This window comes from Panicum virgatum, chromosome 5K (assembly GCF_016808335.1).
Source record: "Panicum virgatum strain AP13 chromosome 5K, P.virgatum_v5, whole genome shotgun sequence".
NCBI lineage: Eukaryota > Viridiplantae > Streptophyta > Magnoliopsida > Poales > Poaceae > Panicum > Panicum virgatum.
Window position 1 is genome coordinate 36592395 of NC_053140.1, and position 69710 is coordinate 36662104.

The following is a 69710-nucleotide window of genomic DNA, read 5'->3' on the forward strand; positions in this document are numbered from 1 at the left end:
AAAAAGGAAAAAGAAAAGAAACTAAAACGATTTATCTAGATCCTCCCAAACCAAATCACGAGAAATCGCGGATCCATCGGCCGCCGGGTGCAGAACGGCGAGGGCACACGTGTTCTGACGTCGCGTTCTACCGAATCATTGACGAGGAACCCCAAGACGCCACGCAGCTCTGTCTGTGGAGCTCACGGAAAAAGAGAAGCTTTTTTTTGTATTTCTTGGATGGGATCAGATTGGAGAAAAGCCCAAACCAAAAGACAATTAAGCGGTAAGCAATGGCACACCGTGTGATTGTATAAAAAGGCCATTAAATCCAAGGGAGAGCAAAGAATAGGAAAGGAAAAGGAAGAGGGGAAATTCATAAAAAGAAAGGTGGTGCAGAGGATAGGAAGAGGGAGAAGGGAGCTTTACGTCTTCTAGAGGCCTTGGTCGCGTCTCGAAGGTTCTTGCCTTGTTCGGAAGGGATGGCGTCGGAGGTGGAGGACGAGGCGGGGGCGGGGTCGCCGCTGGTCGCCAACGGGGCGGCCGACGTCCGACGGAGGGTGGGTCGCCGCGCCGCCGCCCGGCTGCTGGGCTGGCGTTCGATTGGTTTCTGTTGCGATTTCGATTTTCCTTTTTTTTGGGGGGTGAGTTGATGATCTTTTCTTGGGGGGTTTCGTGTTGCAGAGGGACCAGGCCAAGGCGATGCTGTCCAAGCAGGCCGTCAAGATCGCCACCAAGGCCGAGGAGCACGAGCGCTTCATCTTTAAGGTCATTTCCTTCCTCCTGCCTCCGCTTGCAATCTCTTTCCTCCCTTTACTGTGCGAATTGTGTTGTCATCTCAACAAATCCTGCCGCGCCCCTTGCTTTTATTTATCGGAATTTAAGGGATTGTTGTCTTGTGTCTCCGTTATCAGTCCAGTCCGCAGTCAATTCTGGTGGGCATCTGTGATGTAACTGTTCGATGAGTACGAGACGATGTTCTTTCTTTCTTATCTTCGCTACATCCAGTCAAGAATATTTCTCTCACACAAAATCAGCACCAGCCAGCCAGCAGTACTTTTCTCTTACAAAAAATCAGCACCAGCCATCTGAACACAAGGTTTGGGGGCAATTGAGCGGAATGGGATACTGTAGCTGCACTACTTTGTGCATTTATTGTTCGTATTGTACTGCAAAGATTATAGGATGTAGGGAATGTTCTCACATGGTGACACACGTTTTAAATGTGCAGGTCACACACTTGCTGGGTGTTCTTGGATTTGGGGGATTTTGCTACCTATTGGGTGCCAGTAAGCAAACTGCAGCATTGAACTGTTTGGTTGAGCGGGGTACATCAAGAGCTGCTTGTTGGTTCCTCTTGTAACACTGTATGCTGTGTTCGTGTTTGCAGGACCACAGGATGTTCCATATGTGTACTGTCTGTTTTATGTCATATTCGTTCCGCTTCGCTGGATCTACTATCGCTACAAAAAATGGCATTACTATCTCCTGGTGAGTCCAATACTGTCTCACATTTTTATGTTCTTGAAATGCATCCAGTATAAAAAATGTCCTTGAACTTTGTTCAGTTCATCAGATTAAGTGTGTTGGTGTCTCTGTTTGAGGGCTCTATCCAAAGCATAGCTTTTAAGTGAAATGGCTTAGTGGCACATGTTAGTATGATGAGTGAACAATACTGTTATATGGCATTGGGGCAACTCATTTCAGTTGCATGATATATGTACAAAATATTGTCACATATCTCTTTATTTTTCCTTTGAAAGTACAAAGGTGTACCCCTTTCCTGCTAATGATATGGAGTATTCTGTATTCAAGATATTTCCTAGTTTAACAGGAATAGCCATTTACCTTATTTACCACATAAATAGTATGCATCTGTATGTCTAGGTCAACATTCTAGGTCTCTTTAATTTTGCAGTTTGAATGTTCCAACTTCCTAGTCACAGTTATATGTTTGCTGGGCACCAGCTTGATGTTCTCTTGTTGGAATGCCTTGCATGCAAACCAGTTTCTTGTGTGTAAAATCTTGTGATTTTATTTTTCCTTTTTTTCAGGACTTCTGCTACTATGCCAACACTTTTCTCCTTGTAATGATTCTCTTCTATCCAAAGGATGAAAAACTGTTCATGGTTTGCTTCTCATTTGCAGAGGTATGAAGAACTTTGTTGTTGATTTCTGATCTATGTCCAAAATATGTGTGTAATCCTTTAATTCATTACAGGGTCCGCTTGCTTGGGCACTAATTGTGTGGCGCTGCAGCTTGGTATTTAGCTCATTTGACAAACTTGTTAGTGTCCTGATACATCTTTTACCTGGTAAGTGATGAGTGATCTCAGACATGAAACAGCCCGATCCAATGCATGGATACTTTAGTTTTGCAGTTAAGACATCATTTAGTTTTGTGGACTATTTAGCTGTCTCAGTTCGTTGAAACATTTGACCAATGTGCGCAAATTATTTATGGGAGGTTTACATTCTTTGAATTGTTCTTCTCTTTGTTGATTAGCATGTGAATATGTGATGTCAGCGTGCTAGCTCATGATTTCTTGAACTTCCTTGTTTTAGTGAGCTTCCTTCTTCCATTATTACTGAAAATCTATGAAACTACTAGGAATACTTGGGCCAAAATATTAAACAATTAGAAATAAAAAACGATCAACATTTACTCTTTGATGAATTGAACAAGAGTGTGCGATTTGTCTGTTAGTCTACATAAGAGCTCTGAACCTGAACTCTGGTCTGGGTTATATTGACGCCTTCTCAGATTTCCTCTAGGTTCTCAGATTGCATCTATTACATTTCCTTTCTGAATATACATATAGTGCTTCATGACTGATTGAGAGCGTTTGCAGGGATTGTTCTATTCACTATCCGGTGGTGGAATCCGCAAACATTTGCTGCCATGCATCCAGAAGGAAGAGCAGCCAGAGTTACATGGCCATATGTGGAGGATAAATCATATTTATGGACATGGCTGTTTTTTGTTCCTCTAGCTGCTTACACTTTGTGGCAACTTATGTATTTTCTCATAGTTAATGTGCTTCGTCGACAGAGGTTGTTAAGGGACCCTGAAGTCATGACATCATACAGGTACCTGTTTGCATGTTTTTTTTAAGGTCGAGCATGCAACCTATTAGCCTACTTTGTTTGATCATGTGCATCTGGATTTTTGCATGCCCTCTTGCCTTGAACTGAGAGAATAGCTTAAAGGTAGTCTTGTGAAATAGCAATGGGGGAAGATGGATTTTGGGTTTGTCCCTGACACAGTATGCATCTCCTGGCCACCATTGAATGGTGATATTAGCACTAAATGAACCAAGATAGACATAGTTGCAGTTGTATTTTCATGCAATGACTAGGCCCTATGTACATTGATGCAGTCCGTAGATTTAATGCTTGAGTAGTCCGTAGGTTTAATGCTTGAGTCTTACTTCGAATTTATATGCAAAAAAGTCTTCTCATGCTATGTTCTTAAGTTTCTACCTGTTTTTCCTTTTTGCCAACATGCATTCCCCCAGTTCCTGACTCCCTGTTTCCCAGTTAACAATGTTTGATTTGAGAACCTGGGGAACTCAGTAATTTCCATGTTATAAACTGTTTTTCAGGGAGCTCTCAAAGAAAGCACAGAAAGCAAACAATATCTGGTGGAGGCTGAGCGGACTGCTGGGTGATAAGAACCGTCAGGTCATGTACATACTTCTCCAGGCGCTGTTCACAGTGGCGACGATGGCCTTGACTGTCCCCATATTCCTGTCCTACTGGATGCACGTGGTGTTCCAGATACTGAAGGTGTGCGCTGCGACATGGAACGGCGGAAGCTTCATCCTGGAGGTGATGCCTCGTCAGGTAGTACAGAAGCAGCAGACGAAGAAACTCAACATGAAGCCTATCGAACAGACGAACTCGACGCACCATGCGGAGGATGATGGTACGCCGGGTAAGCAGCATGAGCACACAACCGAGGAGCAAAAGCACTAGTGTGGAAACCAAAGCAGGATGTAAGATTAGATTTTGCAGGTTTACATTGTTGATATTACTTTGTGTGGATGTTCCGTTGGGACTTGGGAGTTTTTTCTTTCCTTTTCGACATTTGTCTGATGTGGGGGATATGATGTGGGCGTGTTTGACAAGGCAAGGGTGGTTGTCCTGATTTCTTTCTCTTTCTTTTTTCCTTTTTATTACTGGTGCTGGTGTGTTATTTGGGTAGGAAACTAGGAATCTTTATCTGTGGCAGTTGCGATGTTGCTCGAGTTGTTGCAACTCTCTTCTTTTAACTGATGATCATGTTAGTGATGTATTAATGCTTTGATGTCATTGCTTGCATAAGGTTATCATGAAGGATAGAATACGGTGGCATTTGGAGGACTCTTTCATGGTTTGCTGTGCAAACATAAATTCGTGGAAGTTGCATTGCAATCCCAGGGCAACTGTGCCTTTGACTGACCCTCGCAGCAAGGTAGAAAGCCCGATCTGCTATCATGAGCAGAGCACCGCCTCAGTGTCAGTGGCGGGCTGCGTTGCCTTCGTTAGGCGGCGACTGGGTTCAGAGCCTAGCGTACTAACGATGAGATCAGCTTCTGTTCGTCACGCCGATGAGGCAAGTGTAGCCGATTAGTGACGTTGTAGTGGATCGAGCCCAGCGTCAGACTAGTTAAACACGCTGGCGTAGAACCTAACCCCTCCAACTCCAAGCAAATGGGCTCGTCATCCATGAAATTACGGGTGCCTTCAGTGCAGTGCGATCCACTACATGATCAGGATCCAACTGATCTGACCGGGTCAGTTACGTTCCGCGGATGTCTAGTCAATCCATCCCCGTCGTCCTCTCTACTAGCTCCCTCTCGACACGCCACACGGCCACTACTCGGCGCCATGCATGCCGCCGGCCGGCGAGCACCTATAAATGGAGCACCGCACGGTAGCTTGTGAATTTTGTTTGTTTGGCCGCTTCGATCACTTTGCTTTGCATCCGATCCCCGGAACCGCGACACGACAAGCGTCGCGATCCGAGTAGCCACCATGTCGCCGTCCGCCGCGCTGGCCGCCCTGGGGTGCGCGCTGTTCCTGCTCAGTTCGAGCGCCGCCGCGCGCCGCGCGCTCGGCCGCGGGGACGCCCGTGCGGTGGCGTCCGTCGCGGCGGCCGCCGCCCTCGTGGCCGCCCTCCTCGCCGCGGTCTGCGCGCACGACCGGGCGCGCGGCCGCCGCCGCCGGGGCCTCCTCCGGGCCGCGGCGTGGGCGCTGTCCGCGGCGCTCACGGGCATGTTCGCGCGCCGGGTCGCCGCGCTCGCGCCGGGCCCGGCCGCGGCCGCCCTGGTCTGGGCCCTGGCCACCGCCACGGTGGCCGGAGGGTTCTGCTGCCTCTTCGTGCACGACCCTGATCATCACGTCGTCGGCGGGCGCGGCGCACGGCCAGCCTAGCTGCTAGTGCTAGCTACTGCACGGCGTCAGTTCGCTAGTCCTCGTCGTGCTTCCACAAAACGTACAGTACATACGTGTCATACGGTTGAGTTGTTACAAGTAAAAAATCACCCGTCCGAAACACAGACTCCTACAGTCCTACTAGTAGTAATAATAAGCTGGGACCATCCAGTATTCCAGTGCCAAGCTGGAGGATTCATTCGATCTGGTGGGAGTTGGCCTTTGCCATATTTGCTTCCTGTCTTCTGGGCTCTGGCTGGTTAGTGGTTACCGAGTCTTGGGCTCTCTGAATGTGTAGAGAGATCGTGTCTGGTATACACTGCAACTACGCAAGCAAGTGTTGGCAAGGAAGGAGCTGGGCTGGGCGCTACCAGCTACGGCTTGGGGCTCAACACGCATGAACACGGATTAGCTAAGTTTTTTGTTACCCTCTCGAGAGAAAAAGTTAAGTTTTTGCCAGCGTGTCCAATGGTTGTTGACCATGTTATGATAAAGGAGACATGTTTCCCTGCAAGCGCATGCTTCCTTCTCGTACTTAATCCCTGCAGAAAAACTCTCTTTGTTCAAAAAAGAAGACAAAGTCTAGTTTATACTTTTGTACTATCACAAAAGTCTAATTTTCAACTTTCAATTACAAAACCTAATAACGAATGCCATCCAATTGTGCAAACCGGACAAATTTAACCCTCTGTGTGATTTTTCAACGAAGAGTCATTATTTCCTTCTGAAGAAACTACGCCTCGCCTAGGGTTCAATTTTTTGCCAGGTTACTTGTGCACGCCATATTCAGTGCAAGGCAAGCCTCCTCAACAAAGGATCCTGGATGGCAAAACATGTGATCTGTGTGGGAGCGAACATGAAATGGAAACGTTGAAAAGAAAGCAGGAGCACTGCTATGTTATATAAGAAGAAGCAAGCCAGTTCAGTACATTGTTGATATTACATAAAGAGTAGGAACTCAAGACTCTGAGACCCTCTAACATGCACTAAAAAAAGCAATTTCTAGTATTCGTTCTTGCAATTCAAGCTGCAATTTCTAGTATTCATAGTGTTTGCGGTTTCATTCTTGCACTCCCTAGTGTTCAAGCTGCAACTGACATCTATGCATCACCTCCCCCGACAATCGGCCAAGTGGCGGACGCAGATTACAAACTTAGGGGGGGGGGCTTGGTTCTTCCTCCTTCTCATCTCCACTCATTTCCTCTCTTTTTCTTCATCTTTTTTCTTTTTTTCCTCACTTTTCTCCTTTGATTTCAGTGGAGGTTTTGGGCAGTAGGGGGCTAAGAGCCCCCCTAGCCCCCCCCCCTCCCTAAATCCACCCCTAGTCCTGCTAGTGCTAGCTAGTGCGCAGCGTCAGTTCGCTGCTTAATTATTAGTCCTCATCGTGCTTCCACAAAACGTACAGTATATACGTGTCATGTCATACGGTTGAGTTGTTGTTACGAGTAAAATTACCCAGTGGCGGACCCAGAGATTGGGTAGAGCCTGGGCACAAGTTGCAGTTGTCAGAGCTGCCCTTGTTCCATGCTTTGGCAAGTTACGTATAGGCCTTACTGAGAGGTATTTTTTTGCCTAGCTCAACTGCACGCATGGTACATCCTCTCACTTTGAGCCCGGGCCAGTACCTAGGGTCACCGGGCCCTGAGTCCGCCCCTAAAATTACCCGTCCACAACTAAAACTCTAGCAATAATAAGCTGGGCACCATCCAGTATTCCAGTGCCAAGCTGAAGGATTCACTCGATCTGGTGGGAGTTGGGTTTTGCCATGTTTGCTTCCTGTCTTCTGGGCTGTGGCTGGTCACCGAATCTTGGGCTCTCTGAATGTGTAGAGTCGTGTCTGGTATACACTGCAGCTACGCAAGCAAGTGTTGGCAAGGAAGGAGCTGGGCTGGGCGCTACCAGCTACGGCTTGGGGCTCAACACGCATGAACACGGATTAGCTAAGTTTTTTTTTGTTACCCTCTCAAATCAGTGGCGGATCCAAGAATTGAGTATGGGGGGTGTTATTTCTCCTCCTCCTACCTTCTTTCTCTCTTTTTCTTCTTCTTCCTCCTCTTTTTCTTCTTCCTCTACATCATCCATGGCCAAAAAATGTGTGTGTGTGGTGGGGGGGGGAGGGGGGGTGAGGGGGCTTTTGGGGGGCATGGGATGCAGGAGGGTTGGGGGGGCTCCAGCCCCCCTTGCCCCCACACTAGATCCGCCCCTGTTTCAAATAAAAAAAGCTAAGTTTTTGCCAGCATGCCAATGGTTGCTGACCATGTTATGATAAAGGAGACATGTTTCCCTGCAAGCTAGCATGCTTTCTTTTCGTACTAATCCCTGCAGAGAAACTTCCTCTGTGTTCAAAAAAATAAAAAAAATTAGTTTACACCTTTGAACTATCACAAAAGTCCAATTTTTAACTTTCAATTACAAAACATAATAACGAATGCCATCCGACTGTGCAAATTTAACTCTTTGGGTGATTTTTTAGCGGAGAGTCATTATTGCCTTCTAAAGAAACTGTGCCTCACCTAGGGTTCAATTTTTCACTTGATTGCTTGTGCACGCAGAGTGCAAGGCGAGCCTCCTCAACAAAGGATCCTGGATGACAACCCATGTGATCTTTGTGGGAGTGAACATGAAATGAAAACGCACTTGATCTCGTTGACAACCAAAATTGGCACGGCTGTGCAGACCGGTCTGACCGGTATGCATAGACCGGTCAGAACGGTCAAGGTGACTTTGTCCAAATGCAAATTTGACTTCACCATTACGTAGCTCTCGTCGAGATGATCAAAATGCATATATGAAATGTCCAATTTGGACTTCGGTTGAGAGAGTTATGACTTCAAAAAAAACTTGATCCAAACCCAGACCGGTCAAACCGGTTGGTTAGGGCGGTCAGACCGGTCCAGACAGCCCAGTCCAAGTTAGAAGTTGTATTTTACCATGAAATTAATTAGGGTCTCAACTCCTAATAGGATAAGACCATCCCTCGCTAGAAATATAATCGGCCACGACCTATTGAGGGCATACAACCCAATCGAATCTATCAAATCAATCTACTTTTTATCATTTTTACATTTTCTCTTTATCCTAGCTTTTTCAAACTCTATATGCTATTCTTCTCTCGTCTCCATGGTGTTTTAGGACGTCCTATCTGTCTTGCCGAGCTTAGGGCAACCCAAGATGCGCTTGCCCCGATGGGGTCCCTCCCGGGCGGGTGTTCATTGGATCCTCGTCGGGCTGCCCTGACTAGACCGGTCTGACCGGTCCACCATACCGGTCCAACCGGTTGGTGCCACGACGCTGCAAGGAGTGTCGCCGCTCGCTGCACGATTGTGTGCGTTTTTGTGTTGGCCTCGAATCGGCACCAACATATTTTTGCGACTCCACTGGAAAATGAGAATTTGGCTATCATGGCCGATCCATCAAACTCCAATGATATGATGGCACTTGAATGTTTACATGAAGAACTACTCAAGTATATTCATAAATATATACTTCCTCACTATTACCAGGTAATGGAACAAGGCGTCATCATGATGAAGATATTTGCCATTGACGAGTTGATGATGTATGATCTATCAAAGCATAGTAAGTCTCCAACCAACTTTATAAGTGGTTTGCTTAATTTTGTGGATGATGTAATTGATAAAAAAATGTAGATCCAATTCCTTTTTTTTCAAAAGTCGGCTATTGAGAAGCCAGCTAATAATCCTTGCAATAATTTGCCAATTTGTGATGTTGCTGGTCAAGATACAATTCGGCCATCTCAACCGAAATTGTGGAAACTCCCCTAGTAAGTACATAGAAACTAATTCTAGTACTTCTACGCTCAGGGGGCAACAAAACAAAGGCAAAAGCGCCAGTTGCACCACAACCGTTCTGATCGGTTCGAAGACCGGTCTAACCGCTTCATCTAGGATTTTGCACAATAAATCAAAACCCAAGATGGTTAAGCCCAAAAAACCTGAGATTGGTGTTTGAAAAACAGTTGAAGCCAAAAGCCGTCATAAGCATAAAAAGAAAAAGCCGAAGCCAAATAAGAAACTTCCGGCTAGATCCTCGAAACAAAAAGATACCAAACATGCTACTCGGGCTAAGAATTTCAGCAAAACATCAAGTTCATCATCGGAATCGGCAATGGAATAGTTTTTCTACATCGATGCCGTTTTCGTCTTATAGATCACCTACGAATGTGCCATGGGGTGCTTATTTTAAAATGTCTTATTCTTGTTCACCATGATTTCATAATTCATGTATGCTGCTTCTTTCTATATATTTGTGTCCAAATTACATTACTTATAGGGAGCCGACGATTAATGAGTCATCACCTACAAATAAAGGTTGTTTTGATCATAGGAATCGGTCTATACAAAAAAAATAAGCGTAATGTGATCAAACAAGTCTATCGTGTCAAAAAAGATGGACGTTTGAGCAAAAATCCAGATTTGACACAAGATAAAGAAAGGCCGACCGTTGAAAAAACATCGGCTAGTTCTAGAATTGCCCCTGATGGTGGGCATGTTTCAAATGATATAGCTGAACAACAATCAGGTTCGGCTGGAGGGTAAGACAAGAAAGAAAAGACTGGCGACAAGCCAACCGGTTCAACCGGTTTCCGAAACAATCTGACCGGTACGCCGATCGGTCTGACTGGTACTCAAGATCGGTCTGAACGGTGCGTCCAATGAACCTGGAAGTTCCTCCAAGAGCAAGATAAGGCCAAGTTTCAAGGAACGATTGGCCAAATATGAGAAGCAAGGAGCTACTCAGAAGAAGAAACAGAGGAGATGGCCAAGCGAAGCTAAGGATGAGAAGACATCATCAAGATGTTGCGAGCAATTGGATCCTCGTTCATCCCAAGGTAACTGTGCTACTATGCCATACTTAGGACCGGTTGCTCCATGATTTTGGTGAATCTTTGTTATTATATGCCTTTGGATTACAGTAGGATGCATATGCAATCTTATTATATTCAATATCCTTCCATGTATCCAGGTTGTGTATCACTAAGACCGATTGTTGTCAATAACAATCTGGTCAAAAGAGATCTCAATTATAGCAGGGAGAGCGAGAAGGACATAAATCAAGATTCAAAGTATTTATAGTCGAGGTGGTGTCCCTCGGGCTTATCTACACTCAAAAGAGAAGATTGCAACATTTGCGCAAGCAATAATTGATGGAGCAACAAGTGGAGGTCGAGCCAACAAAGCCAACAGCTATGAAGAAAGTTTGGAGGCCGAAGCAAATTGTTTCATCATCAACTTGAAGGAAAGCAAGATATGGCCGATAATTTCTATCGCCCTTAGCACAAAAAATGATTGATATATTAGTAATCATCACTCTTAGATAATTTTGGTCCAGAGAAGTGTTCTTTGGCACGCAAGCTTTGCTAAAGAACAGGGGGCATATGTTGACGACCAAAATTGGCACGGCTGTGCAGACCGGTCTGGCTGGTATGCATAGACCGGTCAGAATGGTCAAGGTGACTTTATTAAAATACAAATTTGACTTCACCATTGTGTAGATCTCGTCGAGATCATCAAAATGCATATATGAAACGTCTGATTTGGACTTCGGATTAGAGATTTATGACTTCGGGAAGATTTGTTCCAGACCCAAACCGATCAGATCGGTTGGCTAGGGCAGTCAGACCGGTCCAAACAGCCTAGTCTGAGTTAGGAGTTATATTTTGATACGAAATTAATTAGAGTTTCAACTCCTAATGTGATAAGATCATCTCTCTATATAAATATAAAGGGTCACGGCCGATTGAGGGCATACAACCCAATCGAATCTATCAAATCAATCTACTTTTTATCGTTTTTACGTTTTCTCTTTATCCTAGATTTTCTAACCTCAACATGTTGTTCTTCTCTCGTCTCCATGGCGTTTGAGGACGCCCTAGCTGGCCTGCCGAGCGAGCAACCCAAGGTACGTCTACCCCGACGGGGTCCCTCCCGGGCGGGCGTTCATTGGATCTTTGTCAGGCTGCCCCGACGAGACCGGTCTAACTAGTCCACCATACCGGTCTGACCGGTTGGTGCCGCGGCGCTGTAAGGAGCGTCGCTACTCGCCACGCGTTCGTGCGCGTCTGTGTGTTGGCCCCAAATCGGCGCCCATTCAGTACATTGTTGATATTACGTAAAGCAGTAGAAACTCGAGACTCTGAGACTCTCTAACGTGCACTAAAAAAGTAATTCCTAATATTCGTTCTTGCAATTCAAGCTGCAATTTGTAGTATTTAGAGCGTTTGCGGTTTCATTCTTGGGATTCCTAGTATTCAAGCTGCCACTGACATATATACATCGCCTCCCCCGACAATCGGCCATACCAGCAGGGCAGATCCAACCGATTACAATGCTGGCGATCAAGGATGAAGATGAAAATGGTGCCAGCGGGTCAAAGATGAAAGAGGAGAATCCTAAAATAATTTAGGAGAATGCTTGCAACACAACAAACAACAAAGATCCACGTGATACAGAGCTAGGAGCTTATGCAAGGGGGATGTGCGTAAATGGTGACGAATACAGAGGATTCATGCAGCGCCTTGCCACATCGTCGCTCTAATAATCTATACTATTTGGGATTGGACCTTCGGGTCAAGCCCTCACCCTCGGAAATGCTCCCTAACTCGTTTGCAGGACCTTCGGAGACCAAGACCTTCGGTAACGAAGGATATCGCCTTCGTCCGGCCGAAAGTGACGAACGGTTGCCCAGAAGCGCAAGCTCAGGGGCCAAGACCTTTGGTAGCGAAGGATATCGCCTTCGTCCGGCCGAAGGTGACGAACGGTTGCTCAGAAGCACAAGTTCGAAGACCAGGACCTTCGGGGACGAGGATCGCCTTCGGAGCTCCCAGAAGGAAATGAAAGCCTTCGCCTGGAGCAGGCGTGCGTGTAAAACGTGAATAAGTGAGAAGGTCGGGTTTGTACACCTAAATACGTGAGAAGGTCGGAGTTGTACACCTCTAACCTTGTAATTTTAGCCTAAAACCGGTTGTAAGTGAGCTGTAAATGAGTTGGAAGGGGGCAGTTTAGGAAAACCCGACCGAAGGCTAGGGGTATAAATAGCCCCCTCTCTCCACAGTATAAAGGGTTGAATTTTCTTGGCTATTTCTGGAGAATTATGTTCCTACTTTCATTGCCATTTTTCACTCTGTTCATGCTCCCTGTCTGGGCATCTAAGAAGCTAAGATCCCAACAGCGGCGCCCACCGTTCCAGCTTGAAAGACAACCCACGATGGCCCCAGCGAAGAAGAAAGCCACCGCCGGCACCACAAGCACCTCCACTGAGCCTGTCCATATCCTCGATGGCCCTCAACCACAGCACGAAGGAGCCAACCCACGAATTAAAGACATCACCAACGAAGCTGCTCTTCATGGAGACCCGATTGATAACACTAAAAACACCGAAGCTCATCAACTCACAGAAGCAGCACTCAAGCTCAAGGCCTTTGAAATGAAGAAAAAGAACATCGAAGCTCAGCTTGCCACCAAAAAGAGGGCACTGGACCAGGCAAACAAGCTAGCCGAGGCCAGGCGCAGGCTAGCAGAGATGGAGGCAGAAGTTGAGAGCTTGCAGAGGACATACCAAGAAATGCCCGAAGGTTCCTCCCAGCAAGAAAACCGCGTCATCCTCCAGACAGCCTTCGCTCACAATGAAAACCAAAGGCCACCGCCGGTCAACCTCCCATTTGACCCGACCTCGCCACTCTCAGTCGCTCTGCAGCGAACTTCATGGCCGCTCGGCTATAAGTCCACACAGCTCCCCAAGTACAACGCTACAACAGATCCAACTCAGTTCCTCATGGCCTACGAAGCAACCATCGCCTCGGCCGGAGGTGACGACTCCACCATGGCCAAGTCCTTCGTCATGGCCTGCGAAGGTTCTGTGGCCAACTGGTACTCGTACTTGCCTCCGCAATCAATCAACAACTGGTATCAGCTGAAAGGAAGGCTCCTCCAGGACTTCCAGGGCTTCAGAAGGCTCAACACAAACACTGTGAAAGACTTCAAATGCCCCCAGCATGACCGTGAGCCTCTTTATGACTACTTCCAGAGGTTCGTTCAAAAGAAGGCTCAAATTCCAAACTTCCCAGAGAAAGATGCGATAGAGAAATGCATCGAGGGTCTCCTGCCTGGCCAGCTTGCTTCCCACCTCATAAGAGAGCCTCTGAGGACTCTAGAGGCGCTTTATTCAGAAGCAGAAAAGTACGCGAAGTCAGACGCCGACCACCGCAGAAGGGTCGAGCAAAGAAGAATCATGCGTCAAGCAGAAAAATACAACCAGCAAACATGGCAGCAAGAGAAGCAGCCAGCTCACCAGCTCATCTTACCTCTGGAACCTTCGCATGAAGATGAGGACCAGATAACCTTCGATCCCTTCATAACACCGCCAGAGTCGGAACCCCAATGCTCAAACGACAAGCAACCTTCGTCCGGGGCACGAGGCAGAGGTCGCGGCAGAGGAAGGGGCCGAGGTCGTGGACCTTCGCGTGATAACAAAAAATTCTTCTGTCACTTCCATGGGTCTGACTCCGACCACAGAACAAACCAGTGCCCGGAGAAGAAGAAGACCCTTGACAGAATGGAGTCCGAGAAAAAAACCAAGCTAGTTGGGCACACTGCATGGCCTCAGACTCCATAACCGCAACAAATACAGTACGCGCAACATTCGTTCGTTCCACCACCCACATTTACACAAGCATACCGTCCACCCATGTTTAACTACAACTACAATCACAATTGGCAGCCGCAGCCAAACCCTCAAACACAAACCATTCAACCCACCACCCAAGCTCAACTAACTCAAGAGCAGCTACCACCACCCCCAGTCCACCCAACAAAACAAGAAAACCAAACCGCAAATAGCCAACCCGCGGCACTACCATCCTTCGGTATGATCATGCCCATCTCCGGAGGTTCCACCCTGGACTTCGAAAATAAGAGGCAGCGCAGGGACTACTTCAGGCAAGTCCATTGCATCGTCTCTGAAGGTCCAACCAAGAGAACCCAGTGGTCACACTCTCCGATCACTTTCTCTGAAGAAAATGTCAACCTCATCAGCTACCCACACACAGATGCTCTTGTCATCGAGGCAAACATTCAGGGCTGGAGGATTGGCAAGATACTGGTTGACACTGGCAGCTCTGTAGACATCATTTTTTCCGACACCTTCGACAAGATGGGCATCGACCGAAATCTGCTTCAGCCTTCGGATATCCCTTTAATGGGTTTCGGAGGAAAGAGAGTGAATGCAATCGGCAAACTGCCGCTTGCTGTGTCCTTCGGAGACACGGGCAATGCAAGAACAGAGCACATCACCTTCGATGTGGTAGAGATGCCCTACCCATACCGCGCAATCTTAGGAAGGGGGACAATCAACAAGTTCGAAGCTGTCATACATCAATTGTACTTATGCATGAAGATTTCGGCTCCCGCGGGGGTCATCACCATCTGTGGAGACCAGCAGCTTGCGCGGGACATAGAGCGGGGATACACCCCAGGCCAGAAAAATGTCCACAACCTTCGGACTGAATCTAAGCCTGCCACCTTCAGAGAGCAGCAGAGAGACAACGAGAAAGAAACCTTCGAGGAAGACTGCGAAGTCAAGAAGGCCCCCCTTGACGTACATCTACCTGACAAAATGGTAACCATCAACGCAACCCTCGAGCCCGAGGAAGAAAAAGAGCTTCTTGAATTTCTACGCAAGAATCAAGATGTTTTCGCATGGTCCACCAGTGACCTATGGGGCGTCAGCAGAGATATCATTGAGCATCGCTTGGATATCAACCCAAACATCAAGCCAAAGAAGCAGAAGCTTCGCAAAATGGCAGATGAAAAAGTTGCAGCAGTCAAGGCCGAGGTCCAGAGACTGCTAGATGCAAAAGTTATCCGAGAAGTCAAATACCAAACATGGTTGGCAAACACCGTGCCGGTCAAAAAGAAGAATGGCAAGTGGCGCATGTGCATCGATTTCACTGACATCAATAAAGCATGCCCGAAGGATGACTTCCCGCTGCCAAGAATTGGAAGAGTCGTCGATGATGCGGCAAACAGTCAACTGATGTATCTGCTGGATTGTTTCTCCGGATACCATTAGATTTGGATGAGGAAAGAGGACGAAGAAAAAACAAGCTTCATAACCCCCTTCGGCACCTATTGTTTCGTGAGGATGCCCGAAGGATTGAAAAATGCAGGACAGTCTTTTTCAAGAATGTCTTCGGTGGTCCTGGAGCACCAACTCAGAAGAAATGTTCTGGCTTGCGTTGACGATATTGTAGTAACCAGTTCAATAAGAGGCAATCATGTGGCAGACCTGGCCGAAACCTTCGCAAGCCTAAGAAAAGCAGGCCTGTCCCTGAACCCCAACAAGTGCATCTTCGGAGTTCACAAAGGAAAGGTGTTAGGATGCCTCGTGTCCACCAAAGGCATCGAAGCAAATCCTGACAAAGTAAAAGCTCTCTAGAACATGGAGGAGCCCAAGTCCATCAGGGACGTACAGAAGCTCACAGGGCGGATAGCAGCCCTAAACAAATTTATCCCTCGCTCTACTGACCGAAGCCTACCATTCTTCAAGGTCCTTCGCAATGCAAACAAATTCGAGTGGGGCCCCGAGCAAAGCGAAGCCCTTCATGCACTCAAAAATCATCTCCAGAACATGGTCAAAATGACCTCTCCTGACTCGAAGGATGTGTTGCTCCTGTACATCGCGGCATCCAACTCTACTGTCAGTGCAGCGCTCGTGCTCGAGAGAGAAACCGAGGGGAAGAAGAAGCAGCTACCAGTTTACTTCGTATCCGAAGCTCTAGCTAGCTCGAAGCTCCTGCACTCAGAGCTAGAGAAAATTGCATATGCAGTAGTCATGTCTGCTCGAAAGCTTCAACACTACTTCGAAGCCCACAAGATAATCGTAGTTACAGATCAACCTCTGCATGACCTGTTCAACAACAGGGAAGCCTCGGTCAGGATTGCCAAATGGGCTTCAAAACTATCTGAGTTCTACATAGACTTCGAGAGGAGAACAGCCATCAAGTCACAAGTATTGGCAGACTTCATTGCCGACTGGACATCCCCAATCTTCAAGGAGGAACCTTCAGCTGAAACCTGGACCGTGCACTACGACGGAGCCTGGTGCAACGAAGGAGCAGGAATTGCTGCGATCATAGAATCTCCCTCAGGAGCAAAAACAAGATATGCAGCACGGCTAAGCTTCGGCAACCTCGAATCATCAACAAACAACACCACCAAGTATGAAGCCTTGCTCCTGGGCCTTCGCAAAATGAAAGCCCTTGGCCTTCAAAATTTCATAGTCAGAACAGATTCGAAGGTCGTCAGAGACCACGTCGAAAAAGACGCAGAGGCAAGAAAACCAGAACTAATCAAGTACCTCGATGCCGTCAGAGCCATGGAGAAGCATTTCAAAGGCTTCGACATCGTCCATATCCCGAGGCATATGAATGACGAGGCTGACAAACTGGCAAAAGCAGCATCTAGAAAGGAACAATTACCCTCGGATGTATTCTTCGAAGAAATCACAGAACCTTCGGTCAAGCCGAAAAAAGAAAAACAAGTTTCAGTCATCTCAGCCGAAGATTGGAGAACACCGATAATGGAGTACCTTTGAGGAAACATCGAGCTGCCAAATGAGAAAGAGGAGAAAAAAATATTCCAGAGGGCGAGGAGCTACATCATCTCCGAGGGAGAGTTGTTCAAGTCAGGTGTCACCAGCCCATGGTTAAAGTGCATCTCGACAACTGAAGGAATCGAACTCCTCAAAGAAATTCACTCCGGGTTTTGTGGATCACACATTGGCTTCAGACAACTTGTCTCCAAAGCCTTTAGGCAAGGATTCTTCTGGCCAACGGCGCTGAAGGACGCTCAGCACATAGTGAAAATATGCCAAGCATGCCAAATGATGGGCCCAAAGTCCTCTAAACCTTCGGAGTCAACTCAGCTAATACCCCCGATCTGGCCTCTTCAAAGATGGGGAATTGACCTAGTTGGACCTCTACCAACAGCTCAGGGCAATTACAAGTATGCAGTAGTTGCTGTTGAGTACTTCACAAAATGGATCGAGGTCAAGTCACTCATCAACATCAAATCAGAAACAATCAGAAAATTCTTCTGGCAGAACATCATCTGCAGGTTCGGGGTCCCAAGGGAGATCACTGTCGACAATGGCAAACAATTCGATTCACAGCTCTTCAGAGAATTCTGCTACAGTGTGGGCACGAAGGTAATCTTTGCCTCGGTGTACCACCCGCAATCCAACGGGGCCGTTGAAAGAGCCAACGGCATCATCTTCGGCAGCATCAAAAAGTGCCTATTTGATCAGAAAAAGGGCAAATGGGCTGATGAACTACCGAAGGTCATCTGGTCGCACAACACCTTCGAATCAAGAACCACCTAGTTCACCCCATTCAGGCTACTCTACGGTGCCGAAGCAATGACACCAGAGGAGCTCAAAAACCGAAGCCTAAGGGTAACCCATCAAGTTGAGGCCATCCCCTCGGACGACAAAGACCTCATGGAGCTAGACATCCTAGAAGCCTCGAAAAACATAGAAAAGTATCAGCAAGAAACCACGAAGTGGAGGGACAAGAAGGTCGTAAAAAAAGCATCGCAGTAGGAGACTGGGTCCTAAAAAGAAAGACAAACGCCGAAACCTCCGGCAAACTTCAATCCAAGTGGGAAGGGCCATTCCTAGTAATCAAGAGCAACAGGCCAGAGTCATATCACCTGTCTGACGCCGAAGGCAATGAGCTGCAGCATCCTTGGAATGCGGACAACCTTAAAAAGTACTACATTTAAGATTGTGAAAAGACCGCATCGCGAAACTATAAGCGAACGCGGACCTTCGCAGACTTTTTCAGTTCTTTTTACTTTGTAAAAGGGCCGTACTCTTTTCCTCACAGGGGGAAACTCCACACCGGAGGTGAGGTTTTTAACGAGGTGGACCCATTGTAAACCATTTCAATGAAATAAATTTCCCACAAACAAAGTGTCACCTTCGCCTAAGCAACCCAAATGGCAAGCTTCGGCAAGCATCTATATGCTACACAAAGCAATAAGTTAGCAAAGTATACAGAATCCGTAAACTTTGCATACTTATCAAAACAAATGCTAAGGGGCTTCGACCTTCAAAAAGGTCCGAACCAAAAAACCTTCAGCACCAAAGGCACAAAAAGTGAAAAACAAACGCCAAGGGGCTTCGACCTTCAAAAAGGTCTGAACCAAAAAACCTTCGGCACAAAAGGCACAATAAGTGCAAAACAAACACCAAGGGGCTTCGACCTTCAAAAAGGTCCGAACCAAAAAACCTTCGGCACAAAAGGCACAATAAGTGCAAAACAAACGCCAAGGGCCTTCGACCTTCAAAAAGGTCCGAACCAAAAAACCTTCGGCACAAAAAGTCACAAAAAGTGCAAAACAAACGCCAAGGGGCTTCGACCTTTGTCGGTACCCTGTAGCAGGGATACCCACTCTTACTGCAGCAAGGCAGGACCCGCGTAGCTATCCGTAACTGCGCGCAAAGGACGGAGTAGCCAGGCCCCACGGGTCAGGCTCTTTCCTCACCAGGACAACGGCCCCGGACCCTTTCCCCGCCTAGGGATGGGTCCGGAGATGTCACGTGTCTCTAAGGAAGGGAAGCTCCGGGCTGACAGCCGAGGCCTCGGACCCCCCATAGGGGTCCGGGACCTCCTGTGTCCATCCGGACCCCCCTTACCGCGTGGGGGTCCGGAGCCGCCACGTGTCCCGGAGGCACGGGCGCGGGCTCGTGTGCGAGTCCGCCGCTAGGAGACTCGCCCACCCACCGCATTTAATGCGGTGGTTGAGGCGTAATCTATCACCGCGGCACGCGGGGCAGCCTTTGTCAGGCCTCACTGTGCACCGCGTATTACCAAGGTACACAGTGCAGCCGCCTGTGCCGCACCCGACGCAGCGATGGCTGCAGCATTAAATGGATACGACGGCACGGCACTTTTTCATCATGCCGCCTACGCCGCAAGCTACACAGCCCGTTCAGCTAGGTGACAGGCGACGCCACTAGCTACGTCTGGTATCGTCCCGACAAGACAGCACCTGGACATGATGGACGAGGGACTCCAGGAGCGGGCAAGGGATTCCAGGAGAGAGATCTCCTTTGCCTGCTACGCCATAATGTATGAACAGTACGTTATTTTATACTACATCGTTGGGCCCACCTGTCGGGGACCCAACAGCCATGTACGCGCCTCCCTTGAGATATAAAAAGGAGGCGCTCGCTGCGCACTACAGGCTCTCCGGACACACACGACACAAGCTCTCGCGAACTCTCTCACTCTCATGGGAAGGCAATACAACACACAGTGGACGTAGGGTATTACGCTCCGGCGGCCCGAACCACTCTAAATCTTGCTGTGTTCATCGTGTTCTTGAGTGAGATCTAACTAGGACTAGCTAACCCCCGAGTACACACCCTCTGGGCTAGGGCGGGTGCCTTCCGCCACCCGGCCGTGGTTTGCAGCACCACGACAACCTTCAAAAAGGTCCGAACCAAAAAAAAACCTTCGGCACCAAAGGCACAAAAAGTGCAAAACAAACACCAAGGGGCTTCGACCTTCAAAAAGGTCTGAACCAAAAAAAAACCTTCTGCACAAAAGTCACAATAAGTGCAAAACAAGCGCCAAGGGGCTTCGACCTTCAAAAAGGTCAGAACCAAAAAACCTTCGGCACAAAAGGCACAATAAGTGCAAAACAAACGCCAAGGGGCTTTGACCATCAAAAAGGTCCGAACCAAAACACCTTCGGCAAAAAAGACACAAAATGTGCAAAAAGAACGCTAAGGGGCTTCGGCTTTTTAAAGGTCTGAACCAAAAAACCTTCGGCACTAAAGTCACAAAATGTGCCAAAATAACACCAAGGGGGTTTCGACTTTTAAGACGAACCAAACCAAAAGACCTTCGGCAAAAAAACAAAAGAAAAATACCCTCGGAAAGATCGAAACATGGATGCCAGAAAGGGGGGGAGACATTTTTCCTTCAAACCCCTAGGCATCAATTACTCGATCCACACAACAAAAAGAACAAAACCCCCCGAAGACAACAGTGCGCAAGAAAGGGGGGAGACATTTTCTCAAAAATTCAAAATTTCCTCGCGTTGCCTCGGTGGTAATCAAATAGTCTAACAAAGTTCCACAAAAGAGAACTCACCTTACTACACAAACTGCCTCCGGGCAACAACTCGTTAGGAAGGGGGGGAGACATTTTTCCCAAAACAAAACCCTAACGAGCGTTGCCTCGAAGGGTGCACAAAACAAGGTACCTCGAAGGATGCACAAAAATAGCACCTCGAAGGATGCACATCACAAGGCACCTCGAAGGATGCACATCACAAGACACCTCGAAGGGTGCACAAAACACAGCACCTCGAAGGATGCATTCAAAGAGTCATCTCAAAGGATGCCCGAACAAAGGCATCTCGAAGGATGCACACAGAGAGGGAGGCCGAAGGATGCACACCACAAGACACCTCGAAGGGTGCACAAAACACAGCACCTCGAAGGATGCATTCAAAGAGTCATCTCAAAGGATGCCCGAACAAAGGCATCTCGAAGGATGCACACAGAGAGGGAGCCCGAAGGATGCGCAACAAGAAGCCCTGGGAAAAACAATCCCGAGAGTATGTACACATCGAGAAGCAACGCGAAGTTAACATGCGACGAAAGTAAAAAAGATTACAATGAATCACGTCCGGACCATCACAAGTATTCTGCAACGCTGCATCCGGGACAAGCAAGGCTGAAAGCCTCCCAGCTCATCGAAACCCTAGCATTGTTCACATCCTGCAGCACGGGAATATTTACAAACAAGTTCTAAAGCCCCAAAAACAAACCCCTACAAGCTAATCTTTACACCTGAGCTCTGGGAGATCCGTCTGCTTCGCGTCCCGAAGGAGGCCTGCTCGCTTCGTATGTCCCATCGACCCCCGAAGGTTGATCAGGATTTAATTCCTACACAAATAACAAAGTTTTACCACGAGAAAGCCAAAAACCAAAAAAAACTCAGAGCCATCTGAAAGAAAGCTTACCCCTGTCGCAGCAGCCGCAAGGGTCCTAACAGCGACCTTCCCCGAAGGCTCCCAGAAGCGCTCGAAGTATGCAATCTTGACATTCTGAATCCTATCAACCTCTTCAGACAAACCATCGTAGGGAACGTACTGAAAGTCCCCTTCCATCTTAGAGAGGTCGACGGCGCCGGCATGGAGAAGATTCCCAACAAGCCCCTCGAAGGAGACGGACACCGCGTTATCATTCGCAACGCTCATCACCTCCCCGAGGCCCTCGAACTCCGATAGCAACCAGTCCAAAAGTTGAAAGAAAACTTGGGGACCTTCGGCCGGCTCAGGCAAGGGCAAAGGCTCCGCTCCAAGGGCAGCAAGAGCCTTCCTGTACTCTTGGTACACCGTGTCGGCCCGAGCGGCAACATCCGAGAAAACCCCCTCGAGCTCCGCCACCCTAGTTTGAATCGCCTCCAACTCACTAACCTTATCCTTAAGAGCTTTCTTCTCATTGGCGTCATCCTCTACCATCTTCCGAAGGTTTTCAAGAACCCTCTCGTTGTCCCTCGTTGCCGCCTCCAGCCTGGTACACTTCTCCTTCAATTGTGTATTCTCATCCCTCAGAGCGAGAACTTACACCTCAGCCCGCCGTAGCTTCTCCGACAGGCTCAGCTTCTCAGTGGCGCTCTTGACCCGAAGGTCCGTGTCCGCCTTGACCTTCTGCATCAAAATACAGCTAGCGTGGGCAAGCTTCTTGCTCAAGTCGGCCATGATGAATGCAGCATCAGAGGTGGACGTTTCTGCCACGGCTGCATTAAACTCTGAATCAAACACAAAATCACCTTCGGGGACAACAAAAAGTGAACAAAAGCTAAACACAATCCGACCCCGCCTTACCCTTTTCAGGGGGAAGAATCCCAGTCGTTCCAGGCCCATGCATCACCGCCAAAAGTTGCTTCATCGACGCAGACACAGCTGCGAAGGAAATAAAAAGAGGGACCATCTAAGATCACAAACAAACCAAGGGTTGTCAAAACCAAGGAAACAAAGCTTACTGGCTTCATCGAAGCTCAACCCCTCCAGAACATCCACCTCCCTATCCGAAGGTAGAGCTGATGCTCCGCCTGGGAAATCCCCGCCCCTGAGAGAGAGCAGCGTCTCACCAACCGCGATCTCCTCCTCCTCGGCACCCGCCGCAAGGGAAGGTGTGGCGACCGCCGCCATCGGCGCTGCATCCTTCGGGACACCAATCACAGGCCTAGTAGGCCTAGGCTCAGGCGACCTCGGAATGTCCGCAGGCTTGGCCCCAGTCTTGACAAGACTCTGAATCCTCCGGCGTTTCGTCGTACCTTCGGAAGAACAGTGAAGGTTAATCAGAGCTCTCGCCACCTCAACCCGATGGCCAGAACCAAAAAGCATGGTCCCGTACTCATCGCTGAGATCATAACGGGATCTAAAAAGCCTCCCCTCGGGAACTACAATCTCCCCGCCCACCGTCCCCATGAGCTCTTCCATGAATGAGGGCGTACCGCTGTCGCCCGAAGAAACCTCCTCATCTTGCGCCTTCCTCTTGGCGCTCTCAGCCCTCGCAACAGAAACCTTCATGCTCGAAAGTTTCCAACCGCGCCCACGACCTCGCGTGCCAACAGCCCTGGAGCTCCCCGCCTCCTCCACCTTAGCCTTACCTCTGGACTTCTACCCAGGAACCTCCGAACCAATGTTCCCCGGCGGAGTCATTCTTGGAACGACGTTCGCCAGCACCGGCCGAGCCTCGTAGGCCACGCCCATCTCAGCCAAACACCGGTTCAACCGAAGGTTACCACCACACACCTCCACCAAAGAATGATACTCCTTTTTGTTCCAAGGACCCAGTATCTCCGCAGCCTGCCGCTCCAACTCACCCACAATAACTTCGTCACTGGAACCTTCGGGTCTCCGAAGCCCAAAAACCGGAGAAGTCAAATCATACTTCAAACCAGCAAAGCGCTTGCGCTCGAACCTCGACGGAAACCAACCAGCAGTCAAAGGCCAAACCTTCGCAGCCAGAAATTCCTCGACAGCATCCCTGCCACCACAAACTTGGCAAGCCGTCATGAAGGCTTCCAGACATGATTTGAAACCCGGCCCACACTTGCTGAAGGCAGGCTGATAGACGTGATCGAACATCTCAATGTCCGAAGCCAGCAGATACTTCTCCTCGACAGAACCTTCGGGATCAGGGAAGCCAATCTTGTCGTAAAACCAGTATCCCAACCAGTTCCCCTCCCACTTGTTCTGGTAAGCCGTCGAGAGCATAACCTTCACTAGGCCGGTCCTTTTGTTCGGCTTGCGAGGAACGAAGGTGCAGCAGCCGTTCTGAACCTCGCTAAGCTCGGCATCATCATCTACATAGACCTTACGAGGCTGGCAGTGCAGCTGAAAAAGCCTACAAAAGGCATCCACGGACACTTCCCCTCCGAAGGTCCTCAATACCCACAGAAACTTGGCCAATGCAACAATCCCGTTCGGGGTAAAGTCGTGGAGCTTCACGTTAAATGGCTCCAAAAGCCTCGGCACAATTGGATCCATCGGAAGCCTAAGCTCCGCTGTAAAAAAATCCTTAAAGACCACAACCTCGCCGGTCTCCGGTACAGGAATCACTTCTGCCCCTGGAGGGCGACAAACCCCCTCGGTGAAATAGCCCTTCGAAACGTAGAAGTCTATCGTGCTCTGAGAAACGACAGATGGCTCGAAAAGCAAAGTCTTACGTTTCTCCGGACCTATTAGTTCCGACACGTCTGCGGATACCGCCGAAAGGCTCTCGCTGAACTGCTGCTGCTGAGAAGGCTGCGAACCACCCGCCTCTCCTTCGAGAGCTGGACCAGAGTCTGCACGGAGAACTGCCCTCTTAATGAATGCCATAACTACACAAAAACGAAGAAAGGCAAATTAGGAAAAAGGGTTCTAATGAACCTTCGATCAACCTCGTTGTTTGCTTAGTACGAGCCATGAGCTGCAAATCCACTTACACTGAGGAAAACGACAACCTTGACCACGCACAAAAGCGGAACATTCGAAAGAAACGCTTTATAGTGGAAAGCGCCGAAGGTAAGCAAAGCTCGAGAGGGTACATAATTTACCCCCCCCCCTCCGCTTATATAGGCGAGGGAAAGCAACAGTACCAACGGTAAAGTCGAGGAGTCGGCCGCCCAAGCGGCGCAATAGGAGCCCGACACGTACACCACCAAAACTGACCGTTGCAGCCGACGGTTCGGGAGACGTTTTTCCTCGGGAACTTCTCGAAGGTTACATGCAATCTTCTTCTTCAACGCGGGTTCGGACCTCGCCCTCGAGGGGCTATTATTGGGGATTGGACCTTCGGGTCAAGCCCTCACCCTCGGAAATGCTCCCTAACTCGTTTGCAGGACCTTCGGAGACCAAGACCTTCGGTAACGAAGGATATCGCCTTCGTCCGGCCGAAGGTGACGAACGGTTGCCCAGAAGCGCAAGCTCAGGGGCCAAGACCTTCGGTAGCGAAAGATATCGCCTTCGTCCGGTCGAAGGTGACGAACGGTTGCTCAGAAGCACAAGTTCGAAGACCAGGACCTTCGGGGACGAGGATCGCCTTCGGAGCTCCCAGAAGGAAACGAAAGCCTTCGCCTGGAGCAGGCGTGCGTGTAAAACGTGAATACGTGAGAAGGTCGGGTTTGTATACCTGAATACGTGAGAAGGTCGGAGTTGTACACCTCTAACCTTGTAATTTTACCCTGAAACCGGTTGTAAGTGAGCTGTAAATGAGTTGGAAGGGGGCAGTTTAGGAAACCCCGGCCGAAGGCTAGGGGTATAAATAGCCCCCTCTCTCCACAGTGTAAAGGGTTGAATTTTCTTGCTATTTCTGGAGAATTCTGTTCCTACTTTCATTGTCATTTTTCACTCTGTTCATGCTCCCTGTCTGGACATCTAAGAAGCTAAGATCCCAACATATACATGATACAGGTCCAAACTGCACCTGCTTAAACAAAGCTTACAAACGGAGTGAGTCACTGTGCTAATGAAGAGGGCTATTGGGCGTGTGCCCGTCCAATATCCGCCATGGCGCTTGCAGTACTCTGCTTGTGCACGATCAAGAACAGCTAACGCTCTGTGTTCGTGGTCACCTAGTTCTAGTTATGATACAAGGCGAAGCTCCCACGCATTAACATGATTTCGTTTTCTTTTCCCCATGTAATTACAACATACTAACACTTGATCGGCGCGGCGCCGGAGCTCTTGGCCAGCAGCAGCAGCAGCAGCACCTGCTGCGCCGCCGCTCAAGCTCAATCCGACTCCTGCAGGCCGGCGAGCACGACGGAGCCCACGAACAGCCCCGCGGCGCCGGCCGCGAGCACCGCGGCGACGACGGCCTGCGCGGCGACGAGCGCGGCGGAGTCGTCGGGCACGACGACGAGCACGGCGACGGCGGCGACGAGGAGCGGCAGCGAGACGGAGGCGAGCGCGGAGGGGGACGCCCCCGCGGCGGCCTCGACGAGGCTGAGCAGGCCCAGGTCCTCGGCCTTGGACAGCAGGCCGAGGCGCTCCAGCGAGGAGAGCGTGACGCCCAGCTGCTCGGCCCGGGACAGCAGGCCGGCCTTCTCCACCGTGCTCAGCACCTTGCGCCGCTCCAGCTTCCGGAACACGTCCACGGGCACCTCCTCGCTGCCCTCCGCGAAGATGCCCGCGCCGAACCACTGCTTCGACCAGTTCTCGTCGTACCGGTTCACCTGCGCCAGGATCAGGAACAGGTCGAGCAGCTTGAGCAGAACTCGATCGGGTGGAACCGCGAGACCGATGGGTACGGGGTACCTACCTTCTTCTTGGGCGCCATGGCCGTGACCTTGAAGCGATGTCGGCTCGTGGAGGGCGGCAGGAGGCCAGCAGGCTGGGAGAGCCGAGACGAGGAGCAGCAGCCGGGGGAGATCGCTGCTGGCATCGCAGCCATTGTTGTTGCTTCCTGCTCTTCTTCTTCCCTTGTGCAGCGACGCAATCTGTTTCCAAACTGTCTTGTTTTCCGGACTGCTTGCTCTCTATTTCGCTGTCCGCAGGAATCGAAGGAATCTGAATGTGGCCACTGGCAGAGGGGCTTATCTTACGGCTGGACCCACGGGCGAGTTGGGCGAAGCCGAGCCACAAAGTATGTCGCGGACTCGTCGTGGCGACGCTTCCTGCCGGCCAACCCGCAGGCCACACAATTTGCAGAAACGCAAGCACTGTACCACAGCCAAGCACATGGCCTTCGCCCATGCCTCAGAGTTCACCCATCTTCAAGCTAGTTGCAAACTTCTAATAATTGTGGGTCGCTCATTCGTATTTTATGTCAAATCTGACAAATTTTTGGTAACTTCTTCATGCTCCTGCGTGTTCTCTCCTATTTAAAAGTTAATAAAATAAGCATGGACGGATAATTTATTTGAAAATATGATACCTCCATGACAGATAATTAAATATTTTTCATGTTCATTCTACGGTGAATCTATAAGCACCTATCTTATATTGTTAGTGTATGTAATTTTACGTATACTAATGGTCAAAGTTAAACAAATTTAGTTCCTCGAGAAAATCTAGACATACTTTATGTTACCAATATAAAGGACATTATTAAAAATTAGAAATCGAAGGGAGCACGAGATTTGGCCACTAGTCCACCACACTGCCGCTACTATATACTATCACTAATAACATTGTTAGCCGTTTTTCTAGTCAATAATTTAGCTTTTACATTTATCATCTGTAAAAAAATTAGCTACATATATCAAGTGAAACTAGGCCAGTATTCCACCCAAATCAGTGGAAGTTCTCCAAACAATCAATTGTGGTAGGGGAACGTAACCCACCTTCATAGAGTGGGCCGAAGGCCCATCTCAAGTACTACCACAGGTCCACAAGGTAGAGCCAGGTTCTTGCAGGTTCAGTAGGGTTGGTGACCATCTAATTCTAAGTGTTTTTTAGCACTACAGAGTGGTAAAAAATCTAATTCTGACTGAAGTTATATCTTTACCACTACAGAGTGAGGGTTTCTTGCCTTGACATAAATCCCATTGGTGTCAGATATAAGTGTTTTTTAGTCTAACATATTTTTCACTTCCTAGACTTGAGCTGCTGCGAAAGGAGAATTTTGGTGAAAAAAAACTCTACCTCTTTCTGTTCGGCTGCGCTATTGAAAGGGTATGTAATTCCGCTCGTCTGCCAAAGTAAAAGTAAGATCTGCCTTGGTGTTCTTTTCACGTGTCATGCTTGCTCTCTGGCCTTTCTGAGCGTCACCTCTTCAGAAACTTCGTTAAAAAAACTATCTGATAGAAACAAGGCCTTGCTACCTTTTACTGGGAACCAGCTCTTTTTTTTTTTGAACTCGGAACCAGCTCTATAAGAAAGTGGAACCGTTGACGAAACGACTTGGAAGAAGCAAGCATCTTACTGCCATGTATATAAACTCCACTTTGGTTTTGGATGAAAAGTATCTCCATCACCAGCATTAATTTGAGAGCTCTTGATGTCTGATTGGCAACTGAGGCCACACTCCAGAGGCACGGCTCATACATGACAGTGGGGATCCCGTTGGTCCATCCCCATGTGCTGGATCCGTGTGATAGCTTTTCTACTTTTCAGACTAATTTCGGGGCTTTGGGATGATGGGAATCAGAGAGCGGTGAGTTACAGTCTTACAGATATGCTCCGTTCCGTTGACATTTTTGGATATTTCAGTTTAGGATGCAGCATTGGTTGGTGGACTTCATCATATGCATCGATCCCTGCCGGGGTTCTGCAGTTGGACAGTCAGCGTCAAGATTCATGTAAATCAGAGTTCAGAGGTAATAAGTGGAGCAAAGAGGAAAAGGGAGGGTTCGATGGGAGATTGCCAGGATAAACTTTTTTTTTGGAAAAGGAAGTTTTATTGATCTTAGATAATTACATCAAGATGATACAATCATACTAAGATCCAATCCAGCCTCTGCATAACTAAGATGCACACAGCCTATAGAGTAAAAGGAACAAAAGAGCGACATGACAAAAAATCATGCCGTAGCAAACTACAATATACAACTTTATCTTCAGCTACATGCCTCCTTCATTACCATAGAAACACCTGAACTTCGAATAAGGCTCTCAAGACAACACCACCAACGTGAAAATGGTACGCGCACGCACCGTCATTGCAGTGACCCAACCAATTAAGGCCAGATCATATGTTTTCACCCTAGAGAGCAATTCTTCGGAATCCAAACAATACCTTCAGCAAGGCCATTGCCAGGTACAACCAGTTAAGGTTAGACTTTGAAATTTCTTCCTAACACCGAAGAATCAGTACCGAACAAGTACCACATGGACAAAGTCACCTGGTGCTGCCCCCCTTCTTGCCAAGCCAATGCTACCAAACAGACCAGACTTGACCCACTTCAAACAGCCACAAACTCCAAGTCTAGCAAACCATCTGTAGCCTTGTTTGCCGCGAATAGCATGCTACAAAGTGGCCAATATAGCTATGTGCATAGTCCACCGGAACGAAGTGCAGATGGAACCTGTCTTCGGAGTAAGAGAATCTGCAGATTGAAGCCAAGATGACACGAGCAACTGCATGGAAGACACATGCGAAAATAAAATGAAGATGTCGGCAGAAGTAGTCACGAAACCCAGATCTAAGCTCTCCGTCGAAGCCGGAGGCCCTCACGAGCAGGAACCGCGAGAGGGATCGGCGCTAGGGTTGAGACTCGTCGCCGCCGGGAGGGAGCCGCGCCGATCCCGCCCAGATCCGGCGCGAGGAGGCAGCATCGTCGGCAATTGACCCCGCCGCCGCCAATCTCGGGGCCTAGCCCAATGAATCAGGCCATCATGCCCAGACCACCGAGCTGCCCGCCAGAACCGGCCTTATGCGAATCAGCTGGGGGAGGCGCCGGATCCGACCTCCGTGGTGGCAGATCTGGGTCCACCGGTCCCCATGGCCAGAAGGCCGGCCCTGCAAGGAGCTCAACAAACGGAGGACAAGTGCCCCGCCGCCGCCATCATCACGGCCATCCGAGCTTTCCGGGGGCGTGCTCCGGCAGCAGCCGGACGGCAAAGGCGCGGGAGGGGGCTGGTGGCGTGGGGGAGGAGTCTTCTCGATCTGGCGTGGAGAAGTCCGGCAGGATAAACTTAGATACTACTACTTCTATTCGGCTTGTCTGCTTTCGACTTATTCTGATTTATTCTCTCACAGAATACAGAATACTATTGAATTAGCCGAAATCAGCTGGCTTCTGATTTATTCTCTCACAAAATACAGAATATTATTGAATTAGCCGAAATCAGCTGGCTTTTAACAGTTAGCTAGGTATTCTGAACGCGTAGAAGACTCTTCTTGTTGTAAACAAACTAGTATACCATAAGATTGACCGGAAAAAAACACTGTACCGTTAAACAGGCAAGTACGAACACAAAATGCAGGCGTCTAGAAAGATAATCAGTCTGTTCGGCAGCTCCAGCAACCTCCAGCCCAACAGTATTTTTCTCTCACACCGTTTCAGCACCAGCTTCCAGCCACCAGCCGGTCAACAATATTTTTCTCTCACACCACTCCAGCTACCGGCTCCAGCTCCAGCCCAGCAAACAGAGTGAATAATGTCATGAAAGGAGATGATTGCCCTGCATCATTGGTCATCACGAAAGCGGAAAGTCTGATAGTGCCATCACCATCATCAGGGTTCCACCTACTTTGGTGCGCCCGAGAGTTAAGAGATAGCCTAGCGCGTTCCACTAAGCAAATGGAGCTCTAAACCCTAATGCTAAAGGTCCCTTTCTCAGTTTTGGGACGCTGAGCAAGAATTCTCAGTAAACTTGCTGGTGCTGGTAGATTGTGCGCACCCTGCAGCTTCCACTCCTCTTTCCCCCACCCCACATCTAGGACCCTCTTCTTTTAAGGAAAAGCAACGTCGCCGAGCTGGAGGCGATTTAATGAGCTGCCCGCGGCCGTCACGTGCGCCATGGCCTGGGGCCCGGGGAAGGCGTGTCACCGTGTCGGCACGCCCATCCGTCCAGGATCCACCGGCCATCATCTTCGCGCGAACATGCCATCATTCCCCCCCAAGCGTATGCTAGCTGCGCCTGGAAAACACTCCAGCGACACGTCCGGAAGGCCACGCACGGGGGTACCGTGTACCGTGTACGCCGGCCGCGCATAGCCATAGAGAGAGGTAGATCGAGCTACGGTCACGTGCCGTGTGCCTATGTTTCTGGGTTTCTCCAGGATTTTTCATCTTGATTCGAGACTAGAATTAAATTGATTTTCGCGACTGAACCTACTGTCTCGACACTTAGCGTTTGCAGTGGAAGCAGCAATGCCGTGCGTTGCTCGCCCCCTATTTTAATTTGCAGCTCCTACTGAAAGATCAAATTAATTTGTGCTCTAAAAAGAAGATCAAATTAATTTGTTTGAAAACGTCCTACCGATGATGGAGATGGTAACGCCGGACACGGGGCGCGATCGCGACAGGGCCGCGCTATATCCAGTGGCGTGTCAGCGTCAGCCTTCAAGGCCATGGGCGGCGGCGGCGGCGGCGGCGGCGGCGGTTACCAATCGCGCGACGAGCCGACGACGCCCTGACGCCGTTGCCGGTGCCGCGAGGAGAAGAACGGGGGTGATTCCGTGTGATCGTGCTGCAATCTCTTGGCGCTTCTCGTTGCGTTCGGTGGCTCGTGTTTATCCAAACAAATCTCTCCCAGATACTAGCCTCGGTACAGTACTGAGTACAGCAGCCGGTGCGTGCCGTGCCGTGCTCCCCCCGCACCGTCCTCCTCTTTCTTCTTCGCTGCTGGAGTGGTTGAGTGTGAGGCTGGGGAAACTGCTAGCGCCACCCACAAGCTAACCCAAACTTGTCTCCCGCCAGATTCTAGAAGCGCAGTTGCTATGGCACAAAAGCAATGGATTTGTTACGAGGAGGGGTGTACTAAAACCATTGTATATCCACTTCTTTTCACCGTGGACTGTTCTATCCGAAGGATGTTGTGCCGCATTTAGTCACCAGATACTATGATCTGATCCTTCACATCTTTTGTTCTTGTACGGCTGGTCAACCAACGTAGAAAAGTCACAAACTAGCTAGTGATTCATATAGCATAGTTTTACTTCTAAGGATTGCTCAGGTAAAGATTAATATAGCATCATACTTGCCAACCAAGTCCAAGCGAGGAAAACCCAAAATTAGGCCCCGTTCGGCTGCTCTGAAAAGAGCTGGCTAGGCTGGGCGGGTGGCTGAATGAATAGTACATGCTGGGTTTTACTGTTCCTGCTGGATAGGCTGGTGCCAGCATCCAACTGGCGGAAATGCCCAGATGCCCTTTCCTAGCGGCAAAGCCAATGGCTGCACATGGGCTGCCGAACGGCTGGGCTGCCTAGCCGTTCCATTCCCGTTTCAGCCAGTTCTTTTCAGAGTAGCCGAACGGGGCCTTAGATGGTGAAACAACAATGCGATTTGTGGGTGTGTGTGGAGCAGGGACAGTACAAAAGGTTCACTTGGTTATTTTGGCATGTTTGTTATACCGGAGAAAACATAGCAACCGTGCAAGTAGCCTTGCATCCCCATCTCAAATCGGCTCCATTTCTCTCTTGCGTTTAGTAATAATGAAGTAAACCATACTAGTAATTAAACAGTTTTTACAACATTTACGACCTCCATGATGGACGGTGTGGACCTAACAATAACAGAGGGGCAGCAACAGAAAAAAACGGAGGACAAGTGGCGGGGAGCTTCGGTGGCAGGCAGTGGAAAGCAGCAGCTCTGACCACATTCCTACACCACCACCCCACCCCGACCCCCGCGCTGCACAATTTCCTCCTCCCCCTCCCTCCCTCGCTCTACTTTATTGCACAACCGAATCCCACGCCTTCTCTTCTCTTTCCCCTTCCTGCTCCTGCCGGCTGCCGCCGCTGATCCCTCTTTTCTCTCCTCCCCCAGGTTCCCAATTGCCGGCCACTCCTCTTTCTCTTCCCCCACTGCCACCACCTACTGCGCCGGGGGGAGGACTGAGAGGGAGAGGAGGGATGGGTTCTTGGGAGCGAGTAAGAATCACATGATGCCATTACCGCCTCCTCCCTCTTTCCCTTATCTTGGCATATTCTTCTCCTCCGCTTGTGCAGATCCTTCCTTTTTTTTTCCAGCCGTGCTTAGCTTCCCAGCCGACCGAGGAAGCATTTCTTCGATCGAAGGGCTCTCTCTGGTTAAGGTAAGGCAAGCAGCCCCAGCTCACTTGTATTCAGGAATCGTCTCCCTCTTTTTCCTCTTGCTGTAGCTGATTGCCTGATTCTTCATTTTTGGACCGATTCTTTTGTCTTCCTTGTTTCAGTTCCAGCTGCATCGGATGTTTGATGCAAAAGGGGAGGAATCGGTAGTTTCTGCGACCGGTTGTTGGTTTGTTCCAGAGGAGGAGCAATTTCTTGGTCGCCGCTTTTAGGTGAATTTAGGGGCAATTACAGTAACTTAGTAGGAATCAGGGAAGCCCATCCGGAATTTTTCATTTGCGCGCTCCATGATTAGGAGCTGTGGCTGGGTAGTGTCTACTCCCTGGAATTCTAGTGCAGATTTTTACCAGTTTCAGTCGACTCTCATCGAGCCCAGAGCTACAACCAAATTGGGTGCTCCAGTGGGTGCTGCAGTCTACGTTCTTCCAAGGCCATCGGTGGGGAATTTGTGCTCTTTGGTGGCAGTGGCAGATGGGTTGCTCCAACTCCAAAGTGGACAATGAGGAGCCGGTGCGGAGGTGCAAGGACAGGAAGCAGCTTATGAAGCAGCTGGTGCGCCGACGTCCTGAGCTTGCAGCCGCGCACATTGCGTACCTGCACGCCCTCCGCAACACAGGAGCAACTCTCCGAGATTTTGCTGAATTGGAGTCTGCATTGTCGCAGCAGCCACCTGTAGGCCTTGCGGTGCCGCCGTCACCTCATCCACCACCACCGCCTCCTCCTGAACCATCGATGACGTCCTCAATGCCACCCTCGCCGCGCCCCCCACTGCCTCTGCCTTTTAGTCCAATAGCCACCGTAAGAAAGATGGAGAAGATGAATGATGAGCTCCCACCACCATCTCTGGCTTTTAGTCCACCAGGGATAAGAATAAAAAAGATGGAAAAGAGGGGTGATGAGCTCCTCCCACCACCTCTGGCTTTTAGTCCACCAAGGATAAGAATGAGAAAGATGCAGAATAGGGATGATGAACTCCATGGGAATGATTCTATGGATGAATATGATGATGATACCGACAGCTGCTCAACTCCTCTACCCCCACCCCCACCACCAGGTGTAGCATGGGAGGACTTGGATCCTTACAACTCCTTGAATTTTCCTTCTCCGTTTGCTGATAGGAACGATAAAGAAGTGGGCTCACAGGTTACCATGGACGATGATCCTTGGGTGGAGACAAACCTGGAATTTGATGGAGAGGAGGATGAAAGTGTGCTTGGAAATGATGATAGCATTGTGAACAGGGTCCAGATGAATCCAGCGAAGAGCAGAGCTCTAGGCGATGACAACTCTTCAATGGTGAGCTGGGTGACAAAGGACTCAGACTCTACGGTGGTGCCATGGAGGAATAAGAAGTCACTCATACAGATTGTTAAGGAGATTGATGAGTACTTCCTGAAAGCTGCAGCAAGTGGGAGCGATGTTGTCATTCTTTTGGACTCTGCTGGTGGGCGCACTGATGCCTTAGAGATAGAGACAAAGAAAGGTAATATATATCAGTGTACTGCCATTATATACTTATTTTTGAGATGTAGCTTCTGCTGTATTCTCCTTTTCTTTTTGGATGGTGTCAGTACTCTTTTGGAGAAGTCTACAAATCATAAAGCAAAGTAGTTGATATTAGGTTGATGTAAATGTTTTACATTGTGAAAAATGAAATTGACAACAGGATAGTCATAGACCCTTAACTGGCACAGAAATTGAATTGATTTAATGTGACCACGAGTCATGGTTTTGTGCTTTTGACATTATTCACTCATATCATGGTCTTGCTTTTCACTAAGAATCCAGACTTGGAAGAGTGGAGGACCTTACAAAAGCAACCACATAACCTCAATAGATGAGGCTTAAGCAAGTCATATTGACGCTTGTCACCTGTCTTCAAATGAAAAGATCAGCAAAAGATATCGTTTATGCAGAACCTGTCTTAATTTGAAGCTTTATGGGGTTTGATGTTCATGTATTTCTAGGAGAAGACATATTCATGCTGATGAATATATATAATATTTTATTTGATTTAGTTAACCTATAGAGCTTCTGTTCTATGTAGAGTTTGGTTCTCCTAAACATTATTTTGCGTAAATGTATTACAACATCCATGGAAAATATCTGTCAATACATTATGCTGTTGCAATAGGGTAAAAAAGAAAGGACAGAGACATTGTCTTTCTTGGTGTTCAGCCAAACACTGAATATTGTTGTTTATTTTTCCAGGTGCCGGAAAAAATTCCAAATCTGCGAAGGTTTTCTCCACGCTTTCTTGGAGCTGGTCTTTCAAATCTCAGCAGTCTAACAGTGAATCCTCAATTCTGAATTCTAGTGATGCCTCTGGATATGGTTACCATGGCAAAACACTGGAGAAGCTTTATGACGAGGAGCAAAAACTCTACAAGTTAGTCAAGGTGAACTATTGAACTCCTAGCATTATTTGTGGTTGGTCTATTTTCCAAAAAATTGATTTCCTCAATGCCATAAAAAATTATAACTATCCCTTATGTGCCCTCAAGAAGCCAATTTCCCTTACATGCCATCGTTTCAAATTTTTCATCCCCTGCATGTTACTTCCGTTATACGAGCGTTAGTTTGCTGTTAAGTAATGATGAAAAAAGTGATTTTTCGCCTGAAAGGAACGGACTATATTTTGGCCCTTTTCCTTTCGTGTAGTTATCCTGACATGTGTTTGATGCACAGTAAATCATGTGTTTTATAACAAGTTGCATGCATGTCCAAGAAATCTGAGAACAGTAGCGATGAGTTAGGAGCTGGACACAACGACCCCTCAAGAAAACAGTTATCCTGCACAGAGTTTTTCAATCAATGGCAAAAAGAAAAAGAAAAACTTCAGTCTACAGAAGAAATAAAGCAAAGTACTTGAGTGGTTAAGCCAAAACTCAACGGAAGTCATTGCCTCCGTGATGTCCAACAGCTCCAGAAAGTTCGAAAGGCATGAGGCCGGCAGGTTAGTTCCTCACCTGCGCTGCGTGGTACATGGCCTCCATGTCAACAAGCTCACGCTCGCTATGCCAGAATGGGTGCTTGTGTACGCAGTTGCCGCCAGTGCTCCATTCCTTGTACTCGAAATGCTCAGGCTTACTGTCCGGAGGATCACCTTGCCAGCGGCATGGTGCTCACTCGCCTGCCCAGGGCCAGGATGCGCTTGCCCCGGTCCTCCGCGCCCACGTGCTGGTCCTCCGCATCAGCAAGCTGGCCCAGGTGCAGCAATTCGGCGGATTGGTTTGTGGGTGGGTTTTGTGGACTCGTATGGAGTCGATTTGGGGGAACAGGTGCGCCTTGCTAAGAGATAAGGCCTGCAGTGGGTGGTGCCCATGTTGTCATTGGAGGAGGGGCAGTTTAAATATTGGAAATAGCCAGCAGTGGCTCTCCAAATTGTGGGCCCGTCTAGTAATTGGGGTAACCATTTAACAGCCAGCGAAGGAATGGCAACCAAGGAAATGGAAATTTAAAATAGTTGCAGTCAATGAAAGTGAATAATTTGGATGGCACTCAGGGAATCCATATAAGTTTTTAGTGGCATTGAGGGAATTCTCTCATTTTCCACTGAAAGTATGGCATGCATTACCCAGTGCAGTCTGTTAGTAGAATAAAAGGCTGTTAGCTAGACTATGAGGTGTGACAATTTATTTGGGAAATTGTTTCTTGAACAACACTTTTTTTTGTTTTCTATTAACAGGAGAGCACAACAGCGTGATGTTAAAATGTCTACATGTTTCCATTTTATTGGTTTACCAAAAGAGAGCACACTTTTATTTTTACTATCCTTTGTCTTGCAGGATGAAGAATTTGCAAGGCTCCAGTACAAAAGGCACATGTCAATGCTACAAAAGTTGGAATCAGGAGAGCATGATAAGCTGCACGCAGAAAGAGTTCGTGATGCTATTGAGGAATTGCAAACTCGGATAATCTCATTGGAGGAAGCTGTGAGTTTGGCGTGTTTTTCAATATCAAAGCTCAGAGACGAGGAGTTATATCCTCAGATTATTGAATTATCTGCAGGGTAAGCTCCTGAAGTTAGTTAACTAAAATACTCCTACAGTAAAAAAGGTGCTGTTTTAAAAGAAACATTTGCTCATACCTATTCTTGTATTAACATTAGCTGATAGGTGGATTTGGAACTCCCAAGTATGGCTTAGTAACTTGCAAGTCACATCTGCTGAGTGTCGTCATACTGGAGCTTTTTTTTTCGCGACCGTGCCTGGGCACTTTTTTCATCAAGAGGCGTACTGGAGCTTTTTGTAATTGCTGAGTGTCATTATATCTAGGTTCAGAACAAACACTATAAATTTGGAAAAGCCAAAATGACCTACATTTTGGAACGGAGGGAGTAGTTTCCTTGTACATAATGTGACCTTTTGTCATGGAATGTTAATACTTAATAATTAATGAATGCTGACAGCAAGTTATATTGTAGCTCAGTGTCAATGCCTCAAATGCTATTTTTATGCCTAGTCCTTATCACAATACTATTTCATTCATGTTATGTACTATTTCATTCGTGTGGAGAAACATGTCTCTTCTGAACTTTCTTGTTTTGACATAGACTTGTACATATGTGGAGAAACATGTACGAGTGTCATCAGGTCCAGAACCATATTGCTCAGCAAGCTACTCTCCTAGGCAACACACCTGGGAGTGAGCCAACAAGTGACACTCATTGCCAAGCAACATCTCAGCTGGAAATTGAGGTCTCTGGATGGCACAGTGCCTTCTGTAATCTCATTGCATTGCAGCGTGAATACATAAGCATCCTTAACCAATGGATAAAACTCACGGACTGCCTTCCTGATGATGATGGCTTAATGAAAAGCTCATCTGGAATCCGTAACCTCTCTGAGGAACTCCAGCGTGCTCTTGAGAGACTACCTGAGAAGGTATAGTAGAACCAATTTGGTCTTTTCTTTCAGTTAAAATCCAGCTTTCAGGAACTTAAGAATATATGATATTTTTTCCATTAAATAAGAAACACATGCATTTTTCATGTATGAACTGGACTATTATACTCATCTGGCATGAACTCCATCACTTACCATTTAGTTATTTTCACAAGCTCCTCTCTTAAATGACCCTTAAACAGGTAGCAGGTGAAGCAATAAAGACTTTTATGTCAGCCATACACTCTATAGTTGTACAACAGAATGAAGAACGCCAGCTGAAGAGAAAGTCAGATAACATGGAGAGCAAGTTCCAGACCCAGTTAGAGAAACATAGTGAAAATGCAATGCAAAGCTCAGCCCAGCCTCCAAATAAGAATCAGTATTCAGTATCAAAGAATGAAATGAAATTGGAAGCATTTAGAAAGCAGGTCGAGGAGGAGAAGGCAAGATACCTAACCTCTGTTAAGACAAGCCGAGCCATGACGCTGAACAATCTGCAGACAGGTCTTCCAAATGTGTTCCATGCTCTGATGGGATTCTCAGGAGTGTGCGTGCAGGCGTTTGAAGGTATCAGCAGGTGCAGTGAAGTTGCTGTTAGCCACTCCGGAGCGGTTTCTCCTGCCATTTGCGCGTGACCCTTGCTTGGATGGCTGTGATTATTCATTGTAAGTAGGCAAAGTATAAATTGGTTCTGCGTGAATACCCTTCTTTCCATAATTTATTCAAATAGTTTTTGGGGGTAAATTTTAAGTCAATACAGGCACATTAGTCTTGAATAGATCACAAAATCTCACTTCGTGAGGAGGTTGTTACTATGAGGTTAGTGGTGTAGAAGTATGAAGTACCACAATTGAACTATGTGGCTGGGATTCTCGAAAGGATTCATGCGGATTTTAACAGCTTGTTCTCACAATATGATGATGCTACTCATCGCAATATGTGCCTAAGTCCATAGGCTTGTCCTGGATCACACCCGATATATAATTTTCTTGTCCAGTGCTTGGCCGTGATTAAATGCATCGGAAGCACTACCCCGAACACAATCCTTTACAAAATTTTACTGCATTATTGTTTTTTCGTCACATTATAAGTTTCTTGAGTCTATTTACATACTTTTTTTTTTCCCTTACCTTTGCCTCTTCTTCCAACGTGAAATTGCCCTTAATTCTCTGCTGTAAAAAAAATTAGTTCTGGTGCCGACATGCAAAATGAATATAGGCTTCTATTTTTTTTCGAGTTATGAAGTGGGTGTTAACATTACTGGATATATTAATTGAGACAATTACATGTCAAAGTTATTCCTTAAATAAGATTTAATACAAAATATCAGAATTTGGTGATTATAATCTGCAAAATACATATTATAAAATAAAAAATCATAAATTAATTATGAAAATACTAAAGCAAGCAATAAATTTTTGGTCCTTCAATTGGAATTCTAATATGAACTCAAGATAAATCAATCGAAATCCCAATCGGAACTTGAACGATCAATGCCTTATGCAGTCACGACATTGCATGTATACGGAGTGAAAAGTGTAAAGTTGATGGTATCATATAGGTCAGAATAAAATTTATATTACTCATAGCAACGTACGAGCATTGTGCTAGTTAAGAAAAAAAACAAGTTACTCGTTGAACTTCATTGGTTAGAAGTGAGAATTTTAGGAAAAGGTTCACATGTAGAAATGTCACGCAGTAAAGCTTGTGTTCACAAAATCTGTTGTGGGAACCATCATCTCAATCATAGTGTGTACTTAGAGTTTCAGCTCAAGATTATGTGGGTGTGAAATTGGCCAGGATGGGGGATTGGATTTGGGACTGAGAATGCAGAACCGTAAAAGATTGAACGGACCACCTAACATGCAGCATTGGTAGTATCAGTATTTTAACCCTTCTCCAAAAGATTTATGCTTCATCTACAGACCGCACCCGATGGCTCCAGGCTAACACCATCTTTGTCTAGTATATGTAGGCTGTGTTTAGATGGTGAAAAAATTTGAGTTTTGGTACTGTAGCACATTTCGTTGTTATTTGACAATTAATATCCAATCATAAATTAATTAACGTCACTAGATTCGTCTCGTATGAATCGGTTAGACTGTGTAATTAATTATTTTTTAACTACATTTAATGCTCCATGCACGTGTTCAAATATTCGATGTGACAGGTATTGTGCATACTTTTTTGAGAACAGAACCGTAGCAATGTGACCAATGTTGTTTTTTTTAAAAAGGGCGTGAAACATGCTTTAATGCCCCTATTAATGGAATAATGGTTGATGTTTGGCAAAACTACCTCCATCATTTATTTTTATAATTTTTTTAGAAAAAAGACCATGAAATATGCTTTAGGTCAGTCTCATGCACAGTTTAGTATTATAGTTACCTGACTGAAAACTAGGTATCCGTGCCAGTTGAGTTTTATAGAGATGAAACTATTCTCTCATTTCATGAAACTCTCTCTTTCTCTCCTCGCCACATCAGTATTTTTTTTGTGGGTACCACATCAGCAAAATTGATGATGTGGCATAGAATTTAATGCCATAATACTCTCCAGGAAACCTCTATTGAGATTAGCCTATTAATTGTGGATGATAGGCAAAACTACCTTCAACATTTATTTGTATACGTGGTTGTTTTATATGGTCATTTGGTTGATAACATGTTTAATTATTTTTAAATACTAATTTTGATTCATCTGCTAAGTCTATTGTTGGTAGTCTTAGTTATGGTTCTACAACAGAAGAAGGTGAATATCATACCGTAAAATTAGTTTACCCCCTTATCCCTAAAATCATGGCTCCCATTTTGTTTGTCCTTCATTTTTGCCATCCAAGCAATTTAAGTTAACACTTGCACTATGCCGCGCGTGATGGTATACAAGGGTTAAGAAATAACGCCACGTAGCTACATTATACATGCATGAAAAGTGAGGGATCTGATACTAAAATCAATGCTTTGCAATACTGTATCATGAAGGCATACTATTTTCTTCTTTCTGTAGACATAAGAGCATCTCAAAGAGTTTGCCATATTTTACTTGGCATATCTTGTGTTTTGTCAACTTCTAAAAAGATATGCCAAATAAAAAAAGAGCTTATCTCCAACAGTTTGGCATAATTCACTTGCCAAATCCAGATTTAATTTACATCAGGAACCCTGAGAGAGAAACAAAATTATATTTATGTCCTTCTACCTCTTGAAAACTTAAATCAGGAACCCTTCTCTGTTATTTATTTCTTTTTTCACCCTCCCATCTGACTAGAAACCACGATGCCAACCGCGCGCCACGCGCGTATATTTAGAGCATCTCCAGCAGTTTGCCATATTTTACTTGGTATATCTTGCGTTTTGCCAACTTCTAAAAGATATACCAAGTAAAAAAAGCTTATCTCCAACAGTTTGACATAATTCACTTGCCAAACCCAGATCTAACTTACATCAGGAATCCTGAGAGAGAAATAAAATTATATTTATGCCCTTCCACCTCTTGAAAACTTAAATCAGGAACCCTTCTCTCTTATTTATTTCTTTTTTCACCCTCCCACTTGACTAGAAACCACGATATCAACCGCGTGCCGCGCGCGTATATTTACGCGTTGGAGACTGGTTTTTCCCAAGTTGCCAAAAATTGCCAAGTCTTTTGCCAAACTGTTGGAGGAGTATTTTTAACATTTTTGCCAAAAATAAAAAATGTCAATTCGATTTGTCAAACTGCTGGAGATGCTCTTACGTGCTGGAGGCTGGTTTTTCCCAAGTTGCCAAAAATTGCCAAGTCTTTTGCCAAACTGTTGGAGGAGTATTTTTAACGTTTTTACCAAAAATCAAAGATGACAACTCGATTTGCCAAACTTTGGAGACGCTCTAACACTGCATTCTAGGAAATGCTTTGTCAATCATGTGCTGTTGCCAAAATAGAGGGGCACATACAACAAATCATTTAGGTGTACGTATAGTAACCATGTAGTTCTAATTAGCAAAGATAGTGCTTTGTACAATGACCAAATTCTATTTTGGTACTATTTTTTCCTAAAATCAAAATTTAGTACTTGAAAATAAACCAAATTATAAAGCTAAAACTCTCGTCTAATCATTCGCCACCTTCTTGCCTCGCCGAAAGTAACAGCCCCCCAGAAGCAAGACCAATCCAACCCAGATCAAACTTTACCCAAACGTTGGACGGAAAACGGAAGGCCAAACAGAAAAGCGTGCTCTTTTTTCGTCCTCTCGTGTGTGTGCGTGCGTGCGCCCCCCTTCTGCCCTCCCCCACCTCGCGATCCCAATTCGATCCGCCCGCCCTCCTGCCCTCCCGATCCGCCCCGCCCTCCCCGGCCGCCGCCGCCCGGATTCGCGCGGGCCCGCCCGCGGATTCGCGCTCCCCGGCGCCCCAAACCCTAGATCCGCCGCTGCTCATCCCGCCGCCGCCGCCGCCGCCATGTTCTGGCGCATGACCGGCCTGTCCGCGGCCTCGCCCGTGAGTTCCTCCTCGTCACTCCCTGCTGCTTCGCTCAGGTTGGCCGCGTGGGTGCGTGGCGCTGTGACTGTGAGCTTGCGGGTGTGGTCGTTCGGGCTGGTTGCTTTGTTAGTTTCGGATTGGGTCGGTGGATTGGATTTGGATTCGGCTGTTGGGTTGTAATGCTCGCTCGCTTTGAATGATTTTCCCGGGAAGCTCGTGGGTGGGTTATTTGTGTGCGCGCGCGCTGCGGCTGCGAGGTGTGTGTGTTTTTGCGTTGGTGAGGACATTCTAATGCTGTTCCCGTGGATTCGATGGTGCTTGTGGAATCGAGTGTGTCGCAGAAAGGAGCCATGTGCATGGGTTCCCATTTGGTTAGGTTTCGTCACAGCTGCGGGATGACTGGAGCATCTCTGTGGCAGGAAATTCATTCCATGGCAGATGTGTTGTTTACACTGTACCTCGTTTATCGTTTGGGACTCTGTTTTACGAGCATTTGCCTTAGTCAAATGTTTGTTAGCATCTTCAAGTGTGACATGAAGAGTCTGGCACATAGGGCGCTGCTGCAGTTGCAGACAGGATTTGTATGGTGTACTGGAATAGTGTTTTAATCGCAATATGCTCTCCCCTTTTTTTTTGCATTCTAGTTCTATTATTGGGAATGCTCTGGTTGGAGCTTGTGTTCACTTTATTTGATATATATGGAGGAGGAATTGTTGAATGGTCTCACAATATAGGGTTTGATATTCAACACTTGTAAATTTGTTTCAATGCTAATTTTATGTACAAGCCTGCAACTTATTATATTGCCAATTTCCTTGTGTGAAATGACCAGGAAACTTAATTCAATGGTCAACGTGAATTACTTTTATTCTAAATAGTCATTGCAAATAGCTCATACCATGGAGATCTTGCGTCTTTTAACCCCATTTGTCATCAAAGGGAATATTTTACATAGCTGACTTAATGTTTTACTGTTTCAGGTGGATACAATTCTGGACAAAGAAAATTTTACATTGGAAGAACTTCTTGATGAGGATGAAATTATTCAGGAGTGCAAAGCACTGAATTCACGACTCATAAACTTGTAATTTTCTTATTAATTTCTGTTATTAGTTTCAGTGACATGAGTGGCATGTTTAATTTTCCGTTGCAACTTAGCTTTCTTTCTTTTATTTTGTTTCATTATTGTAGCATTATTTATGAGACATATAGTGCAATAGTTGCAGCAGTAAATAAGTCTACTGTTAGATAATAGCAAAGAGTGCTTATGAGAAAATTGTGTTTACTTCTGCACTCAAAATGCTGCATCTGAGTTTAAATATGGAAGACAAAGGTGCTCACTCATATGCTCATGAAATTGTATTCGAGTTAGCTTTTTCTGGAATTGGCATTGTCTGCTATGTATAATTTTTTTGGGTTTTGTTTGTTATCTGCAAAGAAGTGGGCTTTGTGTCTGGATGCCTTATCTGGGCTTCCTTTCGTGAGTAGTGAGTATCACATTATGATGCATATACCCAAATAGTGCTGCTTTCCCCATATGTAATGCTTGAAATGTTATCTGTAGCTTACGTGACAAGGCCCAGGTGGAACAGTTGCTTCGTTATGTTATGGAAGAAGTTCCAGAGGACAGTGAAAAAAAGCGCTCGTTCAAGTATGACATTGATCTTTAATGTTGCTGTCATTTTGTTTAAAACCCGAGTTTCTCACTTAAAACTTCTCTCAACTCCTTGTAGGTTCCCTTTTATTGCTTGTGAAATATTTACTTGTGAAATTGATGTCATTTTGAGGACCCTAGTCGAAGATGAAGAGGTTAACATTCTTGTTGTATATTCGCTCTTTATAATTTTCGCTTCGAACATTTTTAGCTGTAGATTATTAACTTGTAGCTTATGTCGTTTCCTCTTTCCCCTTTTTTGTGTTGCAGCTAATGGACTTGCTTTTCTCATTTGTGAAACCTGATCATCCGCATAGCACATTATTATCTGGTTATTTCAGTAAGGTAACTTAGTTTTTGCCCATTATTTATATCTGAACCATCAGATAAAGCCTTGTTTAGGTCTCTTGCAGAAGTTTGCCGTTTGGTGGTTAGACTTCATTCTGTGGTTTTTTACTGAGCTTGAACTCAGTTCAATCAATCATTCTGTTGTAGGTGGTAATATGTTTGATGCTGCGGAAGACTGCCCCACTTATGAATTATGTTCAGGTATTTCTCACCTTCCTTTTTAAACAGCGGATGATTTATTAATTGCACTTGACATACAAAGCCTAACATCATATCTTCTATCCTCTTCATTTTTTTCATAGTTCGGTTTTAAAAAAAGTTATAGTATTTTACACTCTGTTTAGCTTGGGTCTACTATTTCCTATCTGAAATCTGCTTAAGCAAAAGGGCTAACTCTTTCACCATGTTTCTTCTACAGTATAAGTTTGTAGTTTCTGTTAAGCTAAGCATCTCAATGGAAGATAACCTTATTCTTTTTGTAGGGGCATCCAGAGATAGTTGTCCAGCTTGTTGACCTGATTGGCATCACATCAATAATGGAGGTATATATTAACAATTATTCTCTGATTAATGTACTATTGGGTGCACTTAGTTGATCTGCCCCTGGAATTTTTCAGGTGCTGATACGACTGATTGGTGCTGATGAGAACATATATTCAAACTATGGCGATACAATGCAGTGGTTAGAAAATACAGATGTCCTTGAAATGATTGCTGATAAGTTTAGCTCATCGGTACGTTACAAAAGCTCTATTGCCCATGAACATGTATACATAAGCAAACATGCAGTATTTATTAATTTGGCATTGTTGGTCGCAGCATATCTATTCATGTGATTTCTTGAGAGGAAATAGCAAGCATAAATTCATGTTTAAGCTATTTGTAGATATGCTCAGGAACACAGAAACTTAGCATGTATTTTGAGATGTTGATACCTCTATGGCATAAATAACAGAGATTGGCTCAGTTATGCAACAAAAATAAAAGAGGAACTATCTGCATAACTCTGTAAATATTTTAATATATTGAAATAAATAAACAGTGTGAGGAGCATTTCTTGTCATGAAATTCATCCTCTAAAAGTTTCATGCCCTCAACAATGAAGCAGTTTATTCAACCCGCTAAACTTCTAAAACTTTTTCTTTTTTGCTAGTAAACTTCTATAAGTTGTGCCCTAGATGGGTTAGGCCTTATCACTGGTAGGAAGGTTAGGCTATTATCATACAGGATGGTGCTCAGGAGATCGAGTTTTTGAAAAGTTCATGTAGGTTATTTATTTTGTGTGGTAATACACTAAATGTTGGTTTAACATTTCGAATAGAGATAAAAATATTTAAAAAACATTCTATGAACAATGATCTTTGTTACTATCTTCCCCTCACGCATCTTGCAGCTTATCAACCATAAACCATTGCCATCATCAATAAACTATTGGCATTTTTTCTCAAATCGACGATCTCCCCTCCCACTTTACTCTCCCTATCAAATTGCACACATCCTTTGGTGAGTTGAACTTCCATGCTGCTAAACTTATTCAGTTCAACTCACCATTCTTCTTGGCTGTCACATCCTGTGCAACTTGACTGGTTGCTGTTGCTGGCTCAGAGGAGCTCTGGAGCGTATAACAGTGAGAAGTGCCTTGCTTATTCAGCATGTCTGTTAATTAGGATGGCACATCAGCAGTAAGACCAAGGCTCCGTTTGGATGTCTGAATTGGAGGGTATGGAATTGAATTGGGTTCAATACCAAATCAGCCATGGTATTGAAATGAGATGCGATTCCAATTCTATTGTTTGGATGTCATTGCATTGGCGTTTAGAATCTTAGGAAAGAACTCAAATCAATTTTCTGCTGGCTACCGGCTGTGAGGAAGAACGGACCGCATCCAGATCGAGGAAGAGGGGAAGGGACGGACCTGCACCGCTGCCGGAGTAGAAGGGGCGCAGCCGCCATTGTGGAAGGGGAATGGCCGCAGCTGGAGTGGAAGGGGGCGTCTGTTGGAGTATATTGAGCCCATGTGTATAGAGGCCCATCTAGAGGCCCATGTATAGGTATTATATATACCCACCCTTCTAGGGTTGGAGGAATACAAGTCATTATTCTCTCCTATCCTCTCTCTTGCATGGTATCAGACGCTCCTTTCCTGGGCAGGCGCCGCCTCCTGCTTCTGTAGGCGCCGCCGGCGCCGGCGCCGCCGTCCTTGCTGCCATGGACGGCCGGCCGCCGCCACCTCCACCCCTCTCCTCCTTCCTTCCCCTTCCTTCCTCTGGCGTTGCTCTTTCCTCTGTTTCCGCTGCCGCCGCCTCTGTTTCTGCTGTTCTGCGCGCGCGGGCCCCGGCCGCTGCCGCCGGCGCCGCCTCCGCTGCTGCCGCGCCCACTGGCGCATGGGCTGCGCCCGCCGGCGCTGCGCACGCCACAGCCGCGCCCTTTCCCTCCTCTGTTCCGTGCGCGTGGGGCTCCTACTCTGTTCCCGGTGCCATGGCCGCCGCCGCTGCCTCTGCTGCTGGCTCAGCGCAAGCGGGCGGCCCCCCTCCCCTGCTCGACCTCTCCCAGCGCGGTGTAGATCCGGACGCCGCCGCGCAGGACGCCCGCGGCTCCTCCTTCGCCGCCGCTGCTGCATGCTCGGCGCGCGCGGGCGGCCCCCCTGCTGCTGCACAGGTCGCCACAGGGCGCGGCCCCTCCGGCGCGCCGCCCACGGCCGGCCTGCCCGCGGCCATGCCGCAGCACGGCCCCTTGGGCGCCACCGTCGCCGCTGCTGCATGCCTTGGCGCGAGCAGGGGCCGGCGTGCCGCCGCTAGGCGCAGGCGCACCCCATCCTCTGCCGCCGCGCGTGCCTTCCTCTGTCCTGGGCGCCGCCGCCTCGCATGGCCCCCAGGACGACGCCGCCGCTGCCGCCTCCCTCGCCGCTGCGCAGCCCGCCGTGCAGGCTCAGGCCGTCGCGCCCGCAGACCTGGCCGCCGTCGCCTGTGGCTGCCGTCGCGCCCGCCGCGCACGCCGCGCGGGCCGCCGCCTCTCTCGCCGCCACGCAGGCCGCCGCGCCCGCCGCGCATGCTGTCGCGCCCAGGGACCCTGCGCGGGCCGCTGCCTCCCTTGCCGCTGCGCAGGCCGTCGCGCCTGCCGCGCACGCCACGCAGGCCCAGGCCGTCGCGCCCTCGCGCAGGGGGGCCCCTCGTCCTCAGCCCCAGCCGGCGGCCATGCTCGCCGCTGCTGCTCCCCTGTTCGCGCCGTTCTGTACCCATCCCGCTCCACCCAGCCAGCAGCCGACCTGGCCTGGGGGGTGGGACCAGGCCGCACTGGCGCAGTACTTCAGCGCCATGGGGCGGACGCCGCCGGTCAACACCGAGTGGATCGCCGACTCGGGTGCCTCCTTCCACACCACCCCACATGCCGGTATCCTCTCTTCTGTCCGACCCCCACACCCCTCTTGTCCTTCCGTCATGGTTGGTGACGGGTCTTGCCTTCTTGTCACCGTCGTGGGTTCTGCTCCTGGCTCTTTTTGTCTTCCCAATGTTCTTGTTGCTCTTAAGATGGTTCATAACCTTCTTTCCATTCGTCAGTTTACAGCTGACAATTCTTGTTCCATCGAGTTTGATTCTTCTGGCCTCACTGTAAAGGATTCGACCTCCCGGCGTCCGCTACTCCGGTGTGACAGCACGGAGCCCCTTTACACCCTTCGTCTTCCTTCTTCCGCTGCATCACTCTCGCCTTCTTCTTCGCCCTGGTCGTCTTGGTCTGCCGCTTTTGCCGCGACGCCGTCTTCCACCACCTGGCACCGCCGTCTTGGTCACCCTGGCCGCGATGTTCTGGCTCAGCTCAATCGTAGTACCGATGTGTTTGGTACTAGGGTTCCTGCTGAGCCCCTCTGCCATGCCTGCCAGCTCGGTCGTCATGTTCGGCTCTCTTTTTCTTCTTCTTCGCATGCGACTCATGCATTTGACCTTGTTCACTGTGACCTGTGGACCTCTCCTGTACTTAGACTTTCTGGTTACAAGTACTATCTGGTGGTGGTCGATGACTTCTCGCACTACTCTTGGACGTTTCCTTTGCGCGCCAAGTCTGAGACTTTCCCCACCCTCCTCCACTTCTTTGTCTGGGTGTCCACTCAGTTCGGCCTCACCGTTAAGGCCGTCCAGTGTGACAACGGGTGTGAGTTCGGTAACTCCACCTCCCGTTCCTTCTTCCTCTCTCGGGGTGTTTAGCTGCGTATGCCCTGTCCGTATACCTCTCCTCAGAACGGCAAGGCTGAGCGGATGATTCGCACGACGAACGACGTCGTGCGCACCCTTCTGACCCAGGCCTCTCTACCCCCGCGCTTCTAGGCGGAGAGCCTCCACACCGCCACCTACTTGCTCAACCGTGTTCCGTCCACTGCTTCTCCTGCTCCCACTCCACACCACGCTCTTTTCGCTACCCCTCCTCGCTACGACCTCCTTCGGGTCTTCGGGTGTGCGTGTTACCCTAACACCTCCGCCACTGCTCCTCACAAGCTGGCGCCCCGCTCGACTCGGTGTGTGTTCCTTGGTTACTCCCCTGACCACAAGGGGTATCGATGCTTTGACCTCACTTCTCGCCGCGTCCTGATCTCCCGACACGTCGTCTTTGACGAGTCGGATTTCCCCTACTCCACCTCCTCCACACCTTCTCCTGACCCGGTGGTTCAGCCACTGTTACCTGTCTGTCCTTTTCCTGCAGGTTTACCCGGCACACCGGCACCGCTTCCGGTGATCTCTGCTGCGCCGAGCACGGCCCCGGTGCTCGCGGTCGCGCCACGCGCGGCTCCCCGGACCTCCGGTCGTGCCGCGTGCGGACCCAGTGAATCCCGCTGCGCCACGCGTGGCCTCCGTGCCTTCCCCTACACCTGCGCGGTATGCTCAGCCAGTGCAGGTGTACCGGCGTCGTTTGACGTCGACATTGGCGCCGCCTCTTGCTCCGGAGGCTCCTGCGATGCCGACACCGGAGCCGTCGCCGCCGCCTGCTTCGGCTCCCTCTCGAGCCGAGCCGGAGGTGTACCACCCGCCAGTTATCCATCGGGATCCTCGGCATATCCATCCCATGGTGACTCGGCGGATGGACGTCTCGGGCCGCGACTCTCTCCGCCACCGAGGGAGAGCCGCGGGTCTCTTTGGTACCCTCCTCTGTCCGCGACGCCTTGGCGGATCCTCACTGGCGTCGCGCGATGGAAGAGGAGTACGCGGCTCTTGCCAACCAAACGTGGGACCTCGTGCCGCGTCCGTCTGGTTGCAATGTGGTGACTGGCAAGTGGATCTGGACGCATAAGCGTCGGGCTGATGGCACACTGGAGCGCTATAAGGCTCGCTGGGTTCTCCGGGGGTTCACTCAGCGGCCTGGTGTGGACTATGATGAGACCTTCAGTCCAGTTGTGAAGCCCGCTACGGTGCGCACGGTCCTCTCGCTTGCGCTCTCGCGCTCTTGGCCTGTGCACCAACTGGATGTGAAGAATGCGTTTCTTCACGGCACTGTCAGAGACTGTCTACTGCTCTCAGCCAGCGGGATTTGTGGATTCGAGTCGTCCGGATATGGTCTGCCGGCTTAACAAGTCTCTCTATGGACTGAAGCAGGCTTCTCGGGCTTGGTACTCTCGGTTCGCCACGTTCTTGCTGACATTGGGGTTCACCGAGGCCAAGTCTGACACGTCTCTCTTCGTCTACCGCCGTGGGGATGAGACTTCCTATCTGCTGCTCTACGTTGATGACATTGTGCTCACAGCCTCTAGTCAGCGGTTGCTTCAGAGTGTCATCTCCTCTCTGCAACAGGAGTTTACTATGAAGGATCTCGGTCAGCTCCACCACTTCTTGGGCGTCACTGTTGAGCCTCGCCCGTCTGGTCTTCTCCTGCACCAGCGGCAGTACGCACTCGATATCTTGGAGCGGGCTGGGATGACTGATTGCAAGCCCTGCTCCACTTCTGTCGACACTCAGACGAAACTGTCCGCTGATCTGGGTGATCCGGTGGCTGATCCTACTGCCTACCGGAGTCTGGCTGGTGCTTTGCAGTACCTCACCTTCACCAGGCCAGACCTCACCTACGCTGTCCAACAGGTCTGTCTCCATATGCATGATCCCCGGGAGTCACACCTTGCTGCGCTGAAGCGTCTCCTCCGCTACGTCCGTGGCACTGTGGACCTCGGCCTGGTGCTTCACCGCTCGTCCTCTGCTGAGCCGGTGGTCTACACCGACGCTGACTGGGCTGCCTGCCCGGACACTCGTCGCTCCACTTCCGGCTACGCCGTCTTCCTAGGCGGCAACCTGGTCTCCTGGTCGTCCAAGCAGCAGCCGGTTGTCTCCCGCTCTAGTGCCGAGGCGGAGTACCGGGCTGTCGCTAATGGCGTAGCGGAGGCGTCTTGGCTACGACAGCTCTTGGCGGAGCTCCACAGCCCGCTCGCCAAGAGCATGCTCGTCTACTGCGACAACGTCAGCGCCGTGTATCTCTCCACCAACCCCGTCCAGCATCAGCGGACGAAGCACGTGGAGATCGACCTACACTTCGTGCGCGACAGAGTCGCAATCGGCGATGTTCGGGTACTTCATGTCCCGACTACCTCCCAGTTTGCTGACATCTTCACCAACGGGCTGCCCTCCTCGACCTTCTCGGAGTTTCGATCCAGTCTCAACGTAGCCGGTCGTTAGTTGTGGCTGCGGGGGTATTTGCCCTTTGTACTCTATTTGTACTCTCTTCTTGTCCAGTCTTGAACACCGATGCGTCGGTAGTTCAGATTGCGCGGGGGGGGGGGGGGGGGTGTTAGCTTTCTTGTTGTCCAGTCTTGAACACCGCTGCACCAGTAGTTCAGACTGCGGGGGGGGGGGGGGGTGTTGGAGTATATTGAGGCCATGTGTATAGAGGCCCATGTATAGGTATTATATATACCCACCCTTCTAGGGTTGGAGGAATACAAGTCATTATTCTCTCCTATCCTCTCTCTTGCAGCGTCGCCTTGCTTCTTGCTTGCGCCGTTCGCCGTCGAGCTGGAAGGGGAGGGGGTCGCCGCCACAGTGAAAAGGGGAGGGGATCCGCCAGAGTGGAAGGGGAGGGGCGCCGCCGGAGTGGAAGGGGAGGGGTCGCCGGAGTGGAAGGCGCGGGGCAGCAGGGGGATGCGAGATGAGAGCCAATGCCGATTAATACAGAGGGTAAGAGCTCCGAATCGAGTGAGGGGTTGCGGCTGAAGGCTAATGCCGAGCTCGGTATTGGGGGAGATTCCCAATTCCAATACCAAGCACATCCAAACACCAGGTATTAAAGGCAGCTAATTCCAATACCAAATTCCAGCCTTCAATTCAGACATCCAAACGGGGTGCAAGTGATTCTGTTCGGGGGGTTTTTTATACTGGAAGTTTATTTTGGGAGATTAAATGCTGTTTGAGTCGAGGGTGAAACTTTTTCTTTTACGATATTTGACGGGTTTATATGGAATTTTCCCTCTGCTCAATCATGTTCCCTTTGTTGTATAAGTATTTCCTAGCAGAAAAGTTTATGTTGCAAGTTCTTGCCAAGCAGGATTCTCCTGAAGTGCACGCCAACGCTGCAGAAATTCTATGTGCAGTGACGCGATGTGCACCGCCATCTCTTGCTACAAAGATATGCAGTCCAAGGTATTCCAACTTTATTCTTTGACAACATATTAATCCCTATTCAGTTATTTTGGGAACTTTTTGCCAAGGAGCAAAGTACGTATCTTGGGTAGTTTACTGAAAAGGAGTCTAATACTTATTTTGGGAATCTTTTTCTGAGGAGCAAAGTACATGTTAATCCTTCTGCAGTCTAACTAAGAAGTGTTACCCCATACAAAGTGGGTATTTTATTGTTTATTATTCCTGTTTCACATCACTTAAATTTTTCTTTGTCATGTTCTATGAAATTTTAGTTTTGTTGGAAGGTTGTTCCATCATGCTCTTGAGGAATCAAGACCCAAGTCTGTTCTGGTTCATTCATTGTCTGTGTGCATATCTTTGCTGGATCCAAAAAGACTAGCATCAGCTTCCTATCAAGCATTCAGAAGCAACTTAAGTCATGGGGCATTGGTCACTGCCAGTCCAGAGACAGTTGATGGTATGCTTGAGAGTCTAGGTGAGTGTTGGATATTTTGTCCATATCTATTTGGTTTAGGTAATCTTGGTTCATCATTTCCAGGCCTTCGAAAATCACATGCTAGGAATCTTATCATATTCTATGCTTTCAATGATTTTATTCATTTATTGGTATGACTGACATAACATTTTAGGCAACTTGCTGAAGTTATTGGACACTTCTTCTGCTGAAAACATATTGCCAACACCTTATGGATATTTGCGCCCACCTCTTGGAAAACATCGTCTGAAGGTACAGGATGGTGACCCTTTTACAGTTAACCATGGACTTCAGTGACTATTTTTCATTTTTTTTGTTGCTTGACCTTTTCATTTCACATATGGATGGATTTATGTATTGGGTTAGTAACTATTAGGCCAGTTCACGTGTTGGGTCCAAACCAGCTCAACCCTTGTTTTGAGTCGGTTTGCTGGTTCCAGGTTTAAAACTGGATCCTTGGAAGCAGGTTGGGTTTCAAATGGTTTGGATCCAATCAAACCAGCCAACCTATATTTGGCCTTGAATGCTGAACACTAAAAGAAAGAAAAAGATCCTTTGATCCCTAGAAACTAGAAAGCATCAACAGGTGGTACAGAGAGTGGCATGCGAAGTACCTTCATGGATGTGAAATAAAAGCTTTGTGTGATAGCAGGCTGTTGTTGGTGTGGCTCACTATAGCAGCATGAAACCCTGGACTGCTTATTGAGAGGCAGCCAATGTATTAATGTTGTAAGAAAGGTTATGGAAGTGCCACTGGTGCTGCCATCTAGCTCTGATGAGCAATTTTTGGTCACCTGGTTCAAACTAATAATATGTCACCTGGCTCAGGCTAATGACGCTTCCAGGAAGATCCAGGCCTGGATTAGCATTTGCGTCTCTAGATCACTAAGGAAACATACCTCCAGCACAATCTTGGCAGTGTCCTTAGGCCTGATCAGGCATCTGGGTGACAGTGCACCAACCAGAAAAGGACCATAAAGAACCTTGACATGCATGCATTTTTGAGTTCTGAACTGATGGCATCGAGTACAGTCTGTGTTAACCTTCATAGTATTTATTGTTTTTTATTTTATCGATTTTAATGTGCCTTGTTCGTTTTCCTCCTCATTGTTGTTCTAAGCTGGATTTATTTTGTATTTTTCAGATTGTAGAGTTCATCTCTGTGCTGCTTACGATTGGTAGTGAAACTGCTGAAAAGGAGTTAATAAGGCAATCAGCAATAAAGCGCTCAATTGATTTGTTCTTTGAGTAAGTGTAGATATCATTTTTTTTGTAAAGCTGTTTTTTTCTCTGCTCAAATTCCCTGATTTATAATAATTGTTGGAAACAGGTACCCTTATAATAACTTTTTACACCATCATGTTGAAAATATAATTGTTTCTTGCCTGGAGGGTAAAAGAACTGAACTTATTGAGCATGTTCTTAATGACTGTGACACTGTTGGTAAAATTCTTGTTGCGGAAAGACTTTCTTCTTTATCGACTGAGTCTAACGCGGTAAGTTACTAATAGGGTGTATATTCTTTTACTTCATTCTAGCGGTAGAGTTCCTTTTTCATCTTTTTTATGACTTCTCTGCTCAGCCTACCGTACCCTCAGAAGAGAAAGCCCCTCCAAGAATTGGGAATGTTGGTCACATGACAAGAATAGCCAATAAGCTTATTCAGTTGGGAAATAGTAACAGCATAATACAGGCACACTTACAGGTTATTTTTCCTTCGTCTAGCAATCGTTGGTTTAAAGGTCTTAGTGGTTTTCTGCTGATGCTTGTGTTTTGAACGTTTGTATCTTTTAATAGGAAAATACCGAGTGGGTTGAATGGCAAACAAATGTGCTTGTCAAACGCAATGAAGTGGAGAATGTTTATCATTGGGCTTGTGGGTATGTTCCCTTTTCCGATCTTTTCTTATGTATATATGTTATTTATTGCTTTCATTTTATCTAAACATTGCTGCCATGCTTTATTGAGGCAGGCGCCCAACATCATTACATGATCGTGGTAGGGATAGTGATGATGATGACTACCGAGACAGGGATTACGATGTGGCAGCTCTTGCTAATAACTTGAGTCAGGCATTTCGTTATGGAATATACAGCAATGATGACATTGAAGAGGTGTGTGGATGTGCATCTTTTAGAATAGAGTATTTCACTGCCAACATATTTTATTACCCAGTGCATACATTGTCGTCTGCTTGTCTCTGTGTGTGGGTGGGTAGATCATTATCTTTGCATCTCATAGTTCTCTACTCCATTAGCATGACCAGTGTAATAGGGTACTGCTACGTATTGAGGATACATGTTGGTTTTGTGAATGCAGGCACAAGGATCACTTGAACGAGATGATGAGGTAATACTTAAGTGTGAATTATGTCTCAATATTGCTTTCCTGCTCATTTTAGTTGGTTGTAACATGCAATGTGATAAATATTCGCTGCTATTTTCAAAAAAAAAGTTTGTTACAGTTTCCTGAACATAAAAAAACGCAATCAACTTTAAGTAGAAAGGAGATAATAAATTGGTATTTCGTTTCATGGAAATTGGACATTCTGGGTAGTTAGTAGACTTCAATATGTTTGGATTATATTATTTTCTTCAAGTAGATTAAGGTTGAGATTCTTTCATCTTAGTGAGTTTGTGGACTGTTCTTTTACATCTTCTTTCAGGATGTGTATTTTGACGACGAATCAGCTGAGGTGGTAATATCTTCTCTGCGTCTGGGAGATGACCAGGAAGGGTAATTTGCTATCTCGAAATGTTATCACCCTTTGTCTTTACGTAATGGCTGATAGATTATGTATCCATGTCTTTATAAAGCAGCTCCCTCTTTACAAATTCAAACTGGTTCACATTTGATGGAGAGAGAGGCATTAATGACCGTCTATCCAGTTCTGTTCCTTCATCATCACCCAATTCTGAGGAGACTTCCCTAGAGACTGAGGAAGCTGATGATGGTAAAGTCATTGGCACCGAGGATGAAATGGAAACTGTGTGCCTTGGAAATGGCAGTACGGAGGCAAAGGATGTAGCAGAATGTACTAAACAGCCAAATTGTAGTACGGCAGATGAGCCACTGCAAAGTACAGAAGGTATTGAACGGCATTCAGATGTTTCGAATGGCGATACTGAAGTAGGTACAGATGCGGTTGCCTCTGCAGCAGCAGAATCCTCAGCCCCATCAGTTGAGATGGTGGCAGAGAAAACGGTAGATGAACCATTAGTGGCGGAGAGAACAGTAGGTGAACCAGCAGTCTCGTCTGATTTGGACAATTCTGTCTCTGAAACTTCACCTGGTGTTAATGGAAATGAGCCAGCTGACTCAGAAGTATCTTCTGAACAAGTCAGCCATGATACTGATGTACAGCAACCAGTAAAGGAAGTTGAGGATGTTGATGAAACAAAAACTGATGCAGTCAAAGCAAGCGACTGAAATAGCAATATGTCTGATTGAGCTGATCAGAGCAATTACTTGTGAACGGAGCATCTGTTGACTCTGCAGTCTGCATTGATCTTGCTTCATGTGTGCTCAGCTGCCACGGAATAGTCTGAAGCAAACTTCTGTACAATAAGCAAGTATATTGTTCTGCCATCCATCGTGGCGTATCACAGTACAAATGAAACCATTGACTAACGCATGCATCGCGTTGTCTGAAACTGGTCATTTTCTTTGAAATTTACCTCCAGACTCCAGTTCATGTGCTCTGTCTGGTGGCAGTCTTCGTGAAATGGTATATGATACCTGAAAGAACATTCTTTGGGTGGCAACTGGTTTTTGGCTACGTAGTCTTCTGTTTATTTAGGTTAACTTTGGAACTGTAATATGATATGTGATATTATTTCTAGTCTAGCTATTGTTGTAAGTTTATTCAGACTCCACATGTGTCAGTTCCCCTTGAACAAGCTATTTTTTTATAAGATTCCTGGCTCCTTGTATTCTGTTATTAATTGTTTCATCTTGACCAACTCAATAGCTGCGATTTCAACATCGTAAGATTCACGCTCCGTTCCAAAATGTCCCTTTGTTTCTAAACGTGAGATGTTTTAGTTTATTCTAAGTTAAACTAATTTTAAAAGTTCACAATAGATGCACCACATCCACACCAGATTATTAATAGTGATTTTAATTGGTATTGTGGATTTTAATTTTAATTTTTAATTTTTTAATATTTTGAAAAAAACGATTTAGTATAAAATTAAAAAATTAGGCCCTCTCTCCCACCCCCGCTGCCACCCCCAAGCTCGAGCACCCCTGCTGCTGCCCGAGTTAGAGCACTCGCGTGGCCACCCTCGAGCTCGAGCACCCGCGCCGCTGATCTCGAGCTCATCCACGCAGGTCGCCCCGAGGTCTGGTCTGCTCGTCGTTGCCCAAATATTCCTATGTCACTGGCATAACATCTTCCGATAAACTCTTTGCATTCCAAATTATTAATCATTTTAGCATTTTAGATATATTAATTTTACTATGTATCTAGACATGATATATATTTAGATGCATAGTAAAAATAATGTGTCTAGAAAAACTAAAAAGATTAATAATTTGGGATAGTTCTCAAGATAGGACAAAAGGGGCTCGCAGAGAGTATCTGCTTGGTTTTACACAGATGGAGAAAGAAAATGTACTTCTCCCCTCCGGTCAGTAAAGGCTGAGGGTTCACACAACTAATACGCAATTTTTTTTTGCGAAGGGACTGGATCCCGTATATTAAAAGAGCAAGGCTCTTGCAACCAACACCCTGGAGGAAGTATAAAATACAAACAAGTCCTCAGCATACATCCTCCAGTGATTTAAACTTACGTACAAGACCCTAAAAAAGTTCAAATTTGAAACATAGATCCTTGGGTCTTGAAGCAGATCTCCTGGACATCGCACTCCCTTTGGCTCCTCCAGAGCCAGAGAAAGCGCACCACGCCAAGGACAAGAACTCAACCAAGATGTCGACAGGGACCTCCAGCTTGTAGCCGCAAGCCATCTTCCCTCTGGCATGCATCGGCCGTCGCCGTCGAGAACTTGGAAGAGGACAGAACCGGCAGCATCAACGAAGTCGATGCTCCGGACTGAACCCGCAGCTGCTGACGACGTCACCAACCCGGAAAAGAGCCCCATTAAAGGGGAATCCAGTCCACTCTCTACCTGGGCAAAGGAGAACAAAGAGGCTCCCAGCTGCCAGTGCTGCTCACCGAATTTCGTCATCATGCGCCAGATCATCGATCCACCATCTTCCTCCTCCTTCCGGACCAAGAAGCCGACTCCACGCATAGGAAGACTGCAAGAAATCCGCGATACAAGAACATCGGCCGTCAAGCTTCGAACTCCGGCCACCCACTCACCCGTCGCCATCGATGACCCAAAGCATGACTCCAGCAAATCCGGCGAGACCACCAGGTAACCAAGAAACAAACCCACCATATCCAAAGTCGTCTCCATAGGGGAAGAACACCCGGAACAAAAATCCCATCCGATCGAGAATCGAAGGGAAGCTGACCTCGCGGACCAGTCGACGAAGAACGCCTCGCCGGAGTTGGTCAGGAGGAACAAAAGCTCCATCATCGAGCCGCCAACGCCGCCGCCGCCGATGGAGATAACACAGTCGCCCGGCGATGACGCCACCGGGGACAAATTATTCTAACCCTAGCCTAAAACCTAAGCTAGAAGAAGAAACTGTACAGCCTCCGGCCGATTCGGCTTCCCCTCCCTCTTCGGCACCGACGAGGTCGCCGGAGAGGAGGGGGGAAGCGAACGAATCGCACCCGGAGCCGAGGGATTCGCCTTCCGCCTCCGCTTTGTACTATAGTGAAGGGGAAAAAACGAGAGTATAACACCTACTCCTACTTCACCTGACAGGTGACAAGCACAACTAATACGCAATCTTGTTACGTGCTTTTGAGCAATTATTTCGATTGAAGATCATTCTTTAAAACAGAGAGGCAAAGATATATGTGGTTCAATATTTACAGATTTTTGGTGAAATCAATTTGCACTCCACGAACATCAATTTTACATAAACCGACAAGATTTTTGCGAAACCAACCTTTTAATGTGTATTAGTGACCGGTTAAATCTCCTCCCACACTTACAGACTGCATATACCACATCATCGACATCTATGATGACTGCCACACACATGCTTTCTCGCTACGAACACATCGGGGCGATTCATAGACATATTCAACGCTCCACACCTCACAGTCTCACACACATACATTTCACGACCCAAATCATTGATTTGACCGAACCCGCAAGCAAAACTTTATAACCACTGATATATATGTCATGGACAGGCCTCTTGGGGCGCCAACGGCGCGTCATTTTCCTAGTAGTACCCTAATGGCCTAATTTTGGGTTCCTTTCCTAAATGTATATAGTGAAAATTATCAAGGATGTAATGATTCTAATTTTAATGGCATATATTATATTAACATAAATATCATATGAAAAACTCTAAATACTCTTATGTACAATAGTTGCAAAGTTTTAAAACTTCATATTCTTAAATGACACCCCATCCCTTGTAAATTTTGGCTGATAGTTAAGACAAACTGCAAGTATGTTTGAGCAGAGCACTCCTACAATATTTTCTTATCCTTTTGCAGTTTAAGAAGTCCCATGTACAACGTTGTATGTACAAAACGTGGTAGGTAGCTGTGATTCATCATTCATGGAGCAAATAGTATTTTTACACGGGTGCATCAGCATTTTAATATTTCTTACAGATGATTTAAGCCGAGATTAGAATACACCGTCTTACGCATGGTATTGAATGTGAAGCTTTCCGGATCCGGTGCTTCTTTACCGGCTCAGGCCGATGCGGGTGGGGATGGCTGTCATTTTCTCTGTCGTCGAGCTGCCGCTTTCCCAGCTCCATCAAGAAGCTGCGCTCCTCAGGGACGGAGCTATGTAGGATTCAGTGAGTGCCTATGCACGCACGCCAAAATGAAACTCAGCGCTAACACTCAAATTTCCACCTTGTAAATTAGAGGGCTAGCGGCAGAACCATGGACGGTGCACCCCCCTCGGTTCAGCTGTAGGTTTGCCGCTAGCGCTCCTCTGTGTCGCCACACCGCCGGTGCGCCTCTGCATGGGGTCATCGTCTTCCCGTGGGGGGCGCCTGTCGAATAGCGCCTTGGCATCATCAATGCTTCCACCGGCTGGCTGCTTGAACTCGACAGATAGAATCTCGCTTTTAGCGTGTCGAACATTTTAGTTTTCTCCAATATCTCAACTTAATTTGGTTGACCTTTTGACGCAATGTCGCTGCAATAGAACGGAGAGCATAGAGTAGCTAACTGTCGATCTATTGCCATTCACATTCACATGTGGAGTAAAATGTTCCTATTTATAGTCACCGCTGTCAGGTATTGCTAATAATGCATATCTGCAATTAATGTTCAGATAAAGCTACCAACTTCTGGCTAAAGCATAGTTGGTTTTGGTCATGCTTTCATTATGGCAGAGTTGTTTCTATCACAATTTTATTATGGCAGAGTTGTTTTGTTCATGCTTTCATTGCTTCTTTCACAACTTTATCAGTGGGCTTGGAAGAGATCAACCTGACAGTTGTGAGATAGTAGCTACGATGCTTACTAGTCAATCAACTTTATTAGAAAAGGTACCTGATCGGTGTCATAAGTTTTGATCACTAAGTTTTGAACAACATTATTTACACTTCCATATGTGTCCAATCAGGTTAACTGGCCCATGTACATATGGGTCTGGTCAATCACTAGTCAATCGCGTTGTTTGAAACTGGTCATTTTCTTTGAATTTTACCTCCAGTTCATGTGCTTTGTCTGGTGGCAGTCTTCCTGAAATGGTATATGATACCTGATAGAACATTCTTTGGGTGTGGCAACTGGTTTTGGCTACGTAGTTGTCTATTTCTTTAGGTTAACTTTGGAACTCCAATATGATATGTGATATATTATTTCTAGTCTAGCTATTGTTGTAAGTTTATTCAAACTCCACATGTGTCGGTTCACCTTGAGCATGCTATTTTTTAATAAAGATTCCCAGCTCCTTGTATTCTATTATAAATGATTTCATTTTTTTTATCAACGCAATCGCTGCGATTTCAACATCCTAAGATTCCTGCTACGTTGAAATTGACCCTTTGTTTCGAAACGTGAGATGTTTAAGTTTGTTCCAAGTTAAACTAATTTTAATAAAATTCATAAAATTGCACCACATCTACACCAGATTATTAATAGTGATTTTAATTGGTAATGTGGATTTTATATTTATTTTCATAAAACATATTTTTTTGAAAAGTTTGATTAAGAAAAAAATTAAAAAATACCTTACATTTTGATGAGACGGATAATATGAAGCTCATACGGGAGACGGTAGCATGACCTGTTTGGCTAAATTTGCTGAAATTTTAATTTGAAACCATTGCTACCATTTAGAGAAACGGTTACCTTAACATGTATTCATATTCATATATTCTACCTCTATTCTCAAGTTTATCACATATTTGAGAATGGAGGGAGTATATGTCACCGAAATATAACTATAGTCGATTTGTACACTCACCGAGTGTCCAGAATGTTAAGAGTTGAGCTTCAGCCCCATTTCATAGAATGCCAGCTCATTTACACAAATGGAAAACGAATGACACCATGTTTACATGAAAGGGATGTCAGAACAAGAGGGGTGTCGAGCAAGAGGGCAACTAAACTCTTGGAAATGCAAAATCCCACTGAAAATCAAAGTCTTTCTTTGGTTACCATTCCAGGAAAGACTCCCTACGTGGAGGTTTTGGGGAAAGGAAAATGGAGAGGCGATCAAACACTGCACGGCTTGTCGCGTGTTGGAAACGGTTGATCACGTTCTCTTCCGATGTGTGTTTTGCGCGTTTCGTTTGGGCATGTCTTAAAGAGGCGCTAGGGTGGGATAGGTCATAGGTGCCCTACTAGCATGAAAGATTTCCTGGAAGTTTGGCTTCCCATAAGGGGTGTTGACTATGGTGTTGAACTCTTCTCTTTTGCGACGGTAGCTTGGGCGATGTGGACCTCAAGTCGCCAACTGACTTGCTCTTCAAAATCTCGTTCTTTATGCAGCGCTGGTTCACACTCTTGGGCGGTGCTGATCGGGGAAAACTGGAGATTCATCTGTGTCATGTTTACGAGTGGGCTCGGAGCTTCCTTGCCGACCTGAAGAGCAAACCGCGCCCGGAAGACTTTATCTAGTTTGCTTTTAGGTGTTCTTGTGTTTGGTTAGCCTGCGTGGTTTCCTTTATCTTTGAACTCATCCTGGGTGGCCCTATTGGATCTAGCCTTTCATAGCACATTGGTATCCCCAGTTCCGTTTTTGTTTGCTGTATCAACTCATTTGCTTTCTGTAAAAGCTGGGATCTCCTCTATAAAAAAAAAGAAAAAGTCCATTTTGACCATCCAACTCTTGCCTGAGTTTGGTTTGGCCATTGAACTCTAAAACCGGGTATCTTTGACCACTCAATTATGAAAACCGTTCATTTTTTATCATCGGGCTGTTTTGGTGGCCGGTTTCGCTGACGTGGACGCCAGGTGGCAGTGGGGCCCACTTGACAGCCATCCCCTCTCCTCTTTCTCTTTCTTTTCTCCTCCCTCTTTCTTCTCTCCACTCTCCACCGCCGGCAGCCGCCGGACGCCCCTGCGCGCTCCCGCTGGCGAGCCGCACTCTCCCCTGCTCGCTCCTGCCGGTGAGCCCGGCCACGCCGTTCCCTCCCACCGGTGCTGGTTGCGCCGCCCCCTCCCTGCTTCCTCCACGTGCGGCGGCCATGGCGCTTGGGCTCACCGGCGACGGCGACGGCGACGGGCTGGGTGGCTAAGGGCCGGCTAGGGAGCTTCAGCGAGGCCGGGCGCATCATGTGCGCCCGTCGGCCTCTAGGCACACGGGCTGCAGGTGGCCGGCAACGAGCTCGGCGGCTCATCCATGGCGGCCGCGGTGGGTGGATGGCCGGTGGACGCCGGTTCAGCGCATGGCCGGCCGGGATGAGTCAGGGAGGAGGTCGGGGAGGCCACGGGGAAGCTCCACGTGCGAGTAATTGGAAGAGGGCAAGGTGGTTTGGGCGAATTTGGCCGGATGGCGGCGGGGTGCGACTGTGGCGGCGGCGGCGCTCGCATGCGAGTGCTGGACGGGGTGAGGCGACGAGTCTTGCTCCCCCACCTCCGAGTGCGGGCCGGAGCAGGGCGCTGCTGCGGGCGGCAGGCGGCGGCCGAGAGCAGGCGCCTCCACATCGCGCTGGTGGAGGAGCTTGGGCCCACGGTGGCCGCGCCGCTCCTGCCGTGCGCGCCAACCCCGCCGGGCTCGCCGCCGCGCTGAGATAGGAGGAGGAGAGTGGGCCGCCGCCGGGGAGGAGCCAGGCTCCGCGCGCCGCGCTGCGCCGTCGGGAGCCGCGAGCAGGGGCTCGGAGAGAGAGAAGGGGGGAAGAAACAGATGAGAGAGAAGAGAGAAAAATAGGCTGACATGTGGGCCCCACTGCCACATGTCAGCCACATCAACGAAACCGTCCTCCAAAACAGACTGATGTTTAAAAAATAAACGGTTTTCATAGTTGAGTGATCAAAGATACCCGATTTTTGAGTTCAATGGCCAAAACCAAACCCAGACAAGAGTTAAATGGTCAAAAATGGACTTTTTCAAAAAAAAAAGAGATGTCAGAACATGAACTTTTTATTCCTTTGCTTTCTACACAGTTGCTTCACCCGTTCCATTTTACTTCAGGTTTGGTGATTATTAACACGGCTATAATACTCTAATTTGACGATCCTTTCCTAAATATATAGTGAATGTTATTGAGAATGTAATGATTCTAATTTTAATGACATCTATTATCTTAACGTAAATGTCATATGACAAAGATACTCCTATGTATAATTAATAATAGCTGTAAAGTTTAAAACTTGATATTCTTAAATGACACCCGGTCCCTTATAAATTTTGGCTGATAATTAGATAAACTGCAAGTATGTTTGAGCTGTGCACTCCTATAGTATATTTCTCAATCCTTGTTACAGTTTATTAAGAGCTATGTACAACGTGGTAGGTACCCATGATTCGCGAAACAAATAGTATTTTTACACGGACATGCCATCATTTTGTAAGATTTCTTACAGATGATTTAAGCAGAGGTCATAATACATGGTCATGCGCATGGTATTCAATGTGAAGCTTTCCGGACTTGGTGCTTTTTTACCGGCTCCGGCCGATGCACATGGGGATGGCTGCCATTTTCTCTGTCGTCGAGATGCCGCTTTCCTAGCTCCATGAAGAAGCTGCGCTCCTCCATGTCGCCACACCGTCGGTGCAGCCTCTACATGGGGTCATCATCGTCCTCCCGTGGGGGCCACCTGTCGAAGAGCGCCTCGAAGTCAATGCTTCTACCGGCCGGCCTCATGAACTCGACACATAGGATCTGCTTTTAGCGTGTCGAACTTTTTAGTTTTCTCCAATATCTCATCTTAGCTATTTTGATTGGTCTTTTGATGGCATTGAGAGGTTGCTGCAATAGAACGGAGAGCATAGAGTAGCTAATTGTCGATCGATATCGATTGTCATTCACATGTGGAGCAAAATGTCCTATTTATAGTCACCGCTGTCAGGTAGAGCTAATAATGCATATCTGCAATGTTCAGATAAAGCTACCAACTTCTGGCTAAAACACAATTGGTTTAGGTCATGCTTTCATTGTTTCTATCACAATTTTATTATGGCAGAGTTGTTTTGTTCATGCTTTCTTTGCTTCTTTCACAGCTTTATCACTGGGCTTGGAAGAGATCAACCTGACTGTTGTGAGGTAGTAGCTACGATGCTTACTAGTCAATCAACTTCATTAGAAAAAGGTACCTGATCGTTGTCATAAGTTTTGATCAGAAGTTTTGAACAACTTCATTTACACTTTCATGTGTCCAATCAGTTAATTGGCCCATGTACATATGGGTCTCGGTTAGAACTCCATCTCAGCCTCTCCATAGGGTCGTCATCCTCCCGCAGGGGCGCCTGTGGAAGAGTGCCTCGGTGTCGATGCTCCAGCCGGCCGGCTCCTTGAACCGAACGCTCGGCGCGGCCTCGAGCTCGGAGAGGTTTTGCAGGACCGTACAGTTCGTGCACGTCACGTAGGTATCTGTGTTATCGTTGTTCAAATTTTTGTCCACCGGGTTATTTTAAGTTAAACTGATTTTAATAGGTATTGTGGATTTAATTGCAATTGCAATTTTTTTTATTTTTGAAAATATTGATTTAGTATAAAATTAAAAATTACCTTACATTTTGATGAAATCTCATACTGGCGACGATAACATGACTGTTTGGCTAAATTTACTGAAAATTTTATTTTGAAACCATTTCTGCTGACTTGCTGACCATTTAGAGCAACGGTTACCTTAACAAGTATCCATATTCATATAACTATATTTGATCTGTACGCTCACCAAGCGTCCAGAATGTTAAGAATTGACCTTCAACCCCCATGTTTTACACTCTTTTCTATAAATGCCAGATCATTTGCACAAATGGAGAATGAAGATGACACCCCGTTTACATGAATTTTGGTTTTTCTTTACAATTTTGCTCAATTCGTTCCATTTCACTTCAGTTCTGGTGATTAACATGGTTCCTAATACCCTAATTTGACAGTCCTTTCCAACAGTCATGCAGATGATATTGATTGTGAATTAGCTTTTCGGACCGGCGCTTCTTCACCGGCTCCAGCCGATCCGCATGGTGGTGGCCACCATTTTCTCCACGGTCGAATTGCCGCTTCCCCAGCTCCATGAAGAAGCAACACTCCTCCATCTCGCCGGTGCAGCTTCTCCATGGTGACGGAGGTACACCAGGGTACCTACTAGCCGAGTAGTTATCTCCCGACTGGGTACCTATTCGGCCAGGGCCACTCTGCACGACTACCCGACGGACAGGCAATTGGCTGGATGTCGGAAGATTCCTCCGAGGATCAGGATCAAAAGCGCGGATATGGATTTCGGGTATCTAGGGATCTCAACCGACCTAATTCCATGTAACAACCCGAGTAGATATCATCCCTTACTTGTAAGTTGTAACCCACGGCACCTGGCCTATAAAGGCGCCGTGAGGAGACCCATAGAAAACAATCTGATCATTCATCGTCGTCTAGCTCATATAATACACAAAACACAGGACGTAGGGTGTTACGCTCCCGAGCCGCCCGAACCTGTCTAAACCCTAGCGTCATCTCGCAACCATCTAACTCTTGGCTCCGGAATCCCCCCTTCACCTACAAATCTACCGCCGGGCATACCCCTGGTGGACTTGCCAGATAAGCAATCCGACACATGGGGTCGTCATAATCCCGCGGGGGCCGCCTGTGGAAGAGTGCCTCGGCGTCGATGCTCCTGCCAACCGGGTCTTTGAACTCAATGCTCGGCGCGGCCTCGAGCTCGGAGAGGTTTCGCAGGACCGCACACTTTGTGCGCGTTGCGTAGCTATTAGTGTTGTCGTTGTTCAAATTTTTGTCCACCGGGTACCGGAGCTTGTAGCCCTGTCCTCGGTAGTAATCATCATAGTAGTGTGCCGGTATGTCGTCAGCGATCTCCTTACCGATGGCGACCGCCGTCTGTGTGCATCGAACAAGTTAAATTCAAAATCAGGTGAGCACGAACTGATGATAAATGGCATTATATAATGGAGGATGATTCAAAATATAAGGGACTTGAATTTCATATTTGGTTTTTGGAAGTTTTTATTTGGTAGCAGATCGGAGTATGTATGTACCTAGTACCAGCAAACGGCAACGTGGTTGATGGTCTGCCAGAGGAGCAGCGGCTTGTTGAAACTCTGCATAAAGCCGACACACCTTAACTCAAGGCTCAGCGTGGCCTCGAGTCCGTGTTGTCGTTCTTATATTCTTGTCCACCGGGTAAAGGAGACTATAGCCCTGGCTTTGGTAGTAATCATCCTCGCGTGTTGAACTTTTTAGTTTCCTCCAATATCTCATCTTAGCTAATTTGGTTGGTCTTTTGATGGCATTAAGAAGCCAGTGCAAGAGAATGGAGAGCATACATCTGTTGATTGTCAATCAATTGTCGTTCACATGTTGACCAAAATTTCCTATTTATAGTCATTGTTGTCGGGTAGAGCTAAGAGCATCTCCAAGAGTTTGGCAAATCGAGTTGCCATCTTTGATTTTTGGCAAAAACATTAAAAATACTACTCCAACAGTTTGGCAAAAGACTTGACAATTTTTGACAACTTGGGAAAAACCAGCCTCCAGCGCGTAAATATACGGGCGCGGCGCGCGGTTGGCATCGTGATTTCTAGTCAGGTGGGAGGGTGAAAAAAGAAATAAATAACAGAGAAGGGTTCCTGATTTAAGTTTTCAAGAGGTGGAAGGGCATAAATATAATTTTGTTTCTCTCTCAGGGTTCCTGATGTAAGTTAGATCTAGATTTGACAAGTGAATTATGCCAAACTGTTGGAGATAAGCTCTTTTTTTACTTAGCATATCTTTTTAGAAGTTGGCAAAACACAAGATATACCAAATAAAATATGGCAAACTCTTGGAGATGAGAACCATACATATCCGCAATGTTCACATGAAGCGACCGACTTCTGGCTCATGGCACAGTTGGTTTTGGTCATGCTTTCATTGTTTCTATCACAATTTTGTCATGACAGTTATTTTGTCCATGTTTTCACTGCTTCTTTCACTGCTTTAATTTATCACTGGGCTTGGAAGATCAACCTGACTATTGTGAGGTAGTAGCTATGATGCTTACTAGCAGGTAGTGGCGGAGCTTGTAGAATTTCGCGCTAAATTGTATGATTTGTAGTAAATCCCCAATTCGCCTACCAATACCAGTCTATTATGTCTCATCAATACTAGGAAGTGATAAATTATAATTGGATGCAACAATATGCCTGCACTATTTCCAGGCAATGGAAATGGATACAACTCCTCATTTCTTGAAGATCGCGTATAATATCTTGTCCTTTTCGTTGAGTAATTCTAGTCTAATATCTATAGACTAAAAAAATCTTATAAATCAATTTGCTCAATTTTAGTATAGAAACAGGATTTGGAATGTAGACTCGCTTGCTGGTTGCCTGGTTGGGCGCACGCGGGTTCGGCTCCAGCGCCATCGCGCCCGCTTTGCCTGGTGCTGCTGCATGTCCCACATCGGGCCGACGGCCTCCGCGCGCTCGCGTCGCCGCGTTGGGCTGCCGCCTGCGTGCCCGCATCGGCCGCTGGCCGTCGGCCTCCGGGTGACCGGGGGCCGCCGCGCCCTTAGCCACCGTGCGCCCGAGCATCCGCGCAGGCCTCCAGACGCAGCTGCGTTGGTTCTGCTCGCTCCTCGCCTTGTCGGATGGCCCGGCCGCCAGCCTGCCCCGCACCACCGAGCCACGGAGCCAGGCTCGGTCTGGCAAGGCCGACACCATGCAAAGGCCAGTTGATTTGTTGCTTGGATATTACAGCATGGCTAAGCGGATCCGATGATTGGTCGCCTTGTTCGCACGCTATCACTGCTCCCGCACAGCGCGTGCGCTCGCTTCAGCCTGGCCCGATGGAAACGGAGGGTTTTGCCGCATCTGTGAAGCTAGGCCCAGGAAGGAATCTTGCATGGAAAAAAATAGGGACTCCGCTATACTTATTGTTTTAGGAAAGTGCTGCACGTAGTTAAAAAAAAAGGAAAGTGCTGCACGTGGGTAGTCCGACGGCTTCCTTTTCTAGAAAAAAATAAAACACAGGGCTAATCATTCTATTCAAAAAAGATTTCGTTTAAAAAGAATTGCCCCATCTTACTTTTTGGCCTGAACATAAGAGATCTGGAATTTTACTTTTTGGTTTTTCAAATTTAGAATCGGTCAATCAACCAATACCAATACCATTGTAGGTGTGTTCTTTTGATAGGTGTTCCATTTGGCGCTCAAGCGATACAATCAATGAGTGAAAAAATAGAAGGGAAAAAAGAGGGTAAGTGATTTTTACATGGTCATGCCAGCATTCTGCAATGTTTCTTACAGATGGTTTAAGCTGAGGTTAGAACACAATGCACGGTCATGCGCATGGTATTGGATGTGAAGCTTTCGAGACCGGTGCTTCTTCACCGGCTCCAGCCGATGCGCATGGCGGTGGGCGCCACTATCGTCCTTGACCAGATCGAGCTGCTGCTTCCCCAGGTCCATAAAGAAGCCACGCTCCTCCATCTCGCCGCACCGGTGGTGCAGCTTCTCCATGTGGTCGTCGTCCTCCCGCGGGGGGCGCTTGTGCAAGAGTGCCTCGGTGTCGATGCTGCCGCCGGCCGGTTGCTTGAACTCAATGCTCGGCGCAGCCTCAAGCTCGCAGAGGTTTCGCAGGACCGCGCACTTGATGCGCGTCACATAGCTCTCCGTATTGTCGTTGTTTAAATTCTTGTCCACCGGGTACTGGAGCTTGTAGCCCTGTCCCTGGTAGTAGCCATCGTAGCAGTGCGCCGGTATGTCGTCTGTGATCTTCTTGCCTTGCCGATGGCAACCGCCGTCTGCGTGCGTCGAGCAAGTTAAATTCAGAATCAGATGAGAACAAATTGATGATCAATGACATAATATAATGGAGAATGATTCAGAGTATAAGAGACTTAGTTTTTGAAATTTCTTATTTGGTGGTAGATCGGAGTATATAAATACCTCGTAGCAACAGCAAGCGGCGACGTGGTTGATGGTGTACCCGCCACCGCCGAGGAGCAGCAGCGGCGTGCTGAAACTCCGCAAAAAGCCAACGCGCCGGGCGTGGCCGGAGATGGACAGGTTCTGTTGGCCGAGCCTGTCGCCGGAGAGCGAGTCGCCGCCGCACTGCATCATGATCGCCTCCGCCAGCCGCCAGGACTTGCTCATAATGGGCTTGAACAGCCGGCGGTACCCCTCGTCGTCCATGCCCTTCTTCATCGGCACGTTCACGGTGCGGAGCCGGCAGTCCCCTTCGACGACGTGCTCCCTCGGTGTGCTGGTGGAAGGACACGGTCATCACCCGGTTGGAGCCGACGAAGGCGGTCTCGACGCCGTCGCCGTGGTGCACGTCGATGTCCACATACAGCACGCGCCGGAAGTGCCCGACGAGCTCGTCGATGGCGAGCACGATGTCGTTGACCGAGCAGAAGCCGCTTACCTTGTCCCGGCATTTTAGTTTTCTCCAATATCTCATCTTAGCTGATTTGGTTGATCTTTTGATGGCATTGAGAAGTCGCTGCAATAGAACGGAGAGCATAGAGTAGCTAATTGTCGATCGATTGCCGTTCACATGTGGAGCAAAATGTCCTATTTATAGTCACCGCTGTCAGGTAGAGCTAATAATGCATATCTGCAATGTTCAGATAAAGCTACCAACTTCTGGCTAAAGCACAATTGGTTTAGGTCATGCTTTCATTGTTTCTATCACAATTTTATTATGGCAGTGTTGTTTTATTCATGCTTTCTTTGCTTCTTTCACAGCTTTATCACTTGGCTTGGAAGAGATCAACCTGACTGTTGTGAGGTAGTAGCTAAGGTGCTTACTAGTCAATCAACTTCATTAGAAAAAGGTACCTGATCGGTGTCATAAGTTTTGAACAACATTATTTACACTTCCATATGTGTCCAATCAGGTTAACTGGCCCATGTACATATGGGTCTGGTCAATCACTAGTCAATCGCGTTGTTTGAAA

The 69710-nt window shown here is 47.4% G+C and overlaps 4 protein-coding genes and 1 pseudogene across 8 annotated transcripts; 3 read left to right on the forward strand and 2 right to left on the reverse strand.

Moving 5' to 3' along the window:
• The first annotated feature begins 328 nt into the window (after nucleotides 1-328).
• Nucleotides 329-4302, forward strand: LOC120707211 (glycerophosphocholine acyltransferase 1-like). Its single transcript, XM_039992054.1, has 8 exons — nucleotides 329-539; nucleotides 664-747; nucleotides 1211-1268; nucleotides 1370-1470; nucleotides 2034-2129; nucleotides 2201-2294; nucleotides 2832-3069; nucleotides 3585-4302. Exons 1-8 carry the CDS (start codon nucleotides 462-464, stop codon nucleotides 3955-3957), a joined length of 1122 nt encoding a protein of 373 aa, XP_039847988.1. The 5' UTR covers nucleotides 329-461; the 3' UTR covers nucleotides 3958-4302.
• A 7586-nt stretch (nucleotides 4303-11888) lies between these two features.
• Nucleotides 11889-26602, reverse strand: LOC120707213. Of its 2 annotated transcripts, XR_005688881.1 has the most exons (3): nucleotides 26251-26519; nucleotides 25386-26164; nucleotides 11889-11959 (listed from the first exon to the last, which is right to left on the reverse strand). XR_005688881.1 is itself a non-coding variant. In XM_039992055.1 (2 exons), the coding sequence occupies exons 1-2, from the start codon at nucleotides 26380-26382 to the stop codon at nucleotides 25721-25723; spliced, it is 576 nt and encodes a 191-aa protein (XP_039847989.1). In that variant the 5' UTR covers nucleotides 26383-26602; the 3' UTR covers nucleotides 25358-25720. The 2 variants fall into 2 exon arrangements, 1 of the variants encoding a protein (XP_039847989.1); XM_039992055.1 differs by lacking the exon at nucleotides 11889-11959 and having other exon boundaries at nucleotides 25358-26164; nucleotides 26251-26602.
• Nucleotides 26603-32221: 5619 nt separating this feature from the next.
• LOC120707214 (protein ALTERED PHOSPHATE STARVATION RESPONSE 1-like) lies at nucleotides 32222-38502 on the forward strand. The gene is made up of 7 exons (XM_039992056.1): nucleotides 32222-32469; nucleotides 32569-32633; nucleotides 32754-34132; nucleotides 34861-35048; nucleotides 36438-36661; nucleotides 37205-37535; nucleotides 37739-38502. The coding sequence occupies exons 3-7, from the start codon at nucleotides 33121-33123 to the stop codon at nucleotides 38171-38173; spliced, it is 2190 nt and encodes a 729-aa protein (XP_039847990.1). The 5' UTR covers nucleotides 32222-32469; nucleotides 32569-32633; nucleotides 32754-33120; the 3' UTR covers nucleotides 38174-38502.
• A 3233-nt stretch (nucleotides 38503-41735) lies between these two features.
• On the forward strand, nucleotides 41736-56006 carry LOC120707215 (serine/threonine-protein phosphatase 6 regulatory subunit 3-like). Of its 4 annotated transcripts, none has more exons than XM_039992060.1 (19): nucleotides 41736-42014; nucleotides 42977-43080; nucleotides 43561-43647; nucleotides 43730-43805; nucleotides 43921-43995; nucleotides 44146-44199; nucleotides 44481-44540; nucleotides 44616-44732; nucleotides 51511-51605; nucleotides 51878-52080; nucleotides 52235-52332; nucleotides 53225-53328; nucleotides 53411-53576; nucleotides 53663-53785; nucleotides 53878-53960; nucleotides 54053-54194; nucleotides 54400-54429; nucleotides 54746-54816; nucleotides 54900-56006. In XM_039992060.1, exons 1-19 carry the CDS (start codon nucleotides 41976-41978, stop codon nucleotides 55507-55509), a joined length of 2337 nt encoding a protein of 778 aa, XP_039847994.1. In that variant the 5' UTR covers nucleotides 41736-41975; the 3' UTR covers nucleotides 55510-56006. The 4 variants fall into 4 exon arrangements, with proteins under 4 accessions (XP_039847994.1, XP_039847991.1, XP_039847993.1 ...); XM_039992057.1 differs by having other exon boundaries at nucleotides 41742-42014; nucleotides 54897-56006; XM_039992059.1 differs by having other exon boundaries at nucleotides 41771-42014; nucleotides 51890-52080; nucleotides 54897-56006.
• Nucleotides 56007-63370: 7364 nt separating this feature from the next.
• The window catches only part of LOC120709893, a 9445-nt pseudogene continuing 3105 nt past the window's right edge, over nucleotides 63371-69710 (reverse strand).

Excerpts from the sequence above, each read along its gene's own strand:
- LOC120707211 (XM_039992054.1), top strand. The coding sequence starts at position 462 with ATGGCGTCGGAGGTGGAGGACGAGGCGGGGGCGGGGTCGCCGCTGGTC. Across the intron at positions 1,471-2,033 it reads AATGGCATTACTATCTCCTG|GACTTCTGCTACTATGCCAA; the intron begins GTGAGTCCAATA and ends CCTTTTTTTCAG. Across the intron at positions 2,295-2,831 it reads CCTGATACATCTTTTACCTG|GGATTGTTCTATTCACTATC; the intron begins GTAAGTGATGAG and ends GAGCGTTTGCAG.
- LOC120707215 (XM_039992057.1), top strand. The coding sequence starts at position 41,976 with ATGTTCTGGCGCATGACCGGCCTGTCCGCGGCCTCGCCC. Across the intron at positions 52,081-52,234 it reads TGGTATGCTTGAGAGTCTAG|GCAACTTGCTGAAGTTATTG; the intron begins GTGAGTGTTGGA and ends ATAACATTTTAG. Across the intron at positions 53,961-54,052 it reads GTTTATCATTGGGCTTGTGG|GCGCCCAACATCATTACATG; the intron begins GTATGTTCCCTT and ends TTATTGAGGCAG.
- LOC120707213 (XM_039992055.1), bottom strand. The coding sequence starts at position 26,382 with ATGGCTGCGATGCCAGCAGCGATCTCCCCCGGCTGCTGCTCCTCGTCT. Across the intron at positions 26,165-26,250 it reads CCATGGCGCCCAAGAAGAAG|GTGAACCGGTACGACGAGAA; the intron begins GTAGGTACCCCG and ends ATCCTGGCGCAG.
- LOC120707214 (XM_039992056.1), top strand. The coding sequence starts at position 33,121 with ATGGGTTGCTCCAACTCCAAAGTGGACAATGAGGAGCCGGTGCGGAGG. Across the intron at positions 34,133-34,860 it reads AGAGATAGAGACAAAGAAAG|GTGCCGGAAAAAATTCCAAA; the intron begins GTAATATATATC and ends TTATTTTTCCAG. Across the intron at positions 37,536-37,738 it reads TTGAGAGACTACCTGAGAAG|GTAGCAGGTGAAGCAATAAA; the intron begins GTATAGTAGAAC and ends ACCCTTAAACAG.